Source organism: Diadema antillarum, unplaced genomic scaffold, assembly GCF_040938485.1.
Source record: "Diadema antillarum isolate AM-2024a unplaced genomic scaffold, OU_Dant_1.0 seq00000358_RagTag, whole genome shotgun sequence".
Lineage (NCBI taxonomy): Eukaryota > Metazoa > Echinodermata > Echinoidea > Diadematoida > Diadematidae > Diadema > Diadema antillarum.
Window position 1 is genome coordinate 855,041 of NW_027271364.1, and position 72,089 is coordinate 927,129.

Genomic DNA, 72,089 nt, shown 5'->3' on the forward strand with positions numbered 1-72,089 from the left:
GTGCCATGTCTAACCCTGCTCCTGTTGTGTATGGGGTGCCACAAGGCTCGATACTGGGGCCGGTATTATTTTTACTTTTTATAAACGATATTACTCACACGGTCAAACATTGTGATTTATCTCTTTATGCAGATGATACATGTATGTATTTTTCCTCCAATAATCCTGTTGAAATGACAAGATGTATAAATCAAGATTTGAAAGAGATTTCTACGTGGTTGATGGCGAATAACCTGGTTTTGAATGCTGATAAATCAGAATATATGATGTTGGGTTCCAGGAAGAAGTTGAAGCATTTTCATGAATTTGGTATTATTCTTCAAATAAATGGTATAAGATTGAAAGAAGTATATAAATGTACAATTTTAGGAGTTGTATTTGATCCAAACCTTACATGGAAACTCCACGTGGATTATATAAGAGGGAAAATTTTGAGAAATTTGTTCCTACTGAGGAAAATCCGGTTTTGTGTGAATTTCAAAGTTGCAAAAATGTTGTATTTTTCTATTATTCAATCTCATCTGGATTATTGCTCACCAGTATGGAGTAATGCCGCAAAGTCCACTTTGAATAGGCTCTTTGTTTTACAGAAAAGAGCTTTACGTATTGTTTTAAAGGTAGATAATTTAGAAAGAACCTCGATACTGTTTAGTAAATCAGGTATATATTCAATATATGTTCGTTGGAAAAGAGTAAATGTGATTTTGTTGCATAAATGTTTGTACGGCTTTGCTCCACAACATCTTTCGTCAAGAATACATTTAAAAGAACACAGTTATAAACTCCGTAATTCTCAGGTTCAAATTTGGTTACCCAAACCTAAAACAAATTTTATGAAAAGAAGTTTTTTATATGCAAGTTCAGGTTTATTCAATTCATTGTCATTGGTCACCCGAAACACAAAAGATATACATTGTTTTTGTAAGAAGATGAAAAATGAGATCCAGGCTTCTTAAGTTGTAATTTGATATATTTGTATTCATATTTTTAATATCTGTTTTTATATGAAGTATTGTTTTATTTATCATTTGGTCACCGGTTCCAAGTTTCCGGTTTACATATCCCCTTTTTCATAATATATACACACACACACACTTAAATACGTTTTTGTTGTTGTTGATTAGTATTTTGATTAGGTATTTAGTTGTGTTAAGTTTAGTTCTCTGAGCATATTTCTATCGTTTTTGTCCGGCTATTTCTATTACTGCCATTATTTCAATATATGATATTAACATGTCGACTGTGAGTCATTGTGTGTATATCTTTTTCTACTTGCCACTGAAATAATTTAGATGAATTTATCAATTAGTCGACTGTAAGTCACATTTTTAAATTTTTTACAATGATTTCATACCCACGTTGTACAAGTTAAAATGTGTATTTATCGCTGTTGTTGTTTTTATATGAATTTTATATGTACATGTATGTCAAGTGGACCCCTTTGAAAATCAGCTGTGCTGAAAGGGCTATCCACCCTATTGCTGGAAATAAATAAATAAATAAATAAATAAAAAATCAAGCCGGTTATTATTGCGCCCTCTGAATGCCAATCGTTGTGATAATTATCGTTTATTTACTAAGTATAATGTCTATTAATTTCATTCATTTTTATTTACTTTCTACCGGCTGAAAGATTGTAAGAGTAACCTTATTATCTCACATTATACTATAGATTGTTAATATAGTAGATTGCTTCTTCGGCCGATACCCAAACGATGTATACCCTATAATTCAAATCTATAGGCACCAATCTCAATAATTTTATATGGTCTATGTATGGCTTCATATTTTTTGTTGCATGTTCACTAAACTGCTTCCAGTGCACAAGCTATTTTGCTATGTTAAAAACAATCCCATCCCTCCTAGGGTTAAAGTATCATAGTTTTTGCTTTTTATATATGGTCATTGACATTTTGATATGCCCTTTTGAATATGTTATACTGTTGATGTTAAGCCTTCATATACTCTCTGCATGGGTTCAAAAAGTGATTTCTTTCAACAAAGTTCAAAGTTCAAAGATTGCGATCCACTGATCTCTATGAAAGTTAGGCGCATTATAGACATGTGACGATGTCTTGCGGTGTGTACATTATCCAGTAGGCACACTGTTGACATGCAAATCAATAGAAAAGACATCAAAGCTACAGCAAGACTAGAGATTTCATAGTGAATCAAGATTTAAAATGCACGTTCGAAAAGATGCACGATTTAGTAGCACAGTTAGGCAAAGTTGCTGTGCGTTCCTTTACGAAATTCTTCGGAGGGTAGAGAGTCAACGTTAGAATGTACGACAACAAGCACGCATTTCTAGAGTAGATGTGGATTAAGCCACCTCTGCACATGCTGTATGACCATATGTTTTTTTTTTTTTATGTGTTCAACATTTTTGTTTGTTTGTTTGTTTGTTTTTCATTCTCTGATGTTTGCGAATTCTGAACATGATCTTAACACATGTTTATATAGTATGTTACGTGTTCAAGTAGGTCCGACAAGTCGTGTCCCTTGTTTTTAGGGTTTCTTCCTTTTTGTTGAAAGTACAATTTCCTAGCTAAAGTTGGAAATAGCAATTGCCTTATCACACTGATACTGAAATATACTTTTAGGTTAAGGGTCTCGAATAACTTGTTTTTTTTTCGAACAACTTCTTTTTTCCTTCTTTTTTGATTGTCAGGCGGTTCTGTAAATTAGTGCACTTTAGGGCATATTCTGATGAAAACATCAAAATTATAGGTCCTAACCCCCCCCCCCCAAAAAAAAAAAAATAATAAAAATAAAATAAAATAAAAATAAAAAAAAATTAAAAAAAAATGTCATTTTGCTATCATCGTCTCCATCAATCATAGCAGCTCCCTGTTCATAGATATGGAAGAAGAGATTCACCCCTCCCCCCCCCCCCCCCCCCCGTTAAATTGACCGTGAAGTGTAACAGATTGCTATAGGTCATGTACATGTATGGCCGTGATAACCTTTGATTTCCCGTGAGTTTCCATACCGACGAGGGTGCGAATTAGGACAGGATAGACATAGTGCACACACGTAAGACAACTTCAGTATACGTCGGTGTATTAAACGCAGACTCGAGCACCGTGTAGCTCTGTATGGTATACAGTATAACAAAGCTCTGCTGGTATAAAGCACAGGGCAAGAGACACATCTTTAAAATCCCCATGACAATCTGTTCACAGCGAGCACTGTACACTGCAAAGTTACCCAACCGGTACAGAGACAAGGTCTACGACACAAAAGAACTCCTGGGACAAGAGGCGATTGCATCTAGGCCTAAAGAACTTCGGCTTACGATGAAAAAAACATTATATTACTGTCTGCAACATGGGAAAAAATGGCACGAAAGGGGAAAAAATAGGTACGGCTCTAAAATGAGAGTGGTATAAACGTATATTGTGCGTGGAAGACGTGAAGTGCTTTTAAAGACGTGTGTGTGTGTGTGTGTGTGTGTGTGTGTGTCAGACTGTGTATTCGGACAATACAAAAATGTATGGGAGAACAGTTGAAAATAGGAGTTGACATTTGTGTATGTTTGCAACCTGTAAAAATAACACATTAGTAATATAAAATGCATAGATACAGTGTACATGGAACCTGTGACACGCATACACTTAATTTTGCAGGTATTATGCGATATTCATTTAAGCATGAAGGAAAAAAAGATGTATCACCACTGAATTGCATCGACTGTATCGTAATCTCGATTAAGCAACCAAAGCAATGTATTGGTATCTAATGTCGTGATTACTGAAGTGTTGGACATGTAATAAATTTGCACAATGAATACAATGAGCCTATACATCAGATGGTATTTCAATTTCTTCGTTTATTCCTTTTGATTCTATCATTCGTCTTTTTGTAGAAATGAATTTGTCTTAGTCATTCGTCTAAACATTTCAAACCAAGATGTAACTCAAGATCAAATCGAAATATTATATTGTTATCTAGAACATTAGTTTCTTTTCTTTTCAGGAATTGAACATAAAATCAGTATCGAATTCCCTGCACTTTGGCGGAAATGTTTTGTTTACACAGGATGTTTGAATTATTCAAGATAATGTGTTGAGGCCGTCTTTCTGTACAAGAATATCCTTCACAAACGTGATAAACATTAAACTATATCACTAAAACCTGGTGAATAGTAATGATTAAGTTGTTTTTACTGCAGATGTAGGTGCGACGTTATTTTGACGATAATGTGCTGTTCAATGTTGCGTATCACGGCATCTTACCTGTTTGATTTCTTTTTTGTCTGTCTGTCTGTATGTATGTAGACCTATGTATGCCCGTTTGTTTGTTTGTTTGTTTGTTTGTTTGTTTATTTGTTTGTTTGATGCTTGGTGGAGGACCTCGTTTTATCAACCTTGGATAGTTTCTTTGGCTATGGGCACTAACAGTTACCTGTTTAAATATCACCATAACCGATTGTGCAGTGTTATGCTCTTTTTACCTATAAACTTTACCTTTTCTCATTTGGTAGAGTTGCTCACAGAAGTAATATAAAACTTTATACCACCCCCAAAACAACAACATTTAAGCTTCCTCTTTTTTAGCAGAAGCTCATGATATTACAGTAGTAACCTTATACAACAAGCATTCTGTACATTATTTGGGGTATTTTGAGTTTGTTTAGCTTACTCTTGCCGATTTTGCTTTTGTTGATTTCGGTATCTCCACTGATGGATGCACAAGAATTTTGCACGACATTCAATCCTAATTCAATGGGCTAGCTTACGCACGGCTTGCGACACAAAGAATGCCTCGTCTGAAGATCTAATCATGCAAGACCATTGCGGTGCTTTCATCTACGACAGTCTTGGTTCGTCAGGCCAAGGTAGACTAATGTTTGCTTAAGTGCTATCAGTAATTGTCTAATGGGTAGGAAAGGAGACAGGGGTTTCAACGACTTACACTGAAGCTTGCTGGATAAACCTCGACAGCGCTGTACGGAATTACAGTAGATACTCTACAGCTATTACATCTGTCTTCTCTATTACTGCTCCGGTAGTCCACGGCTTCACATCTAACGAGGTACGTCCCCATGCAGTACACTTGTCATGTCTTTGAATTTGGTGGACACCTAGTTACGCATACCTCTTTTATGTAAATGAGTTTGACTCTTTTGCACACAGACCTAAGCTGGATGAATCCAAGGCCTTTTTGTGGGTGATCTTACCATTGTATAGCACCAATATTCGTCACGGAGTGTCAGTCTTTCAATCTCCCTGGTCTTTCCCGGGCCTATGACGCTGCGGGGCATACTGGCTGTGGTAACAGCTAGTCGCATAGTGAGTGAGTGAAATACCATTACAACAGGGAGGTGCTCGAGAAGGAGAGACAACTACTGCTCTCCTTTGAAGTCATGCTCGGCACCGCCGAGAAGTTATGCGTTCAACTACAGGTGTTACCCATGTGCTTTGACAAAAGAGAGCATCGATAATCGGGACTAGCGCTCTCACATCTAGAAATACTTGCCCCTACTGCAATTCGCTCTCTCTCTTTCAATGTGATGGTAACAATGAATTTGTGTACCTTGAATTGGAGCAGCGAATCAAAATGCAGTGTAAAACTGACAATTTTAACAGCAAATAGTTTAAAGCACGCTGGAACACGCTTTAGCGGAGTACTCTATTTGAAAGATCAAAATATACCAGATTAAAAGATAGGAAACTAACATGCGGAAATGTGCGCATTATAGAAATATATTAGGTTCTTAAGATGGCCTAATTTTCATTTCATTTCGATTTGCGCATTACGAACAAACTAGAAATACATGTTTATAATATTGAATTCTTTCCTAAACTATTCTAAATCGATTAGAGTATTTCATTTAAAATTTTACGGTGAAGTAAAGCTTGTAATTCAACAAAAAGTGAAATGCGCTCTTCGTCTCCGAACTTCGTCTTGCAACTAAGAGCGGTGCCGAGCATGACTTCAAATCGTAGTGGAATGCTAGACATCCCATTGTAACGCCTTGAACCCAAACATGTGTTTGCATGAATTACGAAGAGTTGCCACTCCATCTAGTAGAGGCTACTATGTAATCCCGTGAGATTTTTGTGCCAAAATGGATTTTTTTGGCTAACTTTGTCAATTTGGGGGTGCTGAATCCAAAAAACTTTGGTTCCATTTTTTCCAATCACATCTTCAGCCGCCATTTTGAATTTCAAAATGGCAGCCGTAGCAAACTGTATTTTGACCCATATTTCATAAATTGAGCATTGTTGAAGCTTCAAATTTGGTGCAAAATGCATGAGTGTGATGTCAGACACTCTGATATATCTTTTTCTGATATTGTGGATTGTTTTGATACAATTTGTAGGCTGCCATCTTGAGTTTTAAAATGGCCGCCATGGGAAACTGTAATTTGACCCATATCTCATAGAGTGAGCATTATAGAAGCTTCAAATTTGGTTCAAAATGCCTCGTTGTGATGTCAGACACTCTGATATATCTTTTTCTAATATTGTGGATTGTTTTGTACAGTTTGTAGGCTGCCATCTTGAATTTCAAAATGGCCGCCGTAGCGTTTTTACCCATATCTTAGGTTGCAATTATTGTAGAAGCATCAAATTTTCAAGGATGCGCATGCTTGTGGTGTCCAACGTTGCAGTACAGCTGTTTCCTAATTGTGGATCATAAGACAGGTAACCATGTTGAAATTCAAGATGGCTGCTATATAGAAAACATATAATACTGTTGTAAGCGCCTTACTGTAGATGAATATGCCAAAATAGTTCTTATAGTTAGACTGAATTCATTTCCAGATCAAGCAGAATGACAGCCATCTCTCAAAATGGTCGCCATAAATTCAAAATGTAAGGACGAGGTTCCAATGACGTCATCAAGCCATGCTGAGGGGCAAAAACTGAGCATGGGGTGGGAGCATACCCCTGTCCCATACATGTGGGCAAGCAAGCATGTAAGCGTTACATCCCATATAGCCAGGCAGGTATATGCGGTTCCCGAATTGCGCGCTAAAGCGGTTTGTTTTTGCCTCTCAGGGAACACATCACTTTGCATCGTGGAACCTCGTTAATGATTACATTTAATCCCAGTCAGTAAAATATTTGTACAAAAGCAACCATTGATACAATTGAAGGTGATCTTCAAAAACTTGAGGCTGCCTCGAGAGATTGAAGACAAACAAGGAAAAGTCTTGCACTGGCAAGAAATGCCACGGTCACCCTACCAGGCATCCCATTCACAAGCTTGTTTGTTGGCCACAAACTGAAACAAGATTTGCTAGACACTAGATATATTTCTGGAATAATGCAGAATGAATAAGGAATGAGTAGCCTCTTTCCTGATTGCCCTTGAATGGGTCATCTTCAATTATTAAGACTTCCAAGATGCTTACTGCTGTACAGCCAATGATTCTAAAACAACAAAGGAGCAATAATAGCTCAGTTCTGTGGCACTTTGCATGCATCAGAATTCCTCCGCAATTTAGAAGACCATCACATGAGGGTAATCTCAAAAATTGTCACTGCCTTGAAGTTGATGAATGTGGTGTTTGGCATTCAGCTATTGGAAACATGCAAGGGGGATATTCTAGAAAGGGATGAAAAGGGCAGTTTTCATCTTCTGTACTAAGAATTTGTATCTAAGAGAATGAAAATATATTCATTTCAAGGATAGTATGAAAAGGCCAGACATTCAGCTCGTGCAATCAAAATACACCATGTAAGATTGGATCCAAAGTCATTAAGCATAAGAGGATCACCAACTTCTCATAACATTTCTACTGGTTCTACAGTCTACTAGACCTGTCATTATCCAGTCATTGATGGACGATACAATTATCGGAGGGTATAAGTTCTAAGTAATTCCACAATCACTCTTCATCTCATAGTATTTCATGGCCTTCTTCTTATTCCAACAAAGGTTCATTTTCCATACCCATGCCTTAGAAATCCACAAAACTGAGCCAAATAATCAGCCTGAAAGTTGAAATACTGAGCAGTCATTTCTATCTGACACAGAGACCACATCACGGAAAGAAAAGAAACAAAGGGTTCATCAAAGATATGCCATGGGAGCTGTCACCCGTCACTCACAACGAGGAAACAGATAGCCTCATTCCATTGTATGTATAATTAGATGCTACTTCAAGAGCAACGGGAAAATCAGAGATATTGATGATTATTACGTATTCACTGACATTTCAATTCTCCTGATGGATCTTGCAAGTTTGCTTTACTTTCTGCATTGCATGATGTCTGCTCCAGTGACTGGAAAATTGTCAAAATGATAAAAGTACAATTGACATTATTGAGAGATTATGTTCTGCAGTTCGTTGTGAAAAAAAAAAACAACTATAAAGGTCTGCTTTTTCATGCCTTTCATGGTGCTGGTTGAAGTTGAAAATTTGAGGATGTCTCAAAGAGCAGATGGACCAAGAAGTATCTGAACCTGGAATCATGCAGAATGTGAAATGACACAGTCCATGCCTTCCAGAAGTTTGGCGTGGATGACTTCAACCAGGACAATCTCCCGCTTTACCCTAGTAGAGTCTTGATACAACACATCGAGAGAGCAAACCTCGTCAACTCTCACAACCTGATTTGTGCCTCTACTACAGGGAAATATATTGTAACCATTTCCAGAGGGTATCCATAGAATGTTAAATTAAATACTTGGAGCTTCCTACACCAACGGTGGCCACAGAATTCATTATCATGCTCATAGCAAGAAATGCAAAAGTCATTGTCTCTGGGAGAATTTTATAGAACCAGTCCTCCCCGTGTACAGCCTTAAAGTGCTGTGACTTCAAAAACTCATGCAGGGAATGAGCCTAGAAGACATTATATCTATTAAAGTGACTATCCCACAAATTTTTAGAATATAGGGCTAATATTGTGAACTCTACAGCCAAATCGTCTAAATGGGGCATTTAGTCACTCGGACACAGCTATTAAGAGGTTGTTTTGAAAGTTGTTTGTTTTGACGTCAGAATCACATGATTTCCCAGTCACAATTTTTACCTAAACGCTACGCTTTTAAAGGAATGTTTCCCATGGCAGCCATTTTGCATTTCAACATGGCAGTGCACCTATGGGACAAGAAGCAGTACCGCCTACGCAATTCACAGAAGTGATTGACTTACACATGAGTGTTCCAGCATGCTTGGGTTTGCAGTTTAATGATCTTACAGCACCAAATATGGTCGAAATCCATCTTGAATTTCAAGAGTGGCGGCCAATGCGAATAATCCATTATTACAGAATGTATAGGCCCTATGTGTGTGTTTTTAAAAGAATGTACACTGTACGCCACCATAGACATTCATTGCTTGTAACCAGAGATATTAACTGAAAAGCAGCCATTTTGAATGTTAAGATGGTCACCTCGAAAGTGATCTGCAATTTCAGGGAGGGGAAAAGTGCATCTGAATGTTCAACATTATAAGCCTGGTTTAAGCCCGAAATGTGAATTTTCTTTATTGCTTACAACAGCCCCTAGCAGCATGAGATATTTGTCAAAATAAGTTTTTGTATGGCGGCCATTTTGAATTTCAAGATGGCCACCTTCAATATCAAAATGAACCATCGTTTTAGAAAAAAGATGTTTCAGAATGTCTGATAGCATACGCATGCTCTTTGCCCCGAATTACAACCTTACTCAATGTATACGATATGAGATACAGGCCCGATTACATTTGTTATGGTGGCCATTTTGAATTTCAAGATGGCCACCAATAAAATGATCCATCATTTAAAAAAAAAAAAATATATGTTAGTATGCCTAACATCACAAGCATGCTTTTTACCCCGAATATATACCTTCCATAATGCTTACAACCTTAGATATGGGTAAAATATATTTAGCTATGGTGGCCATTTTGAATTTCAAGATAGCTGCCTAAAAATTGTATTAATACTATCTACAGTATCAGAAAATGGTGTACCAGAAAGTCTGACATCATAAACATGCTTTTTTCATCAAATTTGAGCCTTCTATGATGTTCACATTATGAGAATTGGGTCAAAATACAGTTTGCTATGGCGGCCATTTTGAAATTCAAAATGGCGGCTGAAGACGTGGTCGGAAAAAATGGAACCAAAGTTTTTTAGATTCAGCACCCCCAAATTGACAAAGTTAGCCAAAAAAATCCATTTTGGCACGAAAATCTCACGGGACCCAATATTTCGACATAGCAGACTGTACTAATCTCTGTAACACCTCCCTGATTACAATATAACGGCACTACTTGCAGTGAAACACCTTTCTTGATGTTAAAAGGATGATATAGTTTCGGTTGAGATGGGGCTTGAGGTTTCAAACGTTTTTTCATGATGATTTTTTTGATTGGTGAGAAAACTCCTATCAAACATGAAAGACTATAATCATGATTCTGAAGAGGAATTTAAAGTTTATTTGATGAAAATTTGTTTTGAAATGGCTTAGATGTCCAAAGCAAAGCGATCCTTTAAAGGTGTGACCCACCTTTTATTAGGATCGCTCTGTTTTACTTTGTTTTGGATATTCCAGCAACTTCCAAAACCAATTTTCATCAAACGGAAATTGAATTCCATTTAGAATTGTTTGCTTTTTAGCATTTCACAAAGTGGTTTCTTAGTATCTTGCAAAAAGTAAAAACTGAATTTTCACCTCAACCAATACCATATCATCCCTTTAACGGGATAGCACAATCACGACAATTTGATCGGTTGAGATGGGGTTTTAGGTTCCTTACGATTTTTGTTTGGTTTTTTTTGGCTTGTTTTTTTTTTAATGATTTTTTTAAGATAATGAAAACCCCCTAATGAAATGTTAAATGTTAAGAAGCCTACAATTCTAAGAGGATTAAGTTTGTTTCATGAAAATTGGTTTTTTAAATGGCTGAGATATCCAAAGCAAAGCAATTCTAATAAAAGGTGGGTCCCACCTTTTATCAGGATCGCATTGTTTTATTCTGTTTTTGGATACATCAGCTTTTTCAAAAACGATTTTCATCAAATAAACTTAATCCTCTTAGAATTGTAGGCTTCTTAACATTTCATAAAGTGGTTTCTAAATACCTCGCAAAAAGTTAAAAGCTAAATTCTGACCTCAACCAAGATAACGTATTATCATCATGCATTCACCCAAATACAAGTCAGGGGTTTTCATGGAAAAGAAAAGAAAAACCTTATGAATGCAACCAGTATCTACAGCTTGAAAATTGGTTTAGATGAGCTTTGGGAGGAATGAACCACCTAAAATATAAGTTTATGGTTAACGCCATTCCACCCGGCCATGACCCAACTTACTTTAAAAATTGACCAAATCTGGATCTGAATATATAGAGGCTTAAAGCCTGCGTTCAGAATCATCCATATAAGTATCCACACAGGTGTATGTATGAATTTAGTAAATACAGCAATATCAGTAGCACACATCGGTGAGAGTTTGAGGGAAATCAGATTCACATGCGTTCCAAAGTACTTTATGAGTTTTTAATGTTCCTGCCATCATCGCTGGATGAGAAGACTAGGCTGTTTATGACGTCACTGCAGGACAACGAAATAAAGAAATGATAAAACAGAGTTAAACATATTTTCATATTTCCTTGCAAATGAAAGAGCACTTGACTTACCTCTTTCAGAAAGGAAGGAAACAATGTTACTCTTATCTCGTATCCCTTAACAAGTTGAGGGAATGTGTATACATATGTACTTTCCATGAAAATGAAATTTTGTGAAATTTTTTTCATGTATACACTACTGATATATCGTTGTCCGGCGGTGATGTCACACGCTGTGTAGTTTCCTCATCCAGCGATGGTGGCACTGGAACTTTTGAACTGATTCCCAATTTTCCTCAAATTTTCAGTGATGTGTTCTATTATTACTCAATTCACTCATATTTGGATGAATTCGTCTTTTAATTTAAAGGACTATGGCTTCGAATTGGGCTGTATCTCTTTAATATTCAAGGCTGTTTACAATTATATAGTGTACACGAAAAACAACAAAAAAATGCACCCAGATTCTTCTTGCTATTTAAGTGATACCAATACCTGATATACCCTGGAAGGACAAAGCAGTCCCTCACCCGGAAACCCACTTGATTTGCCACGGCGGTTGCTATAATTGTTCTTCGTCTGTCCAGAACAAGCTTTTTTCGGAGTGTATTTTTTTGCGTGTACATTGCTGAATAAGCAACTAAATAGTGCTTACATTCATGTTGATAAGCTGATTGAGAACATTAACATGGAGAAACATGCTTGAATGGTTTTCCTATCATTAGCAGAATGATACTCTACAATGATCTGCAAATTGGAATCTCACTGTATAGTCGGATTATGTTCGTCAATCCGAAGGTAGTTATTTCGAAGCACACATAACTATATTCCCTCCTCCGATATATTCTCTAATTCGAAAGTGATGTAGGGTTCGCTTATTAGAATATTTGTGGCATTGTTCAGAAGTCTAATTATTCCGCCAAAGGTTCTTATATCTGAAAATGAAATATGGTTCGTTATTCTGAAAATTCGTTGCATCGAAAACAAAATAAGATTCGCTATTTTGAAGGTTCATCAATTAAAAAAAAAAACATCGATGGCGAACCCAAAGAAGGACTGGTATCATCATGATCATCGTGGTGTTTGTCTCGTATAATATTATGAGGGTTCAGGAGCAGTTTTGTAATAACCAGAGGCGTAGGATTCTTTAATAGGGGATGGTCAGTGTGCATGTGTGTTTTTACTTCTACGTCTTTCATGGCTCATCCCGCATGCATGATGTAGGAGAGGAGAGGGAGGGGAGCACGAATGAGGAGATTTTTTTTTCTTCTCTTTTATGGTTGTCAATAATACAGTCACAAATTACGATTGTATTCCAATTTGCCCAAAAATGTGTGTATCGTTTGAGTTTGTGTGTACTTGTGTACATGTCTGTGTGCACATATGTGTGTGCGTGTTTTCATTCAGTTTTAATTGTATAATACCCACTTTTTTTTAGACAATATCGTGTTTTGTCACTAAAACAAGTTTATTTCATTTTCGTAATAACGACCTCATTTCTTTTCAGATTAACAGTCCTTCGGATTAACGAACATAGTTTCATTTTTGGACTAACGAAGCTTCGGAATAGCAAACTTTTATTTATTTATGAATTAACGAATCTTACTTTATTTTCGGAATTACGAACCTTCGGTGCAACGCTCTGTAACCATGTTATAATCACATGCAACATAATGAATTTATCCATAAAGTCTTCTATCTCTGGCGCTTGACTCCTGCATGACAAATTCTCTGACGAGAAACTCAATTGATGAAGATGAAGATGAAGAGTGCTTGCTGAAATCGGGGCTTTTTGAGTGACCTCAGGGATCACTCCAAAATGAGTGAAAATGTCACACTCCAATTTCTCTCTAAATTCACTCTTTTTTTTATTCACTCCTTCAAGAGTGAATATTTTCACTCGATATCTTTTAAAGAGTAGGTAATACTTCCTTCATCCACCTACATAACACCTGAATGGAACGTCACTAACTCACAATGCCATAAAAATGCCCCCAGTTTTGGAAAATTTTAGGCTCACGCGTTCCGTCTCGGCCAATTAGAAAATGCATGAATTGGTCAGACGAGTTCAGTTTAGACTGAAGTTTTCTTTACATCTGTGTGAAGGCGAACAAGTCGAAAATTAAGTGAAGCTCAATGTGTGTTAAAAATGACTAATTTTATGATGAACCGCCCTCTATTGCATGGTAGACAACAATGTTGTAATTAGAATGTCTGCATATGATGTTGAGAAGAATGTCAAAGAAAGTAAGTTGTCAAATCAAATCTAACATTAAAAATATTGTTGCCATGCATCAATTGATTAAACATTGTGACATACCTGATTCCAGATTATGGAAAGATAAACATACATTGAAGATATTGGTGTATTGTCATAATTGATTAAACATAAATTGTGACATACTAGCTTAACTTCACTATTGGAGGAGAAATACACTGACTCTGGACAGAACGTATTATACGTCATATGAGTAAATCATAGGTGTCATCTTGTGTAACAAGCCACAGCAAAATGCCATTCTAATCAATCAATCTCTGTCCAATTCTCAGGTTATCGTTGAAAGGCCGATTTGACATGTCGTCGGGAAAATGGGAATGGTTTTGCGGCGGAAACGCCAGCGGCGTGAATGCAACCGAGAATGCCACAGATGATGGGTTCCTGACGGGCGAGTGTTTCGCCAACGCCGTCGTCGCATTGCCCTCCGCGGTCTTCTCGGTTGCGGCCATTTTGATATTGATTCTGGCGTCATGCTGGAGAAGGCAGCGGGATCGACCGGGGAAGTATCTCGTGCGCTATCCTGGCCACGAGTTGCGGTGGATCGTGAGCCTCGTCCTGTTCGTCCTCACCCTGGCGGCATTATCAGAGGGAGCAATGAGCGAGTCCCTGTACAGGACTTGGGGAAACACCAGCCACCCCCATCTGTATCTTAGCGGTGTGGCACTTCTCGTCTCGGCTCTCGTATCGTCTGCCTATTACCACTCCCTCGAGATTTGGCGGATGAAACGGTTGTCGTGGTTCCTGCTCCTTTTCTGGGCGACGTCGATATCAACGATGTCGTATCGTCTGTACCACTACGTCGAAGTTGGAACAGACAGCTTCCAAATCCTTCGATTCGACATAACCATCGGGCTTCTAATCGTATACATTGTCTTACTTCTAAATGAGGTCTACTTCCTATCAGTAAGTACAATGTCACTTCTTCTACTGTTGCACTCTACTCTATTACTCTTCACCGTCAACATTCGTAGCTTCTTCTTTTTTTTTTCTCCTCAAATTTACACGGAGCACAGTGATGTGGCTTGCCCATGATTTGAAAATTCGGAAAATCATTTCCGCAATGAATGGAGTAGAACAATAAGTAGGGAGGAAACGCGTATTATCGGATATACCAAACCCAACGGGTGGGTGAAATTGGGATCGTCATAAATATCACAAGGTGCAGACTCCTTTCGTCCCACGCATCACTTTCTCGTCTGTGTGTAATAATTATTTGTGTTAAAATCGTACTTTTTTAAATCTCTATGACAACATTAAGACCATATCTCCACTCTCTTTTCACCATATCATTATCTTCAGATTTGACTATTTACATGTCCTACTATATATGCATCCAATAAATCGGAAGAAATCCAATATTGTCTATTGTCCAACTTGTATGTTAGTGGACTTGAACTTTACGTTGTAGTTTGGATACATACATTGACCCCAGTCCAGGTCTACGTTTTATGACAAAAAAAAGAATGTAAAAGTGATGATAATACAAAAAGGGCTTAAAACGTCCATTAATTTCCGCACTGGCTATGTATGAGTTTTGTCAACACAGTTTAATGAGAAAGATGCTTTGTGCTTTATTTCAAATGGTAAAACTAACAACATTGGCCCAAACACAGAAGACAGAGAGGTATTCTGAAATGAGAGAGGAAACAAGATATGTCTAAAGATTATCAAGTTGTAAATGAAGTGATACCAGTCAGTTGTGGGATAATTTTCCCATGATAACGTGATAACAAGAGTGCAAAATGAAACTTGAATTGTTGAGGAGCAGTGTTGTTGAAAGGGAAACTGGCTATATCAAATGCGATATTCCTCGTGTTCCTGGTTTAATTCCCCTCCCTGCAGCGGTTCTACCCCAGTCCTATATGGAGAGGGTACTTGAAGGGATGGTATAATTTTGCTTGAGATGTTAGCGGCTTCAGATTTATAACTTTTTAGCGAGATAATGAGAAACCTCTTATGAAATGAAATATCAAGGAGCATACAATTCTAGGAGGTATTCAAAGTTTATTTGGCGGAAATTGGTTTTGAAATTGCTGAGATATCCAGAAACAAAGAGGTCATGATAAAAGGTGGGACCCACGTTTTACTCGGACCACTTTGTTACAATTTGTTTTTGGATATTTATTACAGCGATTTCAAAACCGATTTCTATCATCTGATTATAAACTTTAAATATCTCTTTGAAATGTTTGGTCTTTGATATTTCATAAGTGGTTTCTAATTATCTCACAAAAAGTTAACATCTGAATCCTCCATGTCAAACAAAACTATACCATCTCTTTAAAGCTGTGTATTTCGTGGATGCTTGCTTGCTCATAGGAATTCAATGCTTCAAGAGGCGTCTCTTAAAACAGGTAATTCAACCCCCCCCCCCCAAAAAAAAACCCACACACAACAACAACAACAACAACCAAACTTCGCTTTAACAAAGGTGATCTTTGATTACTGAAGAAGACTTTCGTTTGCTTCTTCCCATATCCACTGTAAAAAAACAAAAACAAAAACATGATTTGACGAATCGTGGAAAATAAATGTTTGGAAAGTAAGGAGAATTTGAGTGTCAGCACGGGATGATAGGAGCACCGGCAAATCAGTTTAGATTATCAAAACGTCTGCTGACGAAAAGTCAGGTTAATCAAATTTATCTGGAAGTTCATGTCGCCGATCAAAAGATGTTCACTTTCAATATTATGCTGCTTCGCTTTCACTTACATTATTTTGAATAATGTTTTATTGAGAATTTTTTTTTCTCTCAAAGACCCTCACTTGTCACTTTAACCCTTGGTGCATTGTTATTAACCCTGTTCCAACTCTGTATAGACAAGTTGCTTTTGCTATCACGGAAATGGTAAGGCGAACCTGCTCGACTTGGGCCAATCTGATCTGAAATTCTTCGCCGAGTATTCCAGCCTGCCCTCCGAGGTCTCCTACTGGTGGCAAAATTGGCTCTTCAAGCTCGGATCCAAGAAGATCCTAGACGTGGAGGATTTGGGGCGAGTTCCGGAGATTCATGCCGCGGCATATAACCACAAACGCTTCAAGAGAATGCTGGCCAGAGAAAAGGTGTGCTAAAGGTTCTGTTTTCCATAAACCGTACTGTCTTGCACTCGATTTCAGCTTGTAATTGATTTATTTCATATTCAATTTGTACTAATCTAAAGTTAGTATAGACCCCTTTTGAAGTTGTCTTTTTACATGTCATTAAGATAGGTGTTTGTCTAAGTCGGAAGAAACTTCCTTTGAAGAATTCTATCATGCTTATACTTTAGATGATAAATGGCAAAGTAGTGTGTGTAACTTTAATTGTTCATGGAAAACCGTGGTCAGCGGAGATTTTATTTTAATATACCGTGAAATACTATCCTTTATATTCTCCCCATTATCAAGCTACATATACACACCTTCCAATAATTTGAAAATGGAAATATACGAGTTTTAGTTGAGCGGGTTTTGTTTGATATTGTTTGTTTGTTTTTTCTATTTGTCACATTAACAGGAAAAGTGTTCAGCACTTGGAAAAGAATTCAGTGTTTTCAAGACTATGTGGCTAACGTATCGATCGACGTACATCCTAGCTTCAATTCTGAAGATAGTTTCCGACATGATAGGTCTCGTCAGCCGTTTCGCCATCGTCGCCATTGTCAACTACGTAGAAAACACTTACTCAAAGCCCGAAGACAAAGTGAAGGAGGTAAAGAACACGGCAAAATATTTCGTTGTCTAATCCGCCACACAGGGCGCTGCGTTGTTGGAAACTGCAAGGGTGCTATAGTGATTAATCACCAGAAATTCCGAAACCCGAAGTCGTGCACTTTTGTATCAGACAGCAGGCTTCTGAGAAGTTATTTGTAAGCAGATATTATTGCACTTCATTGCTTGTTGCATCCAAGCAGACCTAGGCACAATGTGTTATTTACCTTCCATTTTTTATTTCTTTCTTTTTTCAAGTATGCTAATGGAATGATCTTCTAGCACATTGTAGACAGGAGTTATTTGTATTGAGTATTTGCTTTTTCGACCACTTTAACAGATAAAAAGTTGAGCTTCCTAAACTTTCTGGATATGCATCCTATCACAAAATGCTTTGATTTTCGATTGTCTAACAATCCCTCAGTATCAGTGTTTGCATTTTAATCCCAACAGTGTCCTTCTAAGATTTACCGATTATATTTAGATTTCGCCCTTTAAAGCAATCATATTGTGAACTCACCGTCTTGAATAATGTGAATTTAGTCGTATCGTGAGTAAATTTTCGTTACCAAGACCGTACATGGCTTTCATATTGCAAGGTGTTTACCACAAATATCATTTTGAGGTATATAGCAAGACCATCCAATGTCTCTCTGGAACGCACCTACAAAGGATGTGCACGTGAGCGTATTGCGCCGTGACCTCTCTACCGAAAGAGAAATATGGATTGAATGAAAGGAGCAAGATTAGTAGAAAACATCAGTAAAAGTTTGATGGAAATCGGACAATGCATGCAAAAGTTATGAGCTTTTAAAGTTTTCGGTTTTGGAACCGCTGGATGAGGAGATTACTTGAGTTTATGACATCTGTGTGGTCAACAATGTAGAGAAAATGGATTGTATTTATAGAAAATTCAACATGCTTTCACTTTTCTAGCGTAATGAAAGAGCATTTGACTAACCGTTTTCAGAAAGCAGGCGGAATGATCACTACCCTTAACATATGATATGTGAGTATCAAGTTGATGGAATGTGTAATAATATTTTAATTAAAAATGAATTTTGTGGAATTCCCTTTATATTTTCTTTATATTGTTGTCCACACATGCGGTCATGAACTCTGGAGTCTCCTTATTCAGTCATTACATCACCAAAACTTTAGAAATTAATAACTTTTGCATCGATTGTCCGATTTTCCTCAATTTTTCACCGATGTGTTCTACTAATGTTGCTGTTTTCACTCAATCCAAATTGCTTTTTTGCTTTGGTTTCCTTTTAGGAGAGTGGAAGAAATTAGAAATATGTATTCATTCATTTTTGCTTTTCCTCCCTTTTCCACGGTATGTAGACTACGAGTCCCATGCTATGACGGTAACAAAGTTCTTTTCCAACTCTCTCCGAAACACACCTGCAAAGAATATGCACGTGAGCGTATTCCGCCGTGACCTTTTTTATGAGATTGGCGGAAATTAGAAATATGTATTCATTCATTTTTCTCTTTTTCTCTCTTTCTTTGTAGACTACGAGTCCCCATGCTATGACGGTAACAGAGTTCTTTTCCAACGCGTACGTGCTCGTCGCTACGGTGTTCGTTTTTACGTTGATTCGCACCATTTTCGGGCAGTACGCCCTGTACATTTCTTCGCTTGAAGGATTGCACGCTCGTTCTGCTCTTCAGGTGAAATCATTTATATTCAATTCAATTCATTTCAATTCAGTTCAATTCAATAGTTTACTTATTTCCATCAACAAAATATACAAAGCGGCATATGTGTAAATTTGACTTTCATCCGGCTGGGAAGGACAAATCATTGAACACAATATAACATATGAATTATGCACGAATGGTATCATAGCAAAGAAAGAACAATGCACACTTTTTCCATGGTAAAAAAAAATAATAATCGTAATGATAGAAAAGAGCGTTCCACTAAAATTAAAGATTTCAGCTTCTAGGACATTGAAAACTGAAAAGAAAGTAACAGCAACACCAATAAACATACTGATGAGATGTATTTGTCTTAAATTCATGTATGTACCATTGTACATTTTGGTCATTTATATACAGTGTATATATTTTAAAAAAATACTGTTTCATAATTTCCAGCTATGGAGAGCACAATGTTAATTGTGAGGAAAGAAGAACTCTTCTTCTTTCCATTAATACCTTATTATTTTGACAAATTTCATGCATGACTGAACACATGAACTTTAAAGACAACAATGACAAATTGCACTTTTTTCAAGTTTGAATGTCAACATAAAGGAACTATCATGTCTCACTAAATGGATGAGGTCTGTCAATGAAAGTGTCCAAATAAATAGGCCAGCCTGTAAGAATGCAAAGCTTTTCCACGTATGTCGTAATGGGATAATTTGGAGAGAAGTATTTTGTGATTTATTGTATCAAAAGCCTTGGAAAAGTCCAGGAAGATGCCTATTGTATGCGAACATGTATCGAGTGTATGCGCAATGTTCTCCACAAAGATAGGTTACGCGTGTGTGATGTTACGATTTTCTCTGAATCCAAATTGAAAATTTGTAAATATATTACTCACACAAAACATTTACAGTTCGGATACATATCATTCTTTCACAAATTGTGAAAATCGAAGTTAATACAGATATGGGCTTATAAATGTTAGCATCATTCTTCTCCCCTTTCTTATATATAGGAATAACTTTTGCTTTCTTCATATTATCTGGTACAGGTCCAGTTGTGAGTGATAGCTTAGTGATATATGCGAAGGGATCTATTATTTGGGGAAATGTGTATTTGTATCAAATACCTGGGATTCGCCCTTCTTTCAAATTATCAACAATCTGAATTACTTCTTCATTATATATATGTTGGGTTCAAAAATATGGTTTGGGGATTAAGTATATCAAAATCATGAAACACTTTACTATCGATATACAAGTATTTTCAATACAATTTTAATATTTTGTTATCTGGTTGACATAAGAATATATATATATATATATATATATATATATATATATATATATATATTGTATTCGCACGGAATCAATGAGCGTATGGTGCGGGAGTAAAAGAAGAAAGAAAAATATCTAACTATTAAAAGAAAGGGGGAACATTTAATGTCACAGCATGTGAGCCCTCATTGTGCCCTAAATGGCCGGCTGCCTTTGAATATCAACACATTTTATTGCTTTATGTTGATAAGATCTCATTTCCTTGATGGAAGTTGGCTTAGTGATATGTTGCAAGAATGTCATTTTGCATTATGTGTATCTTGCTTATTGAATCAGGTCACGTGTTATACGTATATTAGTGTGGTACATACGAATCGATGACTCTTCTATGCAGGCTGTCGTGTACGAAAAGTCGCTGAGACTGTCAACGTACGCGATGTCGAGATGGAATGATGACCATGGGGCAGATCACCAACCACATGTCGGTGGATTGCATGAACGTCCTCCTCTACGGGATGTACGCCACGGAAATAGTGTGTGTTCCTTTAAGGGTGAGACACCTGATCATTGTTTCGTTCCAATTTGGATGTCTATCTATACTGTCATCTTTCTTGGAGGAAGTAAAGACACCCTCTTGGGTTCCCTGTCCCCCTCCTTTTTGTAAACCCTCGATTTGCAACACATTCCCTTTCTATGATGGAAAAATAAAATCCTGCAATATCACAAAATACATTTTGTGTCGAACCCATTCCCATTGAATTATTACACGTGGAAATTGCGAGGGAAGAAAGTAAAGAAGTAGTGCATCAAGAGTATTCACACGGGGTAAATAATGACAGTGTTGGTATGTATCTTTGTCTTCCTGTGTGTCTGTCTGTGTGTGTGCTTACGTGCTCGTTCATACCTTCATATTTTGACATAGAGCATAATGGCATAACAGTTTATCTAGTTTTTTTTTAATCAAAGTATCTCTATTAAAAGCGTGCCGATACTGATTATTGATTGCCATGAGATGATTTATTCGAATCGCCGCAAATTTGTTTTGTATATCAAGGTACTGTGTGTGATATAACAATGTAACATAATATGAACGGGACACTTATGTGGACAGGTGGTTAAAACAACATAATAACCTACGTACAAGACGTATGGGAATGGGATATATTGGATCTTGGTTGACGTATGGGAGTGCGCTAGTGCAAGTCTGCCCTTCCCTTTTTGTGCTCTGTTATAGTTGTCATCCACAAAAGTTAATGTACCGCATGCATCATAACACGTCTGTTTCCAGCATACTTCTTTAATGTGTTTGTTTGTTTGTCTGTCTGTTTTTGTCTGTTTGTTTGCAGATGGTCGTCAATGTCATACTTCTCATTGCTGTTCTGGGATATCCAGCTCTGATAGCTGCGGGCCTTTTTCTCCTCGTAATACCAGTGCAATTCGTTATAGGCACGAAGGTCTCGGGATATCTCAAAAGCATTCTGGTATGGCTCGAAATCTCGTACATTTCCTATCCATACCCATGGGTTTGAAAGAGATAATGAACAGAAAATAGTTCATAAAGGCATGAAACTTTTCTTCTTTTTTTTTAGTATGGGTCATCCCACGAACTCAACACCCAAGAGTCACACTGCACACGAGTTAGACATCGAAAAAAAAGTCCATAAGTCATACACCCACGAGTTGTATAAGGCTACGAGTCATACAGCCCACGAGCTGTATACAGCCCACGAACTAGACTGAAGTTTAACAGAGCCACCAGCTATTCAGACACACTGAAAAACAGACCCATGAGCCAGACATTAAGCAGACAATGCCCATGAAATCCACACAAAGGGAAAAAAGAAATATCCACGAGTAAGGCACTACGTGCATTAAGCCCTGTGATGTCATGTCGAGTTCGTGGGCCTATAAGTCGCGTCAGTGCTCGCAGGCCTTGTGTTTCTCATGAATAAAACACTAGTATATTTGCCTTTTATTTCCAATATCTCGCCTTTATATGCCTTGTGTGTTGAGGTGCTGACTGTGGATTAGTCGTGGACTTTACGTGTGCGGTGAATCACAGAGTCAATTGATTAATCTGTTACGGTTGTATACTCACAATAACTGTTAAAAAAGGGCAGGTCATTCACATATATCCTGTACACACATAATATTGTCGTGGTCCCTGTCATCTATCTGCTATTAGACAATGAATATATAAAATAATTATAAATATATAAAATAATTATGAATATAGGATGCGTAACCGGATGAAGTTTAAAGCACTCTTTTTTTTCACTCATCAATTCACAGTCAAAATATCTCAGCAATACCGATTCTCTTCTGTATTTGAAATTCAGTGTCACCTGCCCTTATTTTTTTGTTTTTTATGTCGTAATCTAAGGCCTTGTAGATATTTTTTTTCTTTTTTCTTCGTTTGTGTCTGAAACAAGCTATCATGGTGCTTGTACCTTGTTTCTTGTTCTTTGCATATTATGTGATGTATATCCTTGTCATACTGTATGTATAATGTTTGTATTTTTAACCTGTATGTGTGGACCCCTCTGAAAACCAGCCTTTGGCTGACGAGGGTATTCCACCCCATGAGTGGAAAATAAAAATTGAATTGAATTGAATTGAATGTAGAAATTGAACAAAACAATGGGCATCTAACTGTCAAACTTCCATAGCCCAAATGCCTATCAAAGATTGATAATCTGTGATAAGAGCATTTTACTATGGATATGACTTTATCTCTGGGATTTTCCCCACTTATAGAAAGTTACAGCCCAAAATAACTATACGCATTACGACAAGAAATTCTGAGTACTGACACGCAAAAAAGAAAAAGAAATAAAAAAGGTCCGGATGTCATGGTAACAGGTTAGATTGTCGAAGATAATTCTCACCTTTTTTTCACCACTTCATTGCTCAGACCTTCGCAGACGAACGGTTGAAACTCTCGAACGAGATGCTCCAGGGAATCAAGCTGTTAAAACTCTACGGATGGGAGAAACTCTTTTATGATTCCATCCGACGGATTCGAGAGACAGAACTGGGGTATCTTGTCAAAGAATACATCGTCATGGCCATCAATTGTACGTCACAAAGCCTTCTTACTTGCTGGGTGGAAAGTCCATGATGCATATGCTTGATGCTTTATGAATTCGTTGATATCTTTCGCTAATGTGTCCTTTGGGGATCACGGTTTGAATGAAGGCGCTCAGAGTCACGGGGTACAAGGTGGACATATTGCAATCGCCAAAGGACGTAAACATATGAAATGGTACATGAAATATATATATGTACTATTATATATATATATATACATTTAATTGCAGAATGCCGGTAATCTGTGCGCCAAAACGTCAGCCTCTCTAGAAATGCTTGTACTAACTTTTAAAGTCTCACTCCAATGACATTCAAGCAGTACGAGCTTACATTTGCATAACGCAGTGTTATACATAGTCTCGAAATAGTATGTAAAGAGTACATTAAAAAAAAACAACTGATGGATTATTTGTTCACCTGTACAGTTCTGGAGCATACAGAATCATTTATGATGATAAATTCTGATGTTACATTTCGTTTCTTTTTTCTTTTTCTTTTTTTTTTTAGTCTCCATGGTCTTTGCAGTTCCCGTTCTATTAACTCTGGTGGTAAGTACAGAATGAATGTAAATCAAAGAGATTATGTAAATATACTCTGTGCGTGTGTGTGCGCGCGCGTGTGTGTGTATGTATAATGTATAATGTATGTGTATGTGTATGTGTACACATTTTCGCGTGTAGTGGGTGTGTGCGTATGTGTGCGAGTATAGATGTGTATAATTATGTGTGTAGTATTATGTGCGGGGCTGTGTATGTGTGTGACAGGTGTTTGTGTGTAGAAAGATGGGGGAAGTTGACAGGCGGGAGGGGGGGAGAGAAAGTGTAGGGAATTGGAAAAAAAAAATGATCATAGATTACAGGGTTAGGAGGGGCAGCTGTGGAGAGCTGCGAGGGGAGTGGGGTCCTTTAATAGTCAATGCATGTGATTTAATATGACCACAGCCTGTTTTGATGTATAATTTTTTTTCATTTCTATCATTGATTTTTGATGACTGGAATGCCGTATGTCATATATCCAGTTTTATTTTTGTTTCTAATGAATAATATTCCATTTGCATGTAGCATTACCTGAAACACTATGTCATGAACAAGTTGACGGAATGTTTATTTTCCATGTTTAAGTGTGGAAGAATAAAGATTATTGAGGGACAAAAAGTGTGCATGTGTGTGTGTGTGTGTGTGTGTGTGTGTGTGTGTATTTGTATTTGCAGCTGTAGTGCGTCCGATCATATTATGTATCCATATGTTATATCTTGTAACTACCCGGCATATGGGTTCATGACTAATTGATATGTCTTCTATAACTCCACCTTTCTCCTTCGATATGTTTCTGTTTCCGACAGGCATTTGGTTCCTTCACAAGCATCACAGGAAATATACTCTCGCCTGGTGTCACTTTCACGGCACTGTCGCTCTTCAACCTCCTCACTGACCCGCTCTTTTTTCTGCCGTTCATCGTCAACCGCTTCATATGCGTCCTCGTCAGCTCCCGGAGGCTGAGTACCTACCTCATGGCGCCGGAGATCGAGGAATTAGGAACCGGTCGCAAGCCCTCGAAACCAACGCGAGAGGAGACTTCGCATGAAGAAGACCACCAGGTAGTGTGTTACTCGAGTTTTTGTGGTCCAGTGTGTTACTCGAGTTTCGGTGTGGTACACCCATTCTGTGAGTGTGCATGCGTATCTCAGTACACTGTATTTGCGTTTTGTTTGTGTGTGACGTATTTGTGTGTGTGCATGTGTTTATGTTCATTTTTAGGCTTTTATCCAGAGATGCGACTTCCTTGGAATCTTATATGCTTGCGCTAAACATGAATATCCTACTCTTCCATGCCATGTTTCATATTAGTTAGGTCTGTCATATATGACTAAAAGAGAAAGCTTGCTGTAAGTTGATATCGATTTTCTTTCCCTTTTCTGAAAATGAAACAAAAATCACGTCTCTGAGTGTACACTCCTCTCATATTCAAATACGTCATTATGACGTCATACTTTATTGCATAAAAGTAACACCGTATCAGTGCGGAAAGGGCATTTCTCGTGGTAACTATGTAGCGTATTGGGTCAATAAGCAAATAGTGAATATAACTATCAAACGTTGAAATGGCAACCTTTTGTCCTTTATCCTGCAGGACGAGGAGATAATGATAAAGACACCACTTATAGAAGAGATAAGCAGAGACTCTGAAAAGTCGCCGCTGAGATTCACGGAAGACTCGACGACCTACGGAGCCACTGACATCACATACAACAGCACTTCGTTTACGACCGAGAAGATGCCAGATGACGTAGCAATAAGAGTAAGTGCGAGATAGCTTAAAGGGGCGTTCCAGACAATTTTCATAATTTCACATCCTGTGGCACATAAATCAACAGCTCCATGTATAGATTTGTGGAATTTATTGTGGTCCTTGAGCAGAGAAATCAATACTCTGAAAAACCCAAAACAAATAACACTGAACAATGTTGATGACATAGGAGCCTCACATAGTTCAGAATTGTAATTGCATTACAATATCACGTGCCCAACAAGTTCACCTGTGTGGAATCTATGCATGCCTTCTTGTTTTGTTCTGCTTCCTTGAGTTCCTACTCGTGAATTCTTGTTTTGAGGCTGCGATGTCATCATCCTTGTTCATTGTGATTTGTTATGAAAGTTGAAAGCACTCCTATTCCTCATCCCAATCACTACAAATTCTTAAACTCTGCACCCAGTGTAGCCAATTTGTAGTTGTTCATATGTAAAAGTCTGAAAATCATCCGTAGGTCTCCCTGAAGGTGGTCAAGCAAAAGGGAAAACATGTTTGTTCTGTTCCGCTGCTTAATTACAAATTTGCGGTTTTGTTAGACCTGCTGCTAATCGTTTAGATCTTCAACAGGTGACTAAGTTCATCACTTTTTTGTGTAGTTCGTTTAATTACGAAAGGAGTTTTGTCCTTTCTTTTTGATCTTTGGGATAGGTGTAAGTGGTAACATTTAGCTTCTTAAAAAACAAAGAAGAAAACAAAACATACCCTTGCATGATATCATCCCAGGGGTATAGTTGATGGATTTGATCATAATCAATGAATCAGAATTCGCCATCCGGGGTTTCGTTCGTTACTATTTCAGTCCTAGACACGGCAGCTACGGCCAAGATCGGCTTACCGCACTGTGAGTTTGTAGTCGTGCATTTACATCCTTATGTTCTGTCATATTCTAAGCGCCTAAACAGCAGCTCCATATTCACGCGAGTCAATATGTGATACTGTTTCAGTTCTTATGCCGAAATTGTTTTTGCTCTAAACGGCTTTTTATATGTTTTCTTGTAGGAATCGTGCTTAGCAGTGCGGCTCTCGGAATCGGAGTCTGATTCGTGTTTGTCATAGCAGCCATGTTTTGGAAATGTTTTTTGTTTTTTCTCGAAGCAAGCCTGATTTTGTATTTTCATGTTAAAAGGGATAGAGGAAAGAACAAATACATATGTCGTATTAGCTCTACGTTTTCAATGCAAGTTGATGTGTGTGGTACCAAGCTCTCATACTATTGTATTAGAAGTGTTTCGGGATCAGTTAACTTACAAAGTCTGTTTTTAATGAGGTCGTGTTTTTTGAGTAAAAGAACCTACTGTTATCTATGAATGCATTTGGTATATATTCATTGAACGTCAGAGGTCTTCGTGACAGAGTTAAACGCTTAGAAATGTTTAACTGGTTACGTAGTAAAAACGCAAATATTTTTTTCATTCAAGAATCTCATTCCTCCCCTCAAGATGAAAGTATATGGGCGAAAGATTGGGGACATGGTGTAATTTTTTTTCTCATGGTGCCTCAAACAGTAGAGGTGTTTGTATATTGTTTAAAGACGCCTCGCTGGTTACAATTAATAAACATTATTGTGATAATAATGGAAGACTTCTTATTTTGGACGCTTTGCTTGATAATCAAAAAATTACGCTTGTCAACGTTTACGGTCCAAATATTGATGACTCTTTGTTCTTTTTTGATGTTTTGGAGAAACTGTCTGAATTTGACTGTGAGTCAATTGTTTGGGGAGGTGATTTCAATTGTGTTTTAGATGTTAACCTAGACAAGAAAGGAGGCAGAGCAATTACTCATTATAATAGTGTTGCTTGTATAAATGAAATAATGGAAGAATATAATCTTATTGATGTATGGAGATTTAGAAATCCTAAAACTCGTACATATACTTGGCATTCGAGAAATATCTTTTGTCGTTTAGATTTTTTTCTTATATCATGTAATTTAGTTGTTCAAGTTGACAAATGTGAGATCTCTCCTGGTTTTAAAACAGATCATTCAGCAATATCCCTTAATTTTTCTGTAGTAAATGAAATCAGAGGACGTGGTTTTTGGAAATTTAATACATCTCTTTTACAAGATGAAACATATGTTGAACAGATTCGTAATTGTATTAAAGAAACTAAAACTTTATATTTTGAAATTTTAGACCCAAATACTTTTTGGGATTTTTTGAAATGTCAAATGAGATCTTTGACTCTTAGATACTCTATTCAGAAAGCAAAACAGAATAAGAAATATGAAAATGATTTGCTTGAGAAAATAGGTAATTTAGAATCTGATTATGTTCTTAATCCTTGTGATTCTCTGGCCCAACAGATAAAATGTTACAGAGATGATTTAAATGTTTTGTATGAAAAGAAAACTCAGGGTGTCATTATTAGATCCAGAGCAAACTGGGTCGAGAATGGTGAAAAGAACACTCGATATTTTTTGAATTTGGAGAAAAGGAATCAGAGACAAAAACTTATTACCAAACTTTACAATGATAATGGTGAACTTGTTTCATCGACAAAAGATATTTTAAACACTGTCAAAGATTATTATAAGTTGATTTACACGTCGTGTAATCCTCCTACTGTAGAGTTTGAACATTTGTTACCTAGAGACACTCAGGAAATTAAATTGTCTGAAAATTTAAAAGAAAAATGTGAAGGTTTGATCACACTCAATGAATGTCTACACAGTCTTAAAACTATGAAGAATAATAAAACTCCAGGAACTGACGGCTTCCCGTGTGAATTTTACAAATTCTTTTTTACAGATCTTGGAGAAATGTTACTTAATAGTTTCAATTTCTCTTTTACTTCAGGCAAATTATCCCTGGACCAAAGGAGAGCAATCATTAATCTTATTCCAAAAAAAAAAATCAGGATTTACTTTTTTTGAAGAATTGGCGGCCCATATCTATTCTGAATACTGATTACAAGCTTTTGGCAAAATGTCTTGCCCAAAGGTTAAAGAAAGTGTTGTCTGATATAATAAGTTGTGATCAAACCGGTTTTATGAAGGGGCGATTCATTGGTGAAAATATTAGACTGGCATTAGACATGATTGACTGTGAAGCTACTGGTTTTATGCTGTTAGCAGATATAGAAAAGGCATTCGATAAACTGGAATGGTCATATATGTTTCAAGCCTTAAGATACTTTAACTTTGGAGGTGATTTGATCTCCTGGGTGCAAATTTTGTATACTGATATTCATTCTTGTGTTTTAAATAATGGTCATGCCTCTGAGTTCTTTAATCTTACGCGAGGTGTGCGCCAAGGATGCCCCCTTAGCCCGTTACTGTTTATAATCTGCAATGAAATAATGAGTATATGGATTAAAAGAGATGATAACGTTAAAGGGATCATAATCAATGATGTTGAAATAAAGATAAGTATGTATGCTGATGATACAACATTTTATGTTCAAGACACAAACTCTCTTGCCAGAATTATGTATATTATAAATCAACTGAAAATATATTCTGGCTTGTGTATTAACCGCAACAAATCAGATGTTATTGCTTTAGGATATTACAAAGCCCATCCTCCAGATGTATCCTTTTTGGGTTTCACATATTCACCAGGGCCTTATCGCCTTTTGGGTATACGTTTTACTACAAACCCAAATGACTTATTTGAACTCAATTTTAAGCCTAAAATGGAATTACTGAAAAGAATTTTTAGAGTTTGGGCTCCTAGAAATTTAACCCCAATAATAAGATTACTCTTGTTAAATCTCTCGGTATATCTCAATTAGTATTTTTATTCTCTGTTCTTCCAAAGCCTCCAGATGATTTCATAAAAGAAATTGAGTCTGTTATATATTCATTTATATGGAGCAAGAAGCCAGATAAGATCAAACGTAAAATTATTATTGGAGATTATAGTGAGGGAGGACTACGAATGATACACATTCAGTCAATGATTGTTGGTCTTAAAACCGCATGGGTAAAACGCTTTTTAAACCCTGATAGTAGGGGTAGCTGGAAATGCTTTTTTGACTTGTCAATGAAAGATCTCGGTGGAGACTTATTTTGGATTTGTAATCTTGATTGCAAGGATATGATTAATCAGGTCGGAAATATATTCATACGAGAAATTCTTGTCTGCTGGAGTAATTTAGTTTTTTCTCAGAACCCTCCTGACAGATATATTCATAATCAGGTTATATGGAATAATTCTTGCATTAGAATTAATGGAAAAGTTGTTATTAAGCATAATTGGATAAATAAAGGTATTACGAGAATTTATCATATTTTGAATGAACAGGGTAATTTTCTTTCATTTTCACAATTTAGAAATAAATATGAAATTCAATGCAATTTTTTGGATTTTTTTTCCATCATATCTGCAATTCCTCTTAACTGGAAAAATCTTGTTAAAAAACCTCAAACTCAAGATAAAAATTATCAAGAAGAACTGATTCTTGAAATTAAGAAAGCTCCTAAAGTATGTAGATTTATTCATAGAAAATGCGTAGATAATTTTCGTGAAGTTCCAAAATCACAAGAAAAATGGAATTCAATTTTGATAGAACCAGTCACTGACTGGAAAAAAATCTATCTCATTCCTTTTAAAAGTTCATTGTCGACAAAATTGCGTTATTTTCAGTTCAAGATTCTACACAACATCCTCGGGGTGAATAAACTGCTAAAACAAATTGGTTTGTCAGATTCTGATTTATGTACCTTTTGTTTAGATACAACCGAGACAATTACACATTTGTTCTGGGAGTGCCCTTATACTCAACGTTTTTTGAGAGACTTCCAAAGACAAGTTTTGAAAGATGAAGTTATTCTCACATTTAACGATTTCATATTTGGAATCTTAAATGGTCCTTTCACTACATTGAATTCTGTTTTTTTATATGCCAAATATTACATATTCGCCACAAGATGTAAGAACGGTACATTATCTTTGGCGTTATTTCAAAAAGCTTTGAAACATTATTATGAAATTGAAGAAATTATATATCTAAAACAAGGTAAAATCACTGTGTTTTTAGATAAATGGAGACATGTTCAACTTATTTGAACTGTCTGATGTTGTTTCGTTACAGTGTATTTCATGTTTCTTGATGATTCAAGGATGGGGCTGATGCAACACTTTCATTTGGTTCGTAGTCAAATATATGGAGGTATTTTCTCTCGGAAACTGGTAACATTCGATTTTGTTTGTAGAAAATAATTCCATACTTGGAATCCACCTTGCATACATTTAGTTGTTGCAACGTCAGGTGGATATTGACGTGTTTACGGGTTGCCTGGAGCAACCTTTGCCGGGGAGGTATGCATGAAAATAGTTTAAAGGTCTATGTACCCGCGAGTTTCTTTTAACGTTGTTATGATGTAATTTTATTTATGCATGCTTTCGGGCAGGGTATGGCAACCCGGTGGCTTTCTAGGAGCCTACCTGGGTGTGGCGTGTGTAATGTAAATGTATACACTGTACATACTTTCGGGCAGGGTGCATCCTTGGCGTTCCAATGGCTTGCCGGAAGTCCGCTGGGGGCCTGCCAGAGCGTGGGGACGGCGGGTGAATTTTGTATGCTAATTTCTAGATTTTCTGTCCATGGGGCCTATTAGTATTTACGAATTTCCTTTTATTAGCTGTACATTGCAATGTGGCTGTGCGTGGCCCTGTCGCTGTGCTCAAGTGTTACACTTGTGTACGGCGGCGGGGCTGTGTGTAGTCAATTGCAATGGTCCTGTGGAAGTTATTCAATGTGCACTCGTCGTCGCCATGTCGGGCGGGCCTGGGCGGGCTTTCGGACTGCCAAAAGTTATTTTATCCTATTTTCGCATTCTCGCATGTACGACCCTTTATAGTATGTTTTTTAGTAAGAAGATATTTAAATATTTGAAAAAAAAGAAAAAAACACAGATATGTGTTTAAATTGTTTGTATCAAAGAAATGTTTTTTGTGTTGAAGTAATAACTTTGTAATTCATTTATCCTCTGTAAAATGATGTTGCTTCGAGAAATCAATAAATTCTATCATTTGAAAAAAAAAAAGAATTCGCCATCCTTATCGTAATTTGCAATACATAAAAGTTTATCATTCGTTTATCAGAGTAATATAAAGTACCACTCTCTTGTTAGTAATCAGGATTTTGCTTTTTCCTGCTGTTACTTCATTGTCCTGCAGATGAATTGTGGAAACTTCACTTGGGACCCTACCAGCTCGGAACCAATCTTGTGCGATATCAACGTAGATGTACCAAGGGGTAGGCCTTTCGCAAGCCCTATATAGATATGTGTAATGCATTTGTTAAAATGGGAATATATGATGCATGCCGAGTATGAGATTTTCTTTTTCTGTCTTGATTTTGCCGTATCTGCGAGTCATTGTCACATCGTTGTCGGGTTTTCCTCTCTATTGCTTCTACCATTTCCACATCACTTCCACATTATGATTAGGATGTACACTGTATTCTATTCCATGAGGAAAAAATTGCAATTTACACGTCAGTCAGAGCTATTCAAGTGTGAATAAAACCTGAAACCCGAGGGCTGAAGGCATAGGGGCGGGTGGGGTTGTATGTTGGGTTTGTTGTGTGTGTGTGTGTGTGTGTGTGTGTGTGTGTATGTGTGTATTGCGTGTGTGTTTCTCGCAAATGGCCTCGATTTCTTTCTCTTTTTTTTTTGAGAAGCAATGGAATATACCCCTTTTGTTTTGAGCAAACTATCTATCTGGTCCTTGTTTTGCGAGAATTTTGGGAGAATTTAGTGAGAATATGTGTGTTTAAAAAAACAAAAAGCGGATGTCTTTTCTTTGGTTAAAAGAGTTTGCACAATGTTTGGGTCACTGCATTTTGTCTTTATGTAGTGTAAGATTGACATTATTTTGTACAATGTTGTGTATAATGCAGTTTGTCTTTGCATAATGTTTTGTTTTTGTTTCTGTATAAGTGAATTTTGTGATATGAAATTGAACGAAATTCGAATAAAGAATCACAAAATATATATATACATGGATGGTTCAAAGAGTCGAGCAGTTCTTGAGATATATCTTTCAGTTTGGGACGCAAATCATTGCTCTGTTATCCAATTCAAGTTGTTTGTTAATGCTAAATTCGTTTCAAATCTGTCTTTGTGTTGTGCTCTGCCGTACTGTATATGTCAGGCAAGCTTACAACGATTGTTGGTGCTGTAGGAAGCGGGAAATCGTCTCTACTCCAGGCTATGATGGGCGAGATGACGACCCTCTCTGGCACTGTCAGCTTTAATGAGTGAGTAGATCAATACTGTGTACTAAACCCCTTTCCTCCGAGATGTTCTAGCTCACTAGTAGATGACAACATGCCACGCGTGGTTACTGATGTGAGCAATTGATTAAGCTTGTCAAGAGTTTATACTGATTAAAACAACTGATATGTACACATTGATCGTTCAGTGAGCTCTGTCCACTATTACGGCATGAGTAACATGTTTAACATGAGGTTTACCCCCAATTCACCGGTCAAGGTGAAGTGGGGTAATGAATTGGTGTGCGAATATTACGCTGCGCCTAAAATCACCTCCAAATTCTTTGAAAATTGTCAAAGTGAATTCTTCGTTGTACCAACATATAGAAAGAGCACTTCTGCCACCACTTGATTAACATCAGACTCATTTTTTCATCAGAACTGGCAAGTATTTCAGTAAATATTTGAGCAAAGATGGTACGCACCAGAAGCAAACCAGTTACTAGTACATCGGAAGATAACCAAACTCTTCGTGGGACGGAGCAGGGGACCATGGACTCTGATGGTCACCCGAGTGAATCATCAGTCTCAGGAAAATGAGGTTCAATGTCCTGAATGAGATCGACTTCAAAAGCCTATTGTACAAGCTCTCTGCGCTGAAGCCACACACAGAAGCTGGTTGACGCTATTGTTGAAATCATCGTGGAGAGTGTTACGTAATCGGTGTACGAAGCTATGGCTAGATCTTGTCCAACAAAAAGGATGAAATTACGTCACTCACAAGAAAAAGGTAAACAATCTCAACAAAGAAATCGAGAGGATGAAGAGTTCATGTGAAACGCAGGATAGCCGGAGAAATTGTCTCCGATTCCATGGAATCCAAGAGCAGGCGAACAAAAACACAGACAAACTGACAGATGACGTCGTTCGAAAGGTCGTCCGGCAGAAGCTTGACATCAACCTTGCGGAGACCGACATCGATCGCAGTCATAGAGTTACCACAAGATCAGGATCGAGAGCAGATGGAAAGCCACGAGCCATAGTCATGAAATTTGCTCGCTACAATGTTCGACAGTTGGTGTACAGCAACAGAGCTAAACTGAAAGGGACTCAGATCTACAACCATGTAAACCTTACAAGCCCCAGACAAACCCTTGTGAATCTAACCATTAAGTCCCCACATGTATCAAAGGTTTACACAACTGATGGACGTGTCAAAGTGCTGAAGTGAGAAACCGGAACTGATGTGACAAAGCATACCATTCTAAGAGGAATACAAAGTTTGTTGATGAAAATTGGTTTTAAAATGGCTAGGACATCCAAAACAAAGTAAAACAAAGCGATCCTCATAAAAGATGGGTTCCGCCTTTCATTAGGAACGCATTGTTTTGGACATCTCAGCCATATTGCAAAACCAATTTTCATCAAAATAAACATTAAATTCCTCTTGGAATTAAACGCTCTTTCCTAATATTCCCCAGACGTTTCTCATTATCTCATCAAAAATGTGAAAAAATGAAGCCAGGTCTCGACCAAAAACTCTACCATCTCTATTATAAGATGAACAATTCTGAAAACTTTCAAGAAAACTTAAAAATTGTTAATACCCACGTCACAAGTCTTTCATTACTTATGATGATAAAGCAAGGTCTGAGAGGGCAGTTTTGCAATAAACTTGATTATTATCACATTATGCCTGACATAATTATGTAATAGGATTTCATATCTATTGCTGATCATTTTTAAGAGGCATAGGAGTTTCACTTTCTACCTCCCTTGAGATACGAACCTTTTCTTTATACATTATAGGCGGCATTCGACCATTGCCTACGCAGGACAGAAAGCATGGCTCGTCAATGCATCTCTGAAAGAAAATATCCTCTTCGGGCAGCCATGGGACGAACACAGGTACGACGCTTGACGTAACAATTTCACATTCAATGTCCTTCACCTACACTTTATATTGGTTTCTTTGGCGACAAAGAAACGTGCTATGACAATATGGTTATCTATTGTAGATATGGAATATTTTTGCAGACAATTTTGATAACATTCTGAAAGGAAGGCCAAATCATAATTCAGTAAAGTGTGAATCAGTGAAAATACATGTATTGTGGTAGTAACATTTATCGGTACATAAAAATGCATAAAAGATTTCGTAAGTAGCATCTTCTTGAGATAGAGGCTTTTAATGTCCCTACCACGGCAAACACGCACACACACACACACACGCACACACACACAATTAGTGACAATGCTGCATTGAAAGAAATGCCAATAATCTTTCCTCCAATTTTTCTTTACATCGTATACATGTTGACTTTCTTTGTCAAGGTATCGCGAAGTCATTGACGCATGCGCCCTGAAACCAGATATCGATATGCTACCAGCGGGCGATCTAACGGAGATCGGAGAAAAGGGGATCAATCTGAGTGGTGGGCAGAAGCAGCGTGTGAGCGTAGGGAGAGCCTTGTACTCGCAGAAGGACATCATCATCATGGTAATTTACTGTTAGGTCCCTAGCGATATGTCGCAGAGTTAGGCAGAACTCAATTATGTGACCCCGACCACACATTGAAACCCGCTCTATATTGGTGATCTATAAGAGGTCGTTATAATCTACTCTACGATATACTCGGCGTCAATCAGGCTGTAGGAATATATCCTTTCCAGACTTCTTTTGCTCTCTCCATTGTAATGTATAAAAACAAAAAAATAATCTCAAACCACAATGTGATGAATTGAGTCATGGAAGATTAATGCCATGGCAGGAAGTCGTCTGGCTACTGTCGACTACGTAGTGGTCGAAGCAGGGCATAACATCTCAATCACTCTATTGTTTTTACAGGGGTAAAGTAAGTGTATAAAATACAGGCACATCAGTTGAGAGTAGTTAGAGTTGAGTCTGCAGAAGTTGTTGTTTAAGCTCCACGGTCGGAGTCAAGAGTTAAAGATGACGTCTTAGCTCCATGAGTAAGGCAACACCGTATCGAATATCTTCGATACTTTAATATCATCTTTCTGAGTACGAGGATTTGACTAAGCACTCCTTCCCGATCTGTCACATTCCGCTCGGCGTAACGCCACCGAAATATGGCGTAACATTACATTCTGGACCCACGGTGGAACAGCGAGGGTGTTGTTTGATCATTAAGCCGATTTCTTACATGTATTTACTCAGTCATCTAACGTTTATCCAGTGTTTTTTTTTTCTTTTGTCTGTACCTCAAATTGTGCTTCTATAGCACGCTAGCTTCTTTACGACTGGTTATGGTTTAGAAAGAAGGTACAAAGAAAGTGGGCGCATGATAGGTGACTGTCGCTCCCCTGTCTTTAAAATTCGAAATCTGCCTCCTTTACATTTTTCACCCATTTCCCACGAAATGCTCAGGATGATCCTCTATCTGCTCTGGATGTTCACGTTGGAGGACACCTGTTTACTCATGGTATCACCAAGCTTCTCCGGAGGCAGAACCAGACAGTCGTCTTGGTAACGCATCAGCTACAGTATCTTCCGGAAGCCGACAAGGTATGAAATATAAAATAGAAGGTTGCTATATCCAACTTCGAACGTCCTGATTTTTAATTGACTCGTTCTTCCAAATTTGCTTCTTTTTTTTTCATTTTGTTTGATATAGTTTGCATTTACACAAAGGATGCACGACCACTGCATTGAATGCTTGCAGTTCGTCGATTCCTTGACACTTCACCTTAATGATAATTATAGATGTGCACTTGGCTCAATTTTTAAAGCGACTGCACTTCTCTTTTCCTACTTTCCACTGCTCACGCTATAATCACAGATCATTGTTATGAAGGATGGTCGGATAACGAGTCACGGTACATCTGACGAGGTGGCTCTCTTGGACCCAGATCTCTGCTTAGACTGGACCCGAGCTGTGCAAGTCGTGAGCGAGACGGAGACGGAGTCTGGAGCCGAGTCCGACGGGGTGCTGAGGGAACGAAAGGCCCTGAGGAAGCAGATAGCTAGAGCTGCGATTGCATCGGCATCGACCTTATCACGTGACAGAAATGAAGGTTTCTATCGTGTGCTGTGACACAAACTAGGCCCTTTATACATTTGCATATTAACCTGTTAACAGAGCAATTGAGTACGATTTGGTAAGACTGCTGTGAATGACGAAGTGAATGGTTCCAGATTTCTATTTTCATTGTCCATTGCCGTCATCTCAATAACATTTAAACTTTTGATTAAAGTGAAAATTGCTTCCCCCCCCCCCCAGGTAACGATAAAGGGAGGCTTATTGAAGAGGAGGACAGAGAAAAGGGGGCAGTGTCGATCCAGGTCTACTTCTACTACGCCAAGTTCATGGGATACGGATGGCTCCTTCTGGCCTTTGTCGCCCTGATCGGCAAATCGGCAAGCCAGATGGGCTCCAATATTTGGCTCTCCCAGTGGACCTACTACGTTCTCAACGACACAGGAGTAAGATCTGACTTCATGCAATTAGTAACCGTATGAGACGTCAAAGCAGGACAACTTTAATTTTTTATTGTCCAAGTTTTGATCGTTGTCAGTACTGCCTGGTCAATATCTGAGTGTTTTTTTTTATAACCAGAATAAATATTCATTTTCATCTCAATCATTAAATTTTTCGAGGGCGTGATGAAAGAAAGGTTTCCCTCAAAGTGTGCACTGATGTCCTGGAAGACAAATTGCTGTTAAGCCTCTCCATTGCCACTCAAAAGCTGCTATCTGCTATCTTCATATTTTTGCCGAAACAAAAAAAAAAGATAGCAATGTATTAATTAGATGAAATAGAAATTAATCAAATAAAAGTACCAGAATTTTCGTCCAAATTTGATATTCGTATCTTCTGTACAGCTCACTATGAATGCGTGGTTGTAGATAAACCAGCCTAAATGGCTTGTTTGTACTGCAATGTGAAAATCGTAGTTACTTTCTAATCTACGTTGTTGATCATCGTCGGAGAAGGGGTTGGAGTTTGTATTGTTTGTGTTAACCTGCTTTGTCGTCGTGATTTCAAGTAACGATTACCATCATTATGCATTATCTGAATCCAGACCGCAGTCGATCGCACGGGATTCTGGGAAGGAGGATACGCGGCACTGTCACTCACAACCATCGTCTTCACTTGCGTCGCAGTCGGACTGGCGTCGATAGGCGCGTTTTCCGCAGCCACCAAGATGCACTACGCCATTTTGAGCAACATCATACACCTTCCGATGAGGTGCGTGGTAACGTGTTCATTGTTTCTTCTGTAGATGTCTGTAGTGTATTAGCAGTGACGGATTTATATAGAACGCATCTGGAAAATTATAATTATTGATTGGTACTTTTTTTTTTTAATTCGTAAAGTGGGTATCTCATCAAGCTGATGATTAGTTGGCGACCTGGTGGCGACCCGAGTCTCCCTAGTCGCCTGGTCGTCTCCTCGACGTCACCGCGATGTCTCCGCGGCGTCACCGCGATGTTTCCTGGAATCTAGCCGATTCTTCGCGGAGTCCCTTGCCAATCGAACATGTTCGATTTTCGGAGACTTTTTCCCGTGTCAAGTTGGTCTCAGAGACGTCCCCACGATATCTCCGCGACATCTCCACGACATCTCTTTACTCGCAGAGGATATGTTGCGGGGACTTATTTTGTTCGTGAGGTTTCCGACCTTTCGGATGCTCATTGGTGGCCTACGTCGTGGAGACGTCTCGGAGACAACACCTCTGAATTCGATTCTTTGTGAGAACGCAAGCCATTGTGTGTGTGTGTGTGTGTGCGTGTGCGCGCGCGCGCGTGGGTGTTTGTGGGTGTTTTTTCTTTATATTTTGTTTTGTTTGTTTTTTTTGTCTTTCGTCAGTGTCGCACGAATCGAAGCGAAATCTCCTCCGGTGAGATACGGCCTTTAATTCGTTTTTCTTTTTTGGCGGGGGAGGGAGTATGTGTCAAACTTTTAGCGCAATCTATAATTATATAAAATGACTAGAATGGCATGCTATTAGCATTAATTGCACCTTCTGGGTGCAACATGTGTTAATAGCATGAGCATTCATGGGCGTCACCAGGGGGGGGGGGGGGGTGCGTTGGGTGCGAACGCACCCCCCTTCAGATCCTTTAAAAAAAAAAAAAAAAAAAAAAAAAAAAAAAGTCAGTCTGCGAGCGACCTCAACGCCGGACGCTAAATAATTATTCTTTTCTGTTTCATTTTTTGTTATATTTTGCACCAGGGACAAAAAAAAATAAATAAAAAAAAAATAAATAAATAAATAAATAAATCGTGGGCAAGAACAATTCGCACCCCTGGTTCTGGCAGCACTGATTTTATACATATCTACTAGTATTCTATACAGTGTTTACTATTTATCGACCGTACTGTACATCCGTACGATTATGGATACGGAGCACATACACGTTTGCATGTACGTGTGCTACTCACAAGTATGTAGGGAGGCTATGTACGTTACTTCTGACCAATCCATATTGCCAGCCCAAGAGCGAGCCTTAGCCTCATTTAAAAAAAAACAAACAAACAAACAAATGGAGGGGCAAGCATATCATTTTGCCCACCCCCTCCATAATTCCAGAGACGAGAAGATTTTCTTAGCTTTTTTTTTTTCACAGAAAAACAAAAAGTTACCCCCAATAAAATATTGGAGGGGCAAGCATATTTTAATTTTGCCGCCCCCCCCCCCCATAAGTAATAATTCCCGACATGAAAAGATTGTCCAATTATTTCATCCAAAAGCAGTGGCGTAACTACGGAGGGGGGGGGGGTAGTAAACTGCTTTTGAATGAAAGGGTGATCAAGAAATCATATATTTTTCTATGATTTCTTTTAACCATAATTAAATAGGTATATAGTGAGAAACATTGTTCAAAAAGCCCGGACCCGACAAAAGATTGTGATTCAGCGTGATTCCTGGTTGGCATTCTGCATAATTATAACTTATAAGCAGGATGTGCGCTGTGTACTCAGAACATCCGAACGGCAAAAAGAGTCGTTACAATGTTGCACAATAGAATGTACACCTTTGTACCTTACACTCCGTTACATCAAAACTAGATCATTGATTTTGAAATGTCTTGCATTGCCAATAAAAAGACTTGACCTGGACTAATAATATTCCTAACTTTTCCATGTATATGATACACACACAAAAACAAACACGCACAATTAGGGGATGCTCTAAATTGAAGATTTTGGACATCCTTCCCCCGCTTGGTCACTTCGACGCCACCTCGCTGGTCATACCTCCCCCAGTCATGAACATAGACCGACACCCTTGACTACCAGTGGCGGATCCAGGGGGAGGGGCGCACCGGGCGCTCCCCCCCCCCCCCCCTCTTAATTTTCAAAGCGAAAAAATATAGCTTCAAACGGCAGTTTTTGGACTGTAAAATGTCAAAATTTTCGAGCTCGCACGCATTTAGTCGTAATGCCATTCTTTTGAAGTTGCTGCCAGGAATTGCCGGCAGTTGCGGCGGGTGCGCACCCCCCCCCCCCCCCTCCTTAATTTTCAAAGCAAAAAAAATATAGCTAAAAACGGCAGTTTGGGGACTGTAAAATGTCATAATCTTCAAGCTCGCTCACTCCGCTCGCTCGCATTATTTTGAATTCTCCTGATATTGCTGCCAGTAATTGCCAGCAGTTGCGCCCGGTGCGCCCCCCCCCCCCCGTTAATTTCGAAAGCAAAAAAGATATAGCTTCAAACGGCAGTATCGGGACTGTAAAATGTCAAAATTTTCAAGCTCGCTCGCATTTAATCTTTATGCAATTCTTCTGATGTTACTGCCAGTTGTCAGCAGTTGCGCCCGGTGCGCCCCCCCCCCCCCCTTTATTTCCAAAGCGAAAAAATATAGCTACAAACGGCAGGTTTTTTTACTGTAAAATGTCAAAATTTTCAAGCTCGCTCTCTTCGCTCGCTCGCATTGAATTGTTCTGATGTTGCTGCCAGTAATTGCCAGCAGTTGAGCCCGGTGCGCCCCCCCCCCCCTTAATTTCCAAAGAGAAAAAAATATGGCTAAGAACGGCAGTTTTTGGACTGTAAAATGTAAAATTTTCAAGCTCGCTCTCTTCGCTCGCTCGCATTTAATAGTTATGCAATTCACCTGATGTTGCTGCCAGTAACTGCCAGCAGTTCCGCCCGGTGCCCCCCCCCCCCCCTTAATTTTCAAAGCGAAAAAATATGGCTAAGAACGGCAGTTTTTGGACTGTAAAATGTAAAATTTTCAAGCTCGCCCGTCGCTCGCTCGCATGTAATCGTTATGCTCTCCTGATATTGCTGCCAGTAATTGCCAGCAGTTGCGCCCGATGCGCCCCCCTTAAATTCCAAAGCGAAAAAATATATATATAGCTACAAACGGCAGGTTTTTTTACTGTAAAAATTTAATGTCAAAAATTTCAAGCTCACTCGCTCCGCTCGCTCGCATTTAATTGTTATGCAATTCTCCTGATCTTGCTGCCAGTAATTGCCGACAGTTGCGCCCGGTGCGCCCTCCCCCCCCCCCCCCCCCACCCTTTATTTCCAAAGCGAAAAAATATGGCTCCAAATGGCAGTTTTTGGACTGTAAAATGTCAAAATTTTCAAGCTCGCTCTCTTCGCTCGCTCGCATTTAATTGTAATGCAATTCACCTGATGTTGCTGCCAGTAATTGCCAGCAGTTGCGCCCGGTGCGCCCCCCCCCCCCCCCCTTAATTTCCAAAGCAAAAAAAAATATATGGCTACAAACGGCAGTTATGGGACTGTAAAATGTCAAAATTTTCAAGCTCGCTCGCTCCGCTCGCTCGCATATAGTCGTTATGCCATTCTCCTAATATTGCTGCCAGTAACTTGTCGTTTCACACCGTCATTCCATAATCCATTTATAGGGGGGACAACCCCCTCCCACAACCTCCCCCTTGCTCGTTCCGCTTGCTCGGGCTCGGTCGCGTTCATGACATCAGTGTAAGAATTATTACTAGACGTTTATTTGAATTATACCATTATATAGGCAAATTGTTCAATAACAATTTACTTCAAAATGTACTGATACCTTAAACAAGTGGGACTGTTTCAAGTCGATAAAACATGCAAAAAACTTGCATCAAATTGCACTATTTACAACATCAAAATGCAAAAAGTGCTCACCGTGGGAGGGGGAAACTCCCTCCCACATCCTCCCCCTCGCTCGCTCCTCTCGCTCTTGCTTGGCCGCGTTCATGATATTCAGTGTAAATATTAAAACAGGAAGTTTATTTGAATGATACTATCTTATAGGCAAATTGTTCAACAATAATCTACATCAAAATATACTGCTACCTTAAACAAGTGGGACTGTTTCAAGTCGATAAAACAAGCAAAACATGCTTCAAATTGCACCATTTACAACATCAAAATGCAATTTCAGTTCTAACCGTGGGAGGGGGTTGGCCCCCTCCCACACCTTCCCCCCTCGCTCACTCCGCTCGGTCGCGTTCATTACGGCATCAGTGTAAGAATCAATACAAGAAGTTTATTGATATGATATATAGTTTATAGGCACATTGTTCAACAACAATTTCCATCAAAATGTACTGCTACCTTAAACAAGTGGGACTATTTCAAGTCGATAAAAACACGCAAAAAGCCTGCATCAAATTGCACCATTTACAACATCAAAATGCAAAAAAGTTCTCACCGTGGGAGGAGGGGGGGGGGGGACAACAGGCACTTCCATACCCTCCCCCCATCCTTGCTCGCTCCCTAGCATACTAACACCCCCTCCCCCCCCCCACCCCCTCCCCCACACACACACACACACCAAGATGAAATCCTAGCCGGTGCCCTTTCCCCGCTTGGTTTCCCTCAAAAAAACAGTATATAAAAGTCTATAGGGATTGAGAGCTTCCTATATTCCAAACTGTCCAAAAAAATTCGTTATATTTAGTGTCAAAACGCACCCCCCTTGAAAAAAAGCTGGTGACGCCCCTGCTCGCCGAGGACAATTCGTATCCAATACTAAATTGAATACAAAAACAATGTCTCGAAGTATGATGTTTAGAATAATACTCTTATCGTTAGTGTGCACAAGATCGCACAATTTCACATTTGAAAATATGTGCATTGTAAAGGAAATGTAGAAAAATAATTAGAAAACAACTTATGCTTACATGTTCCCCTAGCAATGTATGTATAAATGTTGGCCTATGGTAAAATTATGCACATTGTATGTGCATGTGCATGATGATACAGGAACCAATAAATCAAATTTTGAAAAAAAAATCTCGCAGGTTACATTTACTTTCAAAACGCACCCCCTTGAAAAAAAGCTGGTGACGCCCCTGGCATTTTGCTTAACCACATCGTAATTACGTCGACAACCGGTTTTAATTCAAGTCGACGACACTTTGAGAAAATGGCACTGATATGTTTGAGGTCAGAAGCTCTTAGTATCGCACTTCACGGAAAATAGATTCAGAACAAATGGAGCCTGAAACGAGATCTCAAATGGTGACTATGATGCATTATCGTACTGCCTCAAACATTGTCAAACTTTACTCTGTTTTGATACTCAAAGCAATATCTGGAATTATATTCCACATGCTGAGAATCTTGCTATAGGATTGGTCAAGAGCTGATCATGTGATAAAGCGTAGTTTTGCCCATCTCATCACCTGAGAAGAAAAATTCGTTACACTCTATGATGATAGTCATTTTGTTTCGCTGATCTCTTAGTCCACACAGTCCTAACGCGTGATATAACTTACAATTTTAAGTACGCGCGAAATAAAAGTGCGTTGCACTGTGGTCTATAATTTGACCTAGGTCAAGTGATAGACCACAGTGCAACGCACTCTTATTTCGGTACCACACGCGCGGGGCGCGAAGCAAATTCGTTGTTTCGTCATCTACGCGCATACGTCTAAAGTAAACTACGTAGCCTAAGCCATGAGGATACCTAAAGACAGCTTAAACGGTTTCAGATGTGGAATAAAATGTGAATATGTAGGACCCTAGATGTGGAATATAAAGCAAATACAGTAATCAAATTTTTAGTTTCAGGCAATGAGACAAACTATCACTTCCTCGGCGATCTGAATTTGTACGCTGTCTTTCCTCAGCTGCGCTTCGGAAAGATAGCTACATCCAGATCGCCTCGGAAGTGATAGTTTGTCCCATAACCTTCACCAACGTTGATTATTTGCTTACTATCCACCTAAAAGCAAAGGAAATTCAAACCTTCAAAAGAAATGTTCAAACATTTCCACCATCATTCTCCCTCCCCAACGAAAAGTTGCCGGACATTGATAAGTAAAACTGGTGAGCTTCTACATAATAATTATAACAATAATATGATTATTAGCTCAATCCTTTGTTTGTGCAATATTGGATGGCAGTAATTTGAAAAAGTTATACACGATCCAAGTATAGATTTTCTCGAAGGTAACCTGTAGATAGAGAAATGTAAGTAAGGAGAATGGGCGACTGTAGTCTAGATTCTAGCCGTTTTTATTTCGTCTTTATTTCTCCGAGTTGCAGCAGAAGCCCGAATATTGCGCTTAAAGTGAGGGCGCATACCCCAGTGATCGCGCCGCCCGAAGTCTTTATTTTCGTCTTTATTTCTCCGAGTTGCAGCAGAAGCACGCTTAGCCGAAATATCGGCGGGATCACTGGGGTATGCGCCCTCACTCGGCTAAGCGCAATATTCGGGCTTCTGCTGCAGCGCGGAGAAATAAAGACAAAATAAAAACGGCTAGAAACTAGACTAGGGCGACTGCTAATCTGTGCATTCTTTGAAGCAGGATGGAAATAGTGAGATATGATTAATTTGCTTTCAGGATAGAATGTCAAATACATTCAAACCCCGTCACCCAGTTTTAAAAGTGAGAGCGGTTGACAACCATGAATGTTATTTTTTTTTTCTCTCTCTCTGTGCCCCTACCACAAGATTCTTCGACACAACTCCGGTGGGAAGAATACTCAACAGATTATCGAGTGACTTCAAGCTCATAGATCAGGTAAATGTCCAAATATTAGGTTTTAGATGTCTCTGTTTACAGTCGTGTCTGCCCTCACTGTAACATAATCACTTTATTCATGGCTTAGACGAGGAATCGTATGTTGTTTGTTTGTTTGTTTGTTTGATTTTCAAATGATAGAGTTTATTGATTGAATTTATTGATATGTTGTTTGTTTGCTTCTTTGTTTGTTTGTTTGTTTGCTTGCTCGCTTGCTTGCTTGCTTGCTTGCTTGCTTGTTTATTTGTTTCTGGTAAAATTTGGCCCCACCCTTGATTGCCCATGGGACTGGTAATAAGTCTCCCAACCTTTTTTTTCTCCTCCAATTTAGTTGATATAGTGCCCCTGAAGCGACTAGAAAAATATGAATGTCTTTACTGAGGGACCTTATTTTCTTATCTTCGTTAGCCAAGAAGATTTTGTCTCTAAAATCTAATTCACAAATTTATTTGTAAGTGTACCAAAGTGCATATGCCATGGAACGTATATTTTGTATAATGAATAGTATTTAACATTGGCCATTGCATCATAGTACTCTATTCCCCTCTCCCTCCCCCTCCCAAAAAAAAAGAACACATGAATTACATACACTAAAGACAGACAAATCCATAATCAATAAAACAATCAAAACAATCATCTAAAAAGGCAAAGTAAGTCGAATGATAATTGTCTTGTGTCATAAAACTTTATCATCAAAAGATGTTGATTATCGAAGGGTGTTTCCGTATTAAATAGAGCTATATAACCATACCACGGAGGTCAATAACAAGTACATGCCTCAAAGTTTTTTGAAGGGCAATATTTCTCAGGTTTCTTTCCAAGTGAGTGTCCGTTCAGTGATTTATAACTATTTAACATCAACAGAGCGAGCATGAAAACCCTCAATCAGCGTTTGTTTCAACAACACTGCAGAATTTATGAGAAGTTCGTTAACGATCGTTTTATCTCGTCTTTTCGTTTCTACCTGTTGGTACGATCGTCGCTGCGTTTCGTGATAGTTGCTGGTACACGCTGTTCGCAATGTCACGTTCATCCTCGCTAACATCTTTTCGAGTGTGGTGGTGCTAGTCATTGTCGCGTGGTACTTCATTTTCTTCGCCATCCCCATCACCGGCATCTTCGTTTTTCTTCTCGTATATTACATGAAGACATCCAGGTAAGTGAGGGTGGATCATTGGACTTACATAGCCCATAACATATGCAGTTCTTTGCTGACAGTTCTACTTTTCTATTGTCAACTGACAAGTGAAATTGATATCAGGAAAAATCACCAGCTAAGTGATATGCAGACCACAAGGAAATAGAAGTATTTAATCTGTGTACTATTTATCTTTACGATTGATTGATTTACATGTATTAGTATTGTAATAATTATATCACTGGTAAAGACACAAGCAAGTCGATATTTATCTCATAACGTGAAAAAGAAAAGAAAAAAAAAAAAGAACTTGCATGCGATAACAAGAAACAAATTGCAATTTTAAACCAGCACAGAAAACAGCATAGAAAACATAATGAGCGTTTTAAATGTTCTGGCATGGAGCAATGTTGATTTGATAGATTGATGGTTTTCGGTACACTTTGTGTGAATATCCTGAATATGTGTAGTATTTACTATTCTGCATATTTCTTGTTAACTTTGGTGCATATTATGGTACTGAGCATCATGTAGTACGCCTGTGTTGATTTTTAATTAAAGCACTATTCTTCCTGATGAAGGACATTCATCCTAACCCATAACGTGATCCTGTTGATGGACAGTCACCTTGTCCTGATACGATCTTGACGACAAACAGCCACCCTGATGTCCGAGCGTAATCCTACCGACGGACTGTCATTTTGTTCGAACGTGATCCCAACGGCGCACAGTCACCCTATCAGATCGTGATTCTAACGACGGACAGTCACTCTCTTTGAACATAATCGTAACGACGGACAGTTACCTTATCCAAACGTGACCCTGACGACGGACAGCCACCCTATCCAAACGTGATTCTGATGACGGACAGTCACTTTGTTCGAAAGTCACCCTATCCAGGAATGTGATCCTGACAACGCTCGTGCAGTCACCCTGTCCGAACGTCACCGCTGATCCTGACGACGGAAAGTGAACCTTCCGGACGTCCATCCTGATGTAATGATGATTGATAGTTACGATACTACGTATAGTAAGCCCCGAATTTATAAGTTTACATTAGGCCCTATCTAAGTGAAGTATCCTGAGGGCATTGCTTGAATGATCAGTTTCAGAAATTCAAGTTTCACAGATTTACGTTGACTTCTGCGATTTCATTTTTAGCATTTCTCTGCCCTTACAGAGAGCTGCAAAGATGTGAGAGCGTTAGTCGGTCACCGGTCTTCGCTCATTTCTCCGAGTCGCTGGGCGGTCTGCCGACTATACGAGCATATAAGGAACAAGGCAGATATTTCGATACCATCATCGAGCGCATTGACGAAAATAACACAGTAGTGATGCACCTTCAGACAGCACAGCGATGGATCGCTTTTCGACTAGTAAGAGTCTTCTATACGTAATTGTCCATCTTATATTACATGGATTGCTGACAAGCATGTGAAACAATGAGTTGAATGCTTAAAAAAAACGACATAAGATCCCATTCAAAAATTTGAATTTTGAAGTACACTGTACATGGTATTGTATTGGCTGCCTATGCAGTCCTCTGCAGAATACAACTCTCAAACAATTCGTAAAATCTGTTATTACAGAAGGACGACGATATAAAGAAATGCAAGTGGAATTTTACAAATTTCCATCTTTTTTTAAGTTTCTACGATTACACCATGCTCCCGGCGGCCACGGCAATCACGTTGCATGCCACAATGGACAGAATTAGATGGACATGAGACAATGTGGGAAGACGGGATGGGCAAACGTGACAGGTCGTGATTGCTGTGGATGCCATGTAAGGTTTTTAAACTGTCAAAAAAAAATAATAGAACTGCCATGGCAGTCCTTGTGCTAACGAGAGACCTATAGTAAGCCGTAATAAAATGGGGTGAACACGACGTGACGCGACAGCACCTGATAGGCCGTAGCAAAACTTGGAGGTGGTCTCAATGACAGGCCAAGGGAATGAAAAAAGAAATGAAATCTATGAAATTACTTAGGCATCTGTGTTGGTGAAATAGGTCTATTTTGTTTCGTTTTATTTCGTTTATTGCATCTTCAAAAATGCTATTACAATGAGACATTTTGAATACCGATACACGTAAAGACACGATCACTTCAACAATGTCAAAAAAATACAAGCATTCTTTTTTTGTGTGTGTATACCTCCTGAAGATGTTTCCTGTTACCTGAAAGATTTATAAACGTTAATGAGCTACGTTAAGTCTGGAACACATATTTTCTGCCAGAAACAAAGAGAAATCATCATTTTTTCCTCATTCTGTAATTTCTAAAAGCGAGCAGAGAAATTAGATGAATAAATATCAGGGGGAAAAAAAAGGTTTTATTTCAAAGAAATAAAAATAAACCGGAATCTATAACTACACTGGCTGCAACTGTATGTCAAAATGACAATGTAATATTCTTCATGCTATGTATCACGTGTCAATTGACTTTCATTTATACTTGAATTTTTATACATTGTATGTGAATATAATTTCTTGGGGGAAAATCAGATATTTGATATTAAGGATAAGTAAAGTGGTTCGGAAGGGTACGATTTCCATGCGACATAAAATTCATTCGGAATTGTTTGAAGTCGCTGAATAGGAACACAAAGTACTGACTTTTTTTCTTACCAATCCGTCATCGTTGTATGTGATTGTTAGCAGCTAACAGGACATTCTATGTATGGGCCATGTGTACATTTTAATCAAGATTCCACTTAATAATGTTTACATGGAAGAGAATCAAATGAAGACAAATCGTTATTTCCGCGAGAAAACAGTAAGGTATACATTTTTGTGTAGTCGGTGTACACACTCGTCCCGAATTCAACTCTCTTACTGTAGAAGAGTTGCGCTGAAATATATAGCATAATTATGTTGTCGGTAAACATTTGCGAAACGTTTGGAAATAAATTGTTCAAGGTCCGTGAACTCTTTCTCTCTCACACACGCTCCCCCCCCCCCCCTTCGCTCTCTTTCTCTCTCTTTTATATCATCTGTTCGTTATTATGTGTTTGTTTCTCCTTTGAACTACTATAATACAGGTTTCTCTGTTCGCATTACTCTTCCTCACACATACAGGATCTTCTTGGCAACGTGGTTGTTTTAATAGGGAGTCTCTGTGCACTACTCGGGGCAGCGTATTTCGGTGTTGAATCCAGTTTCGTCGGGCTGGCCATAGCATACGCGTTTGATGTGAGTAACTCACAGATTGATGATAAGGAATTCCTTTAACCTGGTGTCGTTAATTGAGTTGAAAGGATGGTACAGTTTTGGTTGAGATGGGGCTTCGGGTTTCCAACTTTTTGATGATAATTCTTTGACATAACGAGAAACTCTTATGCAATTTGAAAAAGCATGTAATTCTAAGAGGAGTTCAAAGTTGATTTGATGAAAATTGTTTTTTAAGTGGCCGAGATACCCAAAAACAAAGCATCCTAATAAAAGGTGGGATCCTCCTTTTATTAGGATTGCTTTGTTTTTCTTTCTTTTTTTACAAAGAAATTTTATTCATACATGTATAAACATTCAGGTACAAAATAAATGTCACATACAGTACATAAAGACAAATGATCCAAATTTGACAAGCAACTGCGAAACAACTAAATAATGTAAATGCGATTCCAGTTAATATTAGATACAAAACCTTTAGGCATATTATATTCGTCTACTTTCTTTGCTTGCTTTAAAAAATTGACAAAATTGGCTAAAATGTAACGATTTATTTTTATTTCTTACAGAAAATATGAAATATTTTGCGTACAAATAAACCACGTTGTAACATTTTGGATTTTCTGTGGAACCAAGTATAAAGGAACTTTCAGTAATTTGAGTTTTATTCTGTAACATAATTTCTTACTATTGAGCAATAAACCTTTGGGTAGCGTCACATTCCCAAAACAGATGTGCAATTGTTTCTGTGGAGCTCGAACAAAACGTACAGAGGTGTGTGTCAGATAGCCCCATTGCAAAAAGTAATTTGTTAACACCAATATTTCTATGTAAAATTTTATACTGAAAATAACGAAGTCTTTGATTCAGAGTTGATGTATAAGGAACATTATATATTTTAGTCCAATCTAAGTTTTGATTAAAAATCTCTTCCCATTTCCTTTCTGATTAAGGTGGCTGAAATATCCTGTCACATAATATTAGATATATATATCGACATATCTTAATTCTTTTAAACAAATAATCGTATCTTCTTGTTGCGTCTTCATTTCATTATCATTTGCAGATTTCTTTTCAATATATATATATATATATTTTTTGCTTTGTTTTTCTTTGTTCTTTGGGATATCACTGCCATTTTCAATCACCGCTGTAGTGTCATGATTTCACGTGTCACTTTCGTTTTTGTTTTTTTTTTGTTCTTATGTTTTCTTTATTCTTTAAAAAAAAGATTTCGACGTTCATAAATGCTGCAGTTCAACAGTGCGCTGAACTCGAGTTGCACATGAATGCAGTGGAGCGAGTACAGTATTACATCGAAGTGCCTCCAGAAAACTACGAAGGTGGGTTTTTCATGATCTCAGGCTTTTAGTCGAGATGACTCTCCAGTATGATTCTAAACGGTTGATATATTAAGTAAACATAAATATCTTACATCTGTACGAAAAACTCAACAGCAAGAGACAGGGAATCATAAAGTTTCAGAGTAGAGAGCGTTCAAGTGTGTTCATTCAAATTCTTCATCACGTATAAATATACATGTTGGTTTTACTGTCCGTGAACGATGTATAGCTTGCAGGGCCGCCGCAAGGTGGGGGGGGGGGGGGGGGGAGGGCACTTTTCTTATAATACATAGGAAAATTTAGGATGTAACCACCTCGCCCCCCCCCCCCAACTTGTTTCACCCCGGAAGTGGCACGAGAAAAAAATTAAATGACATAATAAATTTGTGCTGAAGGGCCTGTTTGTGTGTTTGCTCTTTGTTTGTTTCATTGCTATTTTGCCGATGAAACGCGGAAGTGGCATCATTTTTTTTTTAAAGACTGTTACAGGCTTGACTGAGCCAAGTATCGCAGACATCTTCATCATGTTCACGCCTTTGACGGCTTTGTTTAGTTGTTTAGGACAGGACACGCGTTGTCAAACGCAGGCGGTAGTCCAGACGGGTGACAGCAGTGGCAAATCAGTGATGATGCCTGAAGATCACTATGTCAACTATGATGATAGTGGTACTTGATGGTATAAAATAATTTCTTGATTAATTGATATGTCGATGATGGTTATAGGATCGCATTGATGATCATGCTGATGTTGATAGCTATGACGATGACGGTGTTGTTAATGCTGACATTACGTTTGATGATTTCATGACATATAAATGACAACGATGGTGATTGTGGTGATGATGACGACGATGATGTTTGTTGAGGTAATAATGCAGGAGGTTGTGTAAGTGGTAACATGTGTACTTCACCACCTAATGGTCTCCTTAGGTTTGGAGCCACCTCCCGACTGGCCGTCCAAGGGAGAAATCGACATCGATGGCATCAACGTAAGATATGCGTCGGAGCTCGACCCTGTTCTTCATGACGTCACACTCACAGTCAGTCCTCTCGAGAAGGTGGGTTTCATCCATGCTGAATCTCATGTGCTCTCATGTGCTACATCTAACTCAACTCTCTTTGTGTAAATTCATGTTGGACTAACATTAATATTTTTTAAGGAAGAAAAAAAAAACGAAATTTAAAATCAACGTTATACTAGAGGAGCACTCCAAGAGAGCATGCCTTCGCCAACCAGCCATGATTAAAGTATCGTCATTTCGTAGGCAGTACCTTCGACACAAGCATATAGGTATAGGGACATCTACACAATGCATAAACATTTGGCGAAAATCTGGTCATTCATTGTTGAGTTATTGGGAGATCAAGCCTATTTTATGTCCTTTATGACCTCTATGACCTTTGACCTTTGACCCCAAATTTAACACCTTCTTTCTGTCATATGAACACAGTCTAGTTTGGTGAAATTCTATCATTGAGTTACTGGGAAATTAAGCTTGTTTTTGTCCTTTATGACCCTTGCGACCTGTGACCTTCGACTTCATGACCCCAAATTCAATCTTTTCTTTTTTACTACATTATAAACGCACCCTGCAAGTTTGGTGAAAATCTGACTGTCCGTTCTTGAATTATTGGGAGATTAAGCAAAATTTATATCCTTTATGACCTCTATGAAATACCTTTGACCTCATGACCTGAAATTTCGTCGTTTTTTCTTATCTCATTATTAAGACACCCTGCAAAATTTGTGAAAATTTGTTCGTCCGGTCTCGAGTTATCTTACAAACATATCACAAACACACACACACAGACAAACAAACATACGGCCGGCCGCCGGCGGTAGGTGTCACCTAATAGCGGAGTAATAATACGAGTTAGGACAATTCTACTTCAAGATATAGGCTACATTAGTATAATCACCTGCCCCCCCCCCCCAAAAAAAAAAAAAAAAATGGAGTCAAAAGGCCCTGAGCTTTCGATCTCAGAGTCTTCTTCAGAGAGAACCTGAGCTTTCTGTCCTAGCAGAATCTTCGTCAGGGCAAAAGGACTTCTGATGAAGATTCTACGAAGAGCGGAAGCCCAGACCTCCCGTGACTCAACCTCCCCCTCTCACCCTGCTACAGCTGGGTATCTGCGGGCGAACAGGTAGCGGGAAGTCCTCGCTCACCCTCGCCCTCTTCCGCATGATCGACACATTCCGGGGTAGCATCGTAATCGACGGGATCGACATCGCTTCCGTCCCGCTGAGGACGTTACGTCAACGACTGTCCATCATCCCCCAGGACGCTGTCCTCTTTACGGGATCCATTAGGTAAAGTTCTGCAGCACGTCATTTGTTCGACTTCTAGTAGCCTACGTGCTTGCGTAGGTTGGGTGCATAGCATAAATCATTGAAATATCTCCCGATTTAAAGAAATTGTGGGATTATCAATTCTGTAATATAAACGTATAGCAACAGCGAGCAGCATCGATGGGAGCCCGTCAATTTCAGTTGCTGTTGTTGCTGCTGCTGTTATTGTTGTTGTTGGGTTATCATTTTACGTATAACATTTACAACATTATCAAGAAACTACCTTCATGTTTATCTGGGAGATGTCTTCATCATAATCATGTAGGAAAATAGAAGAAATTAATAAATTTGCATGATTTTACTGTCTTTTGTCATTGTACTTGTCACCCCTTTATTGAATACCGCACCTTTTTATTCAAACATTGGTGCCTTTTCTTATTCACATTCAAAGTTATGCTTAAATGTTCCCTATCATCATGGCGAATGAATATAGGAGTAACCTCGATCCCACTGGAGCGAAGACTGACAGTGAGCTGTGGTACGCCCTGGAGATTGCACAACTCAAAGATGTGGTAGCCAGCATCCCGACTGGACTGGGTAAGACAATCACAAGATCCGGAACATTATTAGACCAGCTTCCTCCAGCGTCAGCACCACAGATAATATTAAACATTATGCTGTTATCCGATTGGGAACAGAACTAACATGCAGTGCGTGCAGAAGAATACACTTACCAGATACTTTTTTTCCTTACTACCTACTCATAACCTCTTTGACACTTATTGATACAATGCACATCCAAGAGTAATACACTGTACATCTATATACACAAAGATGTGTATTTGCTGACTTCTAAGTGTCCCATTCTTTCCGTTCATCGATTTTGTGGGGTTTTTTTTCGTGTGTGTTTGTGTTTGTTGTGTTTGTGTTTGTGTTTATGTGTGTGTTTTATTGGGGGGGGGGAGGGGTAGAACAACACATTGTTTGAGCAATTGGGTGTCTGCACACTCTGGACTTAGAGAGAGTAGATTCTAGCTTCCAAGTTCGCCCTGCACGTATATTCTTAGACAAGATTATACGTTACAATTTAACAGTCTTTTTTATTGTCTTGATTGTATACAAATGGATGGGCCCTACTTGGTAATGCTTCAGTGTATTGAAAATGGCAAAGTATTGTAAAGTATACTGAACACGCAGCCTTACATGATATGTCACTGATAGCATTGTTATCATCATATTCTTATTGTTATTATCATCATTATTAGTATTACAATCATCATTGTTATCATCATTTTTATTGCCAGCATTTGCTATCATATCCACTCAAATTTTTCCAAATATGAATTTTGCGCATCATGTATAAATATACAAGAATATGAATGACCCGTTTATATAATTCCATTTATGTATATATATATTTTTTTGGCAGACTACACGGTAACGGAAGGAGGGGAAAACTTCAGCGTTGGTCAGCGTCAACTGTTCTGTTTGGCTCGAGCTTTCCTCAGGAACTCGAAGATCGTCGTCATGGATGAGGCGACAGCGTCTATCGATCACGAAACGGTGAGCGGTCATCGTTTTTTACAGAAGCAGCATCAAAACTTGCCGCGAACGGAGCAATGAGCTTCCGCGAATAGAGTAATGAGCTTCGGTTCTCGTATTGGGTGGCTCTCATCAAGTTGGGTGGAAAATTTGCTGTAGAAAACTATCATCTTGTAATCACTGAAAAGGCACTCTTACTATGTAAGTGCCACCGTTATCTTCCCTTGTACATATTACTTTGGAATTCAAGAATTTCGCGTTTGTTGTTGTTGTTGTTGTTTGGGGGGAAGGGGGTCATTGAACTGTAACACTGGTCAAAATTGCAACCGCATAGTCATACATATTAGCTGGGTATGATATCACCACCTCACTCTTCCAAATATATCATATAAATCATATGTTTGTATGATCCTCTGGAAATATTGCAGCCCAACCACATTATGTTAATTAAAACGCTCAAAATAAAAGACCTCATTTTATGGCACACATAAATATAAAAATGTGGTTTGGTGCTGTACATTACACTAAGCATTCGTCTTCTGAATATCAGCTGCCATTATGTTACAGTAATGCAACACGTAAACACACAAAGTGACCTCACGAAGGATATGTTTTTATCATTATTGACTTAACATGCTTAATGTCGCAACGGAAGCGTGGAACAGAGTTGTGTGTAGGTCATAGATTATGAGCTCTTGACATTACTGCCTCAGCAAACTCCAATGAATTGCTACTGTAAATTTTTTGGGAAAACAGGTGAAACTGAAATTCCATAACTGTCTTTCTTAGATCGGATTTTTATGAAACCTCTTACCATTCTTTTAATTTTGTGTGTAATATTTTACTCTATTTGAAAAAGCCTATAAATTGGATAACCCATTACTATACCTGTGATATGTAATTCTTGTGTAGATTCTTGTGATGTGATCTTTCCTCCTGTTCTTGAACTAAAAGGAGGTGGTCTACATATACATATATATATATATATATATATATATATATATATATATATATATAATTTATCATTATATGAGAAGAGCTTGCTTCCAAAAGGCGCTAAAGCCATCATTTTTCATATTTAGCGCCTTTTGGAAGCAAGCTCTTCATATACATATATATATGTTATTCGGTGTTCGTGTCTCCTAACTCTCAGGATAAGATACTCCAAGACGTGGTGGCTGACGTCTTCGAGAACAATACAGTCCTCACCATCGCAGTAAGTCACTGGGATTTGCCTAATTAGACCACCTTAATGCTAGAACATAAGTTATAGTCTTCAGAAGGACCCTAACTTCATCTTTCACATTTTTCTATTTGCTTGCAACATATCGCAAGGTTCTACCAAGAAACTTTCATCTGGCGGACGCGACTATGATCGCCACGATTGAGGGTTGTTTGGAGAATCTTGAGAATAAAAGTGTGATTTGGTAAAACTCGGTGTTACCCGACTTTTATTCTTAAAGCGCCCTCCCCGATCAGCAGTGGGTACACGGAGTGCGACTGGTAAATAATATGTGATGATCAAATCGTGCCCTTGTAGTGCATGTAGTGTTGAATCACATGCTGCCAATGCAGCAATAAAGCTGCATGCAAGTCTCTAAATGCTACTGATATGGCCCGATATACAGGTATGATATTGTAATCGAATATAAAACATCACGAAGCAATCATGATCGGGTGTGCTCTGAGATTGCATTACTTCCAGCGTACCTTAATTTTGGTGACTTTTCACAATATCGTCATCACCCAAGTAAAAATTGTGATGCCACAACAAGCATTTATCTCCATTTAAGAGAGCAAATCGGCAGTTTCTCCGATCATATGTCAATTATGTTTAATTACCTTTAACCGTAGCTCCTTTGACTTTGGAGAATCTTAACTTCATGCTTGAGCTGAACTCGATTATGTACGTCAAACTATAATGTAATCAAGTATAATAGAATAGTAAAGTTGTCACATTATTAGAACAGATATGACAGTCATGGACTATTCAAACTTCACACGTTCATGATAGTGTGATATCAATCGCATTGATCAATGACGTTGGTATAGATGTAAATACATGCGAAACGTTTATTCAATATTTTTGACCACGTGTGGTTCATTTCCAGCACCGCGTGTCGACGATTCTCAACTCGGACGCCATCCTCACCCTTAGCAACGGTCGGGTTGCCGAGCATGACACGCCGGGGAACCTGTTGAAACAGGAAGAGAGTATTTTTGCCTCACTCGTGAAAGCGGGAAAATAGACAAACTACGAAGGTCTCACGAAAACCGGCACTTCCACACACAAGAAATACTATTGTTTCAGTGCCCCCCCTTTATCATTGTTGAAACAAAAGAAATAAAAAGGAAAAAACGGGGGAGGGGTGTGTGCGCCACCTCTTTACGGAATTAATGGATCCGCCCCTGCGCTTGGCTGTACAGAAGCAGCCAAGCACTCGTCTTTAAGCGTTATAACAAATTATCTGTTATCATACCTCCTGATGAGTAGCAACAATTAATGCATGTCAACTTTACACAATTACAACTCTGGCGGCTGACAGCCCGTTTTTATGTGTTCCGTTCTTCTGGACCTTGGTAGCGACAACAATCACACACTCTTCACTTGCCACTTGCTTCCTTGTATGGCTGCTGCTGAAATAACACTTTCGTTTACGTGTTTTGTGGGAACGGTATAAATTTGCACATTTTCTTTTTTAAACGTATATATCTGGTGGGATTCTGCTACATTCCATAAACCTATACCCCAGGTTGTACATGTATAGTACGTTGTATTTCTAGGAAACTATAGGCAGAATACCTTATGCAGAAAACTGGTGTTGTCATCACGTCTTTTGCGACAGCAAATCCGCTATATTGAATGGACTCTTCTAGTGGAATGATTACATAATTTATTGAAGCTCCAGTTCATTTTCGAGCTGACTGAAGCGCAATCATAGAAATTTAGACACATGAGAATTCTAGTGAAGAGAAAAAAAAAGTGAATACACCAATTTATGTGTGTGGTGTCATGCGGTAGAGAGAGATATGGGTAAAGATATTCATGATCATATTCCACATACTAAGAATCTTGCTATAGGATTGGTCAATAGCTGATCACGTGATAAAGCGTATAGTTTTGCCCATCACATCACCTGAGACAGAAGAAAAGTTCGTTACACTCTATGATGATAGTCATTTTGTTTCGCTGATCTCTTAGTCCACACAGTCCTAACGCGTGATATAACTTACAATTTTGAGTACGCGCGAAATGAAAGTGCGTTGCATTGTGTTCTATTATTTGACCTGGGTCAAGTGATAGACCACAGTTCAACGCACTTTTATTTCGGTGCCACGCGCGGGGCGCGGACACCTGGGCGCGGAGCAAATTTGTTGTTTTGTCATCTACGCGCATACGTCATAAAGTAAACTACGTAGCCTAAACCCCGAGGATACTACAGTGTAGTACAAATTGTACCCTAAGACAGGTAAAAGACAAAAAAAAAAAAAAAAAGACAGGTAAAAGGGTTTCAGATGTGGAATAAAATGGGAACATTTAGGACCCTAGATGTGGAATATAAAGCAAATAATCTACTTTTAGTTTCAGGCAATGAGATAAACTATCACTTCCTCGGCGATCTGAATGTGTACGCTATCTTTCCTCAGCTGCGCTTCGGAGAGATAGCTACATCCAGATCGCCTCGGAAGTGATAATTGATCTTTATTCCTCGATCCCCTTGAGCTCCATAGTCAGTCTGAAAGTCTCGGAATTTCCTGCCACGTCCACATGGGCTGAACATGTTACACTTAATTTACAGAAATGCATATTCATGACAATAACAATCTTGTCTGACCGTCGCAAACAATAATTCACTCACTAAGTTTTAGCGTCATTTGAACACCTCGCTGGCCACAAAATAATACTGTTTGTCCTTCATATCTGTTTCGGAAACGTACGCCATCCTTTGACCGTCAGTGGAGAACGAACAACTTGATATTTCAGTGCACGGTGATGGTGCAATTTTGCCTATTTCATGCGACTCGGTTGTTGGATTGGGGTTTTTATTCTTCTCATGCTGTTGTTTTTTTTTTAGCCTGGTTTCAAGGCAATTATTCACTGTAATCATATCAAATAAAAAAAAAGACTATATGCCCTGGTTGATCTAGAGTTATAGAAAACAGCCTTGAATCAAGGCTATAACATATTACTGGTGTTTTGCCTGGATGACAAAATCTGAAAGTCACAAAATTAGTATTTCTAATACTGAGGGAGGAAAAAAAAAACTTTTCTATCAGAATATTTGTTGTTTTTTTCTCATAGTAATTCGGTAATCTTTTAATTTGAATTGAATTGTACTTGCCTAAACTCGAGAATAACATATGCATGTGTATATGGAACCTTACATACACACGGCCTTTTAAAATATCGAGAAACTTGGTTATAATATTTTCTAACATCATTATTGCTCTAATGTGAGTGACATTTTGTAGTTGGTTGTAGAGTTAGAACAAGAAACGATTCGTGTAGTTTGTAAGCATTCAAAAACTTAAATAAACAGATCGTCCGACTTCGTTCAATCTTCCAGCGAGTGTTTCGTTTAGTCCTTGTGTGTATGGGGTTTATGTATTCGCTGAATCCACGTGAAAATTTCCACTTTTACAGTATGTTTAGGGAAACTTGCCCTGCAGTCTATCAGTTTACTTAGTCATGGTCTGGGGTTTGTTGTTTATTCATTTGTTTGTACATGTATGTATGTATGTTTGTTTCTTTTACCATAGTGCCTTCAGTTTGAGCTAATGTCAAATTGATATCCAAGGTCGGATTTGAGTCAGTTGCTCTAATCCAAAAATCTTTCGACGGCAAGATGACGGCGGGTCCACGTCACGAGACCGACACCCACAAGTCATAAAGCTCACAAGTCATACGGAACAGTCATACAGCCCATGAGTTATACAGCTCACGAGTCATAGGCCTACAGCCCATTAGTTCGACACCAAAGTAATAAGGCCCACGAGACCGACACATTGTATCTGTCGAACTCGTGGGCTGTTTTTACCTAGGGTCGAACTCATGGGCTTTATTTGCCTAGTGTCAAACTCATGGGCTGTATGACTCGTGAGCTGTATGATTCATAATGGACCTGTTTTCAATGTCGAACTCGTGGGCTGTATGACTCGTGGGTGTCGATCTAGAGGGATGACCCCATGATGACCATGCATGCGACGCGGCTATCCATAGTAGAATGTGTAAATCAGTTTGGAGGTCAGTTTTACACCCTTTTTCTAGCCATTATTGTGCTAACGTAGGATTCCTAGCCGACTTCATGCATTTTAGAACATGCAATAGACACATACTGATTTTGTGTTGACGTTCCAAGCAATTTTATGGTTGTAATGTACGGTGTATGTAGTAACGATATTTCAAGTTTTAATCCGAGTTCAGTATCTGCATTTCATTCTTTCATACTGTATTTAGGGCATGAACTACAGTATACTGCATTGGCGAGTATATTTTGGAGCCTATTGTCTTCTCATGACATTTGACCAAAGTAGATACAATTTTTACTCACCTCCACAGATTTGGGAATGATATGTTGGTGTACTTCTGCGAATAAAGATTTTTGTTGAATGAAATTGCACGGAAACAGTGTACACTGTACCCGTATTCAATGTGTTTATTTTATATCTTTACCATATATAGGTCCCTCCTCGTTTTGGTTCTCTATGTAAATCAGTTCTTGTCATATTGTAATACATGGGTGCATCCGTCTAAAAGCAATACATTTTGTGGAGATATTGTATCCAACTCCATGCCATAATCAGAAGGCCACTGAGTCCCATTACGTTGTCTGATCACCAACTTGGTGGATGTCATACAGATTATTGTTAATCATATATAGCAACATGGAAAGATAGATGAATAAATGTATATTTACATACATGTACATCCACCCCCCCCCCACACACACACACAGACAGGTGGGCTAATACATAGATATACACATATACATAAATGCATAAACCTATAATTTTACCAATTACGCGGTACAAATTGTAGAAACCAATTCACAGTATATTCTTTTCTTCAACTTCAGCTCTGACTGTAATTTCTACTTTTCATGGTTATCACTGTGCAATGTTTTCTAAAATTAAGTTTTTGAAAGCACTATATTGCTGTTTATATGGTTTTCCTGGACATCTCAATAGAACAGCTGTGTCTTGCAAGCACAGCTGAGCAAGGCAATCAAGCTGCATTTAATTATCGTTTGTGTATCTTGTAATGTTACTTTTAATATACGGAAAATAAATACATGTACAACTCTAATGCATGCATTACACGCTTTACATACACACATACAAGCATACATACATACAATGACATATTTCTTCTCCCATTGCATATCAATGTTTGTCACTAAGCAATGAGTATACACGTAAAGGTTGAAATTTGCTTTGCGGCTTTTGCGCTATTGTAAAAAGGTCGCTTTCAGAGGTCTCCCTTCTACGCGATTTATATAAGATAACTTATTTTGTGCACAAACAAGATATGGCAGTCCATAATATAATAAAACCAAGATGAACTGCAATAGAGATGCAAAAATACAGTGTATATTGAAATGCTGATTGACAATCTATCTGGAATACCAACTTTTTATGGTACATGTTGCAATAGCAAAAATTTGTAAAATTTGTATGATTGGACTATTCTTCAACTTGTAAAAACTGTAACCATTTCGGACTGCACTTTCATGGCTAAATGGCAAACATCACAAGAAAGTAGTCAATGATTTAGTAGTAATCTTCCTCCAAAAAGGTTTTATTCAATGAAAATTCAGCTTCATCAGTTTGTGTTCAACAATTATCAACACTCTCAGGCCTAGCATCTCTCAATGCCACAGACATTGTACACTATTAAGTTGCCAACAACCCCAAGTGGGTTTACTTGATTCAACCAAATTACATAACTTGTTATACTGAAGCAAATAATAACTGGAATCATGATTCTAGTAATGCATAAATTAGTAGTAACAAATATGTACAATTTAAAAAGTCTTACAATATGTTGCATAAATGTTTATTTCAAAGCAGTATGATTATGTGACCAATTATATACATATCAGGTCTTGTATGTACATATATGATAATGCATATACCATCACAGTTCAGCTTCATCATTTCACTCCACACAATTAAACCTCTTGGGACTGTTATATCATCATAAATATATATCCACACACTTACTGTATATGTATATTCAAAATGTATGCTGATATATAATTTCACTGCCTGACATATTTTTGACAAACAAGAAATGTAGAAGAAAACAAACTTTCTTCCACACACAACAGATTACAGTATGTATACCTGAAGTTCTCAAGGTCTTGCAGTCAAATTCGTCAATGGCATGCAAGTGGAGGATAACATTTTAAACGAAAGTTTTTTACTTTAAAAATTCTGCTACTGATAACCATAAAAGCACGTCTAATGGTGCAATGAAGATTATATAGTTAAGGAGCAAGGTACATGATTAAGGCTGTGGAATGAGACTTCACAAAAGATTTTTTACATAGATTTTGACTTGATTTTAGGGTTAAACAAATTAATCTTTAGGTCATCAATTACTGGAAAAATCAAGAGGAGGACAATAAAATGGCAATAGATCCTTTGTGCCAGCATAGTTGTGAAAATCACACAAAGGGTAACACACACATATATATATATATATATCCTCCTCACTGTAACAAAATTAATGTTGTTACGTTTCTCAAGTAAGTGAAGAAACTTGGGACAGCAAATTTTTTTTTTCAACCCATTAAGTCTCCAAAACTACATTTCTATGGTACAGTGACACATTGTCTTCATATAAATTTCAGTTTTCATTGTCATTCTCTCAGAAGGAAGAATGAAAAAAATATATAAACATATTAAATATTTCATGTTAACACTTAGTTGCTCATAATTACATAATGTTTCAGTCACAGAAGTTTCATAAGCCTCATATTTGTAAACTTTATCCTATTTCTGAAGTAGACACACTTTTTTTTGAAAATTTTATGAGTTTATTTCTAACTCATATTTGCAATGTTCTAATGTTTTCTCCTGATTCTGTGTGAGTTTGATGAATTCAACCAGTTTCATATACTGTAAAATATGATATATTCGCGTCATGAAATTTTCGCGAATTGGAGCTGGCAGCCTTTTTCGCGGCATGAAATTTTCGCGAATTGCCACTGGCGTTCAATGCATGTAGTGTAAATAAAAACTTTCGCGTGCATTTTAATTTCGCGAATTTTGGCGCTCGCGAAATTCGCGAAATTAAAATGCACGCGAAAATTTCTCGTTTTACAGTAACCTGTCTCTGATTGACAATGTGCATACAGTGGAAGTCAAAGCTGCAAACTTTACGACAGCACGATTACAATTCTGATTCCAAATTTTCCGAGCATCCAGCTCTAACTGTTAATGTAATCATATTTACTGAATGCAAATTACCATAAAAACTAGTGGCATCCTAACTTCCCCAATGTCAATGCTACTGTTCTGTCACGCCAGTTGTACACGGTTGCGTTGGTGTGTCTGATATAGATAGTCAATCTCCATTTTGGCAGCTAACATGCTCACAAGTATACAACAACTAAGTAGTTGTAAAACAAATTTTTTCTTAAAAACAAAACAAAACAAAGAACAAAACAGATCTATTCTTTTTGTGCTACCAAATGTTTCTAATGGTCTTTTGACACCGCTGTAGTATCAGAAAGATGGGTTCCAAAGGGGGAGAGTGGATCTACTTCTGCAGCACTTTTCGTCTAGCTTTCATATCAGACAGCCTGATAAAAACACAAGACTTTCTGCTGTATATGTTGCATAAATAACCGAAAAACAAAGATTATCATCCATTATTGGTTGTTCAATAGCTTTCTAGATGAGACTTTGATTTGTCTGATCATTTATCACATTTAAATTACCATAATTATCCACATGACTATATATAAGTACACAAAGCGACAGAGAGATTAAGTATATGAAATATAAACTAATAACATCTTGGAGTCCTACTATGCAATGTGTAAGATACTTGGAAACAATGAGAGCACACAAACACAATCATGTATGATGATACACAGGGTTTTCATCATTCTAATCAGGACCTGGTGAAGTCAATCAGTTCGATGGACCACTTTGTTTCTCTAGGCTGGACAGCTTCAAGTCAGAATAACCAGAGGCATTGGATTCACCACTCTTTGTCTCACTGTAAGGGATTTAAAAAACAACAAGACAAGATCAGAAAGCACTGAAATATTGTTGTTCTTGTTAATTACTTTTATACGATCATCATCAAAAGTCTTTTGAAATGTTCCTTCTTGAGGTTAACTTTGCTGACCATAAAAAGAGGGCTGTACCAGACTATGTTTTGAATATCATCACCCGAGTACAGACACCAAGAACAGTACATTGATATTTCTTGCCTTGCAAAGCTCTTAAAAATTAGCTTTTGATGAGATAGAAGTAATGAAATATCATATGACAATCATGACAGACTGGAAGTAGAAGAAGATAAAGATAAGTTTTAAAACTTACGTGTATAAGTACAAGTAATACCATCACTACAGTAATAGTTTTGCTGGTGAATAGTCGTGAATGTGATGTGAGGGGTTGAGGCATGAGGGTTGTGGCATGAATGACAATTTTTTAGAAGCCTGGGAAGTACTTTCCCTGGACCATGGAACTGAAGTAAGTACAGTTTAAATGGGAGAGGATGGAGGGACAGTAGATTAAGGGGTGAAGCATGAAGCTGGGGGTGGGAGATGTTTTGAGGGAGAGCATTTTTTAGGCAATTCATCAAATTATCAATGATTAAGATGACACGAATGAGATGATTAACAGCATGGAAGAGGGTCTGGATGAAGAATACCATAAATCTGCAACCGCTCTTTCTAATCAAATGGAATCAAAAGCAGGGTTGCAGCATTGGGTAAGACTTAAAAGTATCAGTTAGAGGTGAATCAGGAAAAAGACTGTTATACAGGAGTAACAGACAAAATAGAGTCTATATACATTCTAGATACAGGAAAAAAGGAACAGCTTTGAGACTTCAAAATGTGGTAATAATGTTTTTACTACCCCCCCCCCCCCAACAAAGGATTTGATAAATTATTTTCACAGAGAAGTGTCTCAAATGCTTGCATAATATCTTGAACAAAAATCTTTTAAGGACAGATGATATTTGTATCAGAGTTAAAACTGCAAAGAAAACCAGGCATTATTTTGATGCATACATAATGTGTGAAAACTTTCAATATAGCTGCCATTTTAATTTTGTCTTTTTGTTTTTGTTTGTTTGTTTTATCATGTTTCCTGAGGGCAATTTCAAGTAAAACTATCACTATGGTAACATAAGTACTACCTCCTTTATCTGTCATCATCACATGAAGCTGGATACTGCAGATGCATTTGACTTCAATCTCATATGAAATTGTGACCTTAGACCTCCTTTTCTTCCTCAATGCGGCAAATACATACATTGACACTTGAGTTGCATTCACACATAAACCACACCTTAGTTCCCTTCCGTAGTTTGCACACGGTACACTCTTCTTGTTTCCCCACAGAATTCACCCTCCCCATGACATTTACACTGCTTTTGAAACCTGCCCTACTGAACTCACAAGAATGCTAAAGGTTGTTCATCTCACCTCTGTATTTACACTAAAACTGACCAACTCTGGCATGCTTGCAAGGTGGACATGGTGGATGTTTAGAGTCAGCAGAAAGAAGGTTAGTGATGATGTAGCCAGGAATATCAAAAACATTAGGCTACTAAAATTTCTGATACACAGGTCGAGTTTTCAGCGGGAAACTTATTTTTCAAGCATGCAAAATGAAGGTAAATTTGCGTTCTACCTTTACTGTTGTCGTCTGCAGATCTATTTATCTAAAGTCTGTTGCTATTTCATTTGTCACCTTTATCATTCAACACAGTTTCTTGATATTTGGGTTCCCCAAAAAAAGAGCTACAGAAAAATAAGAAAGTGAAGACTACAGTTGATTTGCAGCAGTGTAACAGCTCAGATGCTAGTATTAAAAACAACAAACGCTGAACAAACAACATACAACCAACAACAAAACAATCCCTATCCAATGCTCCATGTACATTGCATACTGTAATACATGTATACATGCATTATCAGGACTCGATCTTAATTTTTGTTTCTGTGGTGGCGCACTCAGGCCACTAAAATCTTTACATTTGACATTTTGGAGACCTGAAAAATAATGTAGTGGCCTGAAATAAAAGGAAATCTTTTGTTGTTAATATTAGCTGCCTGATTGGACCACAAACAGATAGCCCTTTTGAAATTAGGTGGCCCAACATCAATTTTTATTGGTCCCTGGCCACTGGGCCACAGCTGATGTCAAACGCTGACATGTATTCACTATTATATAAAGCTTGATAACATGCATAAGACCTAGACTGGTTTTCAACACTAAGCCAAAAATATATTTGCTTAGTAGTCATGAATAATGCAATTTGCACACAAACTTCTATAAAAGCCAGAGACTGAGTATACTATGTACTCTTCCTAAGCTCATGGCACAGTCCTCATCATAACCACACTGATAATAAAGGGACAATGTTTACAAGATTCTATGTGTTTTTTCTTGGATGTGTGTCTCTGTGTTTTTTTTTTTTTTAGCAAGGAAGAATAAATAGTCTGTCCGGAATGTGTCTGGCTTTACACCTGCTACAGTATACTAACCACACAACTTTGTTAAACGGAAGTGGGACATTTTTTGCCAACTGAAACTCCAACAACCCACACGGTTCATTGGTGGACAAGATTATTTCTAAGAAGCTGCATTCATTTGAAACTTCTTTTTATACTGCATCACACTTGGCAATGCAAGGAATATCTTATCTTCAGATAGCCGATATATAATGTATCAATTTGACGGCTTTCTAAGTGGCATGCCATTCAAATTCTATTTAGGTGTTGCATCAAAATCAGGATCTGGCAGGATCCTGCAAGGTATAATTTTGATGCAACGCCTTATGGGTGCAACTTTATTTTGCACTCATACATAGGAATACATAGGGTGTCACCACTTGGCCCCCCACTTTTTTTTTACCCCAGAAGTGGCACTAGAAAAAAAAAAATAGAATGAAACCATTGAGCGCGGTAAGAGGTTTCTGTTTTTGCGCTGAAGACCTTTTTTTAATGAGGTGGAAAGATGAGCTGTAGACCCCTTCTTTGTTTTGTTTTTGTTTTTTTGCTTGTCAGCTGAAGAAACCCAGAAGTGGCCCAAAAGTTCCTGGAAGCCCCCCGCTTTTGAAAATGTGGCATCGGCCATGCTTTACTAATTTGCCTTCAACACATTATGGCAGTACTGTGCTAAAGTGGACAAGAGCTTGGATGCTTACATGAGGAGATCCCAAGTTCAAATCCCTGGTCCATACAGCCTAAACACTATGTTTTTTACCCACTTTATTTGATGCTTGCTTGGCAGTGCCATGCTTGTGTTCTTGTACTGGGTGTACATTTGAAGGCATTCATACAAAAGAAAGAGGAAGATTTTTCATGCCCTTCCCCTTTAACCTCTCTCCCTCCCTCTCTGTCTCTCTCCTTTTCTCTCTCTCACTACCTGTCTCTCCCCATTTCTCTCTGGTTGTAATTCCATCTTCTTCTTTTTTCATTATCTAAAAAAATGCTGTCATAACAGGTAACATTTTGTTAAACTGTTATTATTTCATAAACATGATAACCAGGGGTTTACACCACAAATTCAACAAATTACTGATCAAATGTCTATTTTTGTTTCAGATATCTGAGTTTATTCTAAATCAATGTCAATGACCACTTAAGTTTACAAACTGTTCGAATCTACCAAAGGCTAAGATTAACTTACATTTTGAGGCAAGAGATTAGACTATACTTTGTGACTACAGTATACCATAATTTACTATTAAAGAAAATGCATCCAAAACAGTCAAAGAAAAAAAAAGTCAAAGCCTAATGACTTGTAAGGAACACAGATTCAGCCCATTCTTGGCCACACACTAACTCCAATGATTTTATTATCCCACTGTCAATGGAATAGCACTCAATAAACATCGTAGGCAAAAAAAAAATAGATAAATGGTTGATTACCATAAAACTCAGGCAAACGTACATATTTTTCTATAACATTTGGATGAGAATTCATCATAATATCAGATAAATTACAAAATCTAAAATCTTCACATCAGCTTCACATCTCATCTGCAAATAAGACATAAACTCAGCAAGCTGCTTGTTAAAAGTACTAGCATTTCTTAAGAAAAAATATTCTTTAATAATAATGCCACTGGGTAACTTTGAAACCCTAACACATGTATGTGCTTAAGCATGATATCATTTCATTCAGCTCTTCTCCAACCTGTTTACCAGATTGGACACATTTCTGATTGTCATGTAGCATTCACAGCACTTCTGCACTATTGCTTTGAACAGAAATTTAAATTGAGGTAGGCAATAAGTCTCCGGCAGTTTTGGTATGGCTAACCTAGCCATCACAACAGTATTTCAGCTACATTATTACCCTGGAGCATAAACTGTAAAACCAGAACTGTTCGCACACATTTTAATTTCACAAAATCTGCTGGAGCCAAAATTCATGAAAATTGAAGTGCACTCAAAAGTTCTTGTCTACACTATATGTTTTGAATGCTGGTGACCATTCTTGACAATTTCATGCAACAAAAGAAGCCATCAGCTCCAATTTGCAAACATTTCCTGCCAAGCTTTACAGCAGATGAGTTCAATAGCCTGACTTATTCTCAAGTTAAAAGAAAAAAAGAGATGTATTTTTTTCCTTTTTTTTTCTTTTGCATATATGTATCTTTAGACAGTCAATGTATTCATGCTGAGCCTATAGACAGTAAAATATCAACATGTGAAAGAAGCTTACACAAACATTCACTCTAACGAGGACATTTTGCTGGTTGGTTTTCTGATTTTGTGCTTTTTGATATCAAAAGAAAGGTATAATTGAACTCATCCCAAGACCTACAGTTTGACTACACTGAATACTAGAAAAGTAACCCTAACATGTTAGAGAAGGTACAGTATATTGTAGAAATTGCCACAAAGCTCATCATTGATTATGGTAAACTGAGTAAAGTTGGGTTCAAATCACTTCAAAATGTTCCAAGAATTCAGAGAGAATTGTGGTAACATCCAGTTGCCAAACTCTGGCCCCTTTTGTACAGATGTCCGCAGTAAAAGTGGAATATTTTGGTGTGAAAATTTTTGTGCATGTTGCATGACCAAAAACTAGCACAAAAATGACAGCACACAAATATTTGCTGCAGAATAAAATGTGAACTCGATCATACCCGGCCCAGCACGAAAAATAACAAGCGAAAATATCTACTTTTATAGTACCTTGTCTTCAAGTCAGGGATAGGCCAATATGTTGTGCTGCATGAATGCAAGTTGTTAATGTACTTGAAATGTTAGTGAGCAGACAAATGAGAGAATATCTTCCAGGGAATGCTTGTGAGTGCATTTTTACAATTTCTACACAATCCCCCCTCCCTAAAAAAAAAAAAATGGGGAAAAAATGAAAAGAAAATCCTTACTGGTTTGAACTTGTGGAAGAAAAGTGAGCATTGATCATAGGCTCAGTGTGTGTGCTACCCATTACCAATCTTCATCATCATTACAGAGCCATGAAAAGACATGTGGGAACAAGCCGAGAAGCTTGTCTTGACTTAGACCTCAGAAAGCAGCCCTAATTATTTGATCAAGCTTTCCTTCTTGCTATTAGCATGATGCCTACAACTAGGATTGATAAGAAACATGATTTTCTTTCCCCATTTGCTTCAAATCGGAAACTTGTATGCTACATCAGCGCTTCTCCACCTTCTTTTTTTTAAAACCTAAGGCCCACTTTGACTCCTGCAAAGGTTTTTCAGTCTCAGTTACATACATTTGTAAGTCGAAAACAAATCTTGTTTGTTCTTATCTTGGAAAGATACCGTGGCCCACCTGAGAAAGCTTCATGGCCCACTGGTTGAGAAGTACTGTTCTATATCATCTCACTGACCTTCACATATCATGTTTGATTTAGTTTGCATAATCTCACAAATTTCCCTCTCTCCCTCTCTTTCTCTTCTATTCATAACTAGTTCTCTGGAAAAAAAAAAAAACATTAGAAGGACTATCATGTCTGTATCACTACTATCTGTAAGACATATTTAATATCACAATCTTAAGAACAATAACATTCAACTTAAAAAATGTCAAAATCAAACCTCATTATTTTCCTTGATATGATCATGTGCACTACTATGCTCAACTGGGAGACATTTTAAAGACCTTTCTAGCACACACACAAAAAACCCTGTTTCAATCCATTTAAGAACTTTCTACCACCAAAAAAAAAAACCTCAAAAAACAAAACTATTCAATCCATACAACAACAACAACAACGACAAAGGAAATATGAGGAGAAATCTACACCCTGCAGATGTAATGTTGGGAAAGTGAGTCATAAGTTGATGTTCGATGAACAGAAGGAATGGAATCGTATCACGCAGAAATGGAAGAAGAGCCATGGCAGGTAGAAGGGTAGACTGGTGGTAAGTGGTGAGCAGCATGACGTTAGGTAAGACCTACAGACACCTACAGCATTGAGAACAAGGAGAGGAGGATGAGGACTCCAGGATACACGTACTGTGCATGAGGATACAGGCAGAACATCAGGAGGAATTGAATACTAAAGTGTGGATTAAACCAGTAGAAGCCAGGTGATTGGACGATAAATTGTACGTATGATGTAACACATCATTACTTTAGACACATCAGGGAGGTGAGTAATCGTCGGTTCACAAAAATAAGTAACACTATGGCCCGAATTCACGAAGGTGGTACAATTGAAACCATGGTTTAAACCGTGGACAATTTGTAAGGAGCGCCAAGTGTCGCATGGCCTATTTCGTTATGAAATCAGTCATTTCATCGACGAAATGACCATTTCGTTGATGAAATGTTCATTTCGACTTATTTCGTAATGAAATAGGCCATGCGACACTTGGCGCTCCATACAAATTTCCATGGTTTAAACCATGATTTCATTTGTACCACCTTCGTGAATTTGGGCCAATGGCTTTAGGAGCAACTTAACGCCCTTATCATTCTCAACCAACATATTCACAGCAGCCCTATTGGCTATGTGCAGCATTAATGCAATGCTAGCTCTAACATGGCAATGCACACTGGTTAAACAGCTGCATGCATGAGCCAAAGCTCAGGCAAATACACACATTCATTGTACTGCACCATCACCAATTATGTTCTCAAACATTGCTTTCTGGTACGTAAGATCAAAACAAAATCGCTATTCAATACATACAGCAGGCGCACATGCTTTCAAGTTCTTGTGATGATCCCACTCGAGGAACTCTTCGATGCTTGAATTTAAAAGGAGCGTGAATTAACCTTTAAGCGGGACATTGTTTGCATTTACAGATTTCACTTTACAACCGCCAATGTAGCACCACCAATATGGCACAATTTTGTACCTCAATGAACACAGAATGCTGATTTACAATATTCTATGAATTTTCCACTAAAGCGCTAACCTACTCTTGAGGATCACGCCAATATTTTCAGGGGGAAAATGGGCATCCGACGCCGTGCTTCAGTGCAAATGCGCCGTCAAAGAATTGGGGTATCTGCGCATGCGTCAGCGGGTCTCTCTTGTCAACGTAATCCCTGAAGGAATTATGAAGTATAATTTTGCACAGTATGATCATGAAGTATACATTGTCATGTCTTGGGGGGGGGGGGCTGTTGTGTGTGTGTGTGTGTGTGTGTGTGTGTGTGTGTGTGTGGGTGTGTGTGTTTTTGTTCTTGTTTTTTCATTTGCTTGAGTATCAATTAAAATGCTCTTCAAGTACCCCTACATGTCTGTCTTATTATTCTTTGGAAATTGATCATTACCTATGACATTGAGATTCTAAGTAATTTCTTTTTGTTTTTTCATGCACTCAGGTTACCAAAGCATTTTAATAGTTTGTATGGCATAAGCATAAGGGTGAGAATACACAGAATGCCTTATAAGGTGCGACCAGCAGATTGCTTGGGAAAAAGAGAAAAATGCAGAACAGATACAAATGAAATGAAAAGAATGAGTCCACTTTGTCACACACAAAAAATTAAACATGAAAAAAAATCACACAAAAAGATACGAAATACAAAACTGAAGAACAGATAAAAGTAAAAGGAAAAGAATGAGTCCCCTTTGTCTTACTTGAAATGCACAGCAAGCAATTTCATGAGACATAGCAGCCAATTTGCATACAAACTTCCAGTTTCTTTCTTACAGAGGATTGGGTAGGACCTAACGGTGAATGCATTGCAATGTTGTAGTTCTGATAATTCAATGTGGAACCCCTGCAACACTTAGATGATCTTTCAGATGCAAAATTTGATACCTCTTCAGTAAAAGTTTGGTATGAATGAGCATGCTGTAATGTAGAGCCATCAGAGCAGAGGAGAATGGCAGGGTTACAGTAATGACAAAATGTCCTTTGGCATGAAATGGCAAAATAAAGCTTCAACAGAGAAAACTAAGTTGTAGTGATAAGTCATGCAAGAAACTAAAAATCATGCCACAAAAGATAGTGCACTTAACAAATGGATG

The 72,089-nt window shown here is 38.1% G+C and overlaps 2 protein-coding genes and 1 pseudogene across 2 annotated transcripts in view; 2 read left to right on the forward strand and 1 right to left on the reverse strand.

The window, feature by feature from the left end:
* Positions 1-1,271, forward strand: part of LOC139731125 (decapping and exoribonuclease protein-like) — a 17,612-nt gene extending 16,341 nt beyond the window's left edge. The window contains exon 6 of the mRNA XM_071642010.1: positions 1-1,271. This exon is cut by the window's left edge and continues 2,727 nt beyond it. The gene's annotated coding sequence lies outside the window, so the exon portion shown is untranslated.
* Positions 1,272-14,090: 12,819 nt separating this feature from the next.
* LOC139731147 (ATP-binding cassette sub-family C member 9-like) lies at positions 14,091-56,668 on the forward strand (annotated as a pseudogene).
* Positions 56,669-63,537: 6,869 nt separating this feature from the next.
* LOC139731116 (solute carrier family 35 member E3-like) overlaps positions 63,538-72,089 on the reverse strand; it is a 20,538-nt gene continuing 11,986 nt past the window's right edge. The window contains exon 6 of the mRNA XM_071641997.1: positions 63,538-63,651. Coding sequence (XP_071498098.1) covers positions 63,564-63,651 — 88 coding nt within the window. The 3' untranslated portion in view covers positions 63,538-63,563. The remainder of the gene's footprint in view (positions 63,652-72,089) is intronic.